We start from the raw sequence: 72,089 nt of genomic DNA on the forward strand, positions 1-72,089 counted from the left end.
GAATTTTAAATACAATTTAGATCGAGGTATTGAGTTAAGGGGAAATGCTTTATGTACAAGGAAAACTAAGTACTGAGAAAACACAAGGGCATTTTATATATATTTTTGTTGGTGCTGCATAAAAAGTGATTTTGAAGCAGAAATACTGAACTATTAAATATATTTGCTATTAGGTTGATGTATAAAACATGGCATTTTTGAGTTTTTATTTTTAAGAAAAAATATTTGTAATTTTTTTTGCAGATACTACAGACTGACTTGCTCAATATTTATAGTAATTCCTTTTGAAGTGCCCTTCTTGGTTGTGCATGTAGAAAATCTGATATCTGTATTTTCACTATCTTTTGATGAACCTTGTATTCCAGATATGACTTAGGTTCATCCAATTAGATGTAATAGTGTGAGACTAGAAATCAAAACATGGGAGGTAGACATATGCCAAGCCTATGCATTCAAGAAGAGGAAATGTTTCACTAAGCATTAGTATGCAGAAAGCAAAAGACAAAAAATGTCTAATAGAAACTTTAATTCACACCCCTGGTTATATTACAAGGAGTAAATTAAAAACAGATATCACAGATACTTTCAAATTTATCCTTAACATTTGGAAAGACATCGTCTTCATAGGCAAATTTTTGTTTCCAGACCCAATATGCAGATTAGCCTCTGTGTCACTGACCATGAGTCCACTAGAAATGGAAAAAGTACTGCTTTCAAGATGCCACTCAGTTGCCTTGTTAATAGTGTCTTCTTCAAAGTCTACTATACTAAACTTAAACTACTTCAATTAAATTTGTAATTAATTTAAAATATAATATTTTAGTGGAATAATCTATGTTCAACCTCTAATCAGATATGAAGAATGTTAATTTATATTAAAGAAAAATGCCATTGAAAGGCATAATTTATCTTTGTTGTGACATTTTGTGTTACAGCATGGAATCATCAGGGAGTAATGGTGTATCCCAAAAGTTTTGTTTATGTTCTATGCCTTTTCTTTAGTGTTAGGTCTTTCAAATGAAGGTGTTGCCTTGGATTTATGTATTTTTTTTTTTTGGCCTTCACTTCTATATATTTCTCTGAACACACACACACATACACATATTCTTACATAACCACAAAGGCATGATCACACCTAAAATAATAAATAATAACCCCTTGGGATCATCTAACATCCAGTCCATAATCAAATTTCCCCTTTTGCCTCAAAAGTGTCTTTTTATTTTATAGTTGCTTTGGTGGTATCTGGATCTGGAAAAGGCCTGTGTGCGGGGTGTTGTTTCCCTGCCTCTTAAGGCCTTTCCGATCTAGGACTGACCCTTTCCCTCCTCTGTTTTAATATAATGTCATGGACTTACTGTAGAAGCCGAGTCCTGTCTCCGAGCACTGGTCCACTTTCTGCGCTCCTCCACTGATGACCTCTTTCCCCATACTTTCTGGAAATGGTTGCTAGCATTGGAGGCTCGATCAGAATTAGGTTCCACTTTTCTTCTTATAAGTGCACTTCATCCTGGGCTTCCTACTGCACAGCAGGAGGCGCACGCTGTCAGCTTATACCTCTTTCAGTGACGTTAGAAATAATCTGTATGTCCCGGTGGCGGGGCCCAGTCTGCCCCACCGCAGTGAGGTTCCTTATGGTTAGCTAGTCTCCACAGACTCCCCCGATGAACCACGTCTCCCAGTGTTCATGCCCTCATGTAGTCCCCGCCTTGAATTTTGCTGGCTCTGTGACCTGCTTTCTACCCAAGAAGGTGGCGAGAGTGACACTGTGATTTCCGAGGTCATAAGAAGACCTCAGCTTCCCCCGCCCGCTGCCATGCAAGAAGTCTGACTACGCTGAGCCTGCTGTTCTGGGAAGAAGCCCAAGCTGGCTGGTCACACGGTAAGGGAGTGATTCCCTGCCAGGCCCCACTGTTCTTGTTATCTCAGCTGAGGCATGGTTCCTAACAATGGTGGATGGAGGTAATGATGAGGTGACTCCAGCCCCAGCTCCATCTGACCCCAACTGTCCGAGACCCCCAGTGGGACCTGCCCGGCCGAGCCCTGCCGAGTCTGTGGGACAGCAGTGGAGTTTTGTTGTTAGCCCCTACACTTTGAGGGGGCTTGTTATGGACCAAACACCCATCAACTTTCCCTCTAATGTTTCATCCGCCAGTGATCATGGCCTGAATGAATCACTTTATTAGAAGTTTCAAAACAGTGATTTTCTAATTCTGTCATTGTCCCACATTTATTTTCAGGAATTCTTTCTGTCAGCAGCTAGTATTTTTAGGACAAAATTCATGGTATATGTCGGCTCCAAACACTGTGTGAACATTTTGATATATATCATTTGCCTAAATTAATGGACAGTTAAGGTGAACATTTCACTTTCAATAATATCTCACACACTAACTGGTATCTGATAAACAACTCTGAGAGATCTACTGTGATTATTTCCATTTACCTTGGATCCCTGACGATTATAAACAAGAAGAGAATAGAGGCAGAAATCTATTTCTGTGTCCATTCTTGAATGATATTCAAATTAAAATCTATTAGCAAAATATAAAATCATCTACCATTATATTAAAAGAATACAAGCAAATTTGGAAAGGGGAAGATGTGACTTAATTTCTGTTCAGGAAATGTCAATACATGACTAACTTCCAATATTGCCAGAAGAGAAGAGAATAAAATCAGCCCTGCTTTTATCTGCACAAAATCTAGTGATGTCCTGTTTGACATGATTTCAAAGATATTTTTCTGTATGTTTTCCTGTACTTTAGCAAATAGATATCTGGTTTATACTTTATGAATATTTTCTGGATAAAATATGCAGACTTTACATAAATAACCTAAATATGTAGACAAGCAAGGCAAAAATATCATATAGGTTAAAACCATGGGCTCTGGACTCTACAACTTAGAACAGTGTGAGCTTAGGCAATGGCTGAATTTCTCTTTGCCTTGGTACCCTCATGTGTCTAATATAATTTATAATAATGCCTATCTTATGAGTATTAGAAATATTAATGCTCATAAAACAGTTGGAAACTTCTGGTAGATAGAAACTGTCAGTAAATGTTAGCTAATATGGTTACTAATAAGTGCCTGTCCTGCTTTGAGTGAACAGCTTAAATCAGTCATTAGTTCTGAATTACACTTGGTCAAACAGCCTTCTTTTACTGAGATGATGAAGCCTTCTCCCACATCCAAATTGTTAGGCAGCTGCAGCCCACCTACTTGTCATTCATCTCACAATGTGTCAGAGGCAGATCCCCATTTATCTTAGATTAGGTATAGGTAAACTTTTTTTCGTGTCACCAAGCTGTACATTGGATCCCCAAAACTTGTTTATCTTATAACTGGAAGTTTGTACCTTTTGCCCCCCTTCAGCCATTCCCACTGAATCCCCATGCCCACATCTGATAACAACCAATCCATTCTCTGTAACTCTGAGCTGGGTTGCCAGAGCACATATGTAAGTGAGACTGTATAGCAGTTATCTGTCTGCCTTATAAACTCCTAAATGTATTTTGCTTTTAAAATCACTATGCAGAGGTATTATGTAAGTATAGAGAAGAACTAATTTCATATAAGTCAGTCAGAAAGAGGCACATTCATAAAAATGAAATACCATTAAAGGTTCTATTTTGGACGTTAATTTTAGTTAATTTGAAACCTACTATACAGTACCAGAAATTTAATAATTCTTTTCTATTATTAAATACACATAGCAGCATGCTGTGAATGCTATTAATGCTAAAGCTACTGAAAAAAATCTTGTATTTTTTACTGTTAAAAGAGGAAAACCAGTAAAAAAGAACAGCTTGAGACTCAAAATGGTTACACTTTAGTTTTCACATGAACAGAAAAGCTTATTATCCATTTAATAAAATGACTATGGGCTCCAAAGTCCTGTCTATTAAGTTGTAGTTCTAAAGTAAATATTCCCTAGTTGAACTTGATTCATCCTATTTGCATCCTCATCCTTAGTCATAAGTCAGAGCCTTTAGAGGCTGCCTCTACTTTTTCAGGCTAGCAAGTACTATTTAGGGCACTGAAGCAGTAACTTACTTAATACTATCCTAGTGACCTGTAACAGCTGATGCAGTTTCCAAAGGTGGTTAAATTACAAATAGACAATATTTTACTATTTAATAAGTACTGCTTCGGTAGTTTAGATAATACCTTGATGGCCAAAAGAGCTAACGCTCCTTCCAACATTTTTTGATTGTCAGAACAATAGTCTTTTTCCACCAAGGCTTAATAGGAATATGACTGCACACTTCTACCATAGCCACAGCAACAAGAATAGAAAATGCTTTGAAAAAGAGTTTCAACACATTTTAATATGGTCTAAGGGCATGGCATGATAATATGAAAATTCTACTTTAGCTTTAAAATTAGATAAATATGTATTTCTTAGTTAATTGAAAATATAATCAAATCTACATCCTATTGCAAGAATGAAGTTATAGAATTCATGTTAATTTCAAAGACTTTATAATTTCTAAATTCATCCTCTTTCTCACTTCTGCACTACCTACTATATGCTTTTTAGTTTTCATCAGTAATGTTTATCAATAGAAACAAATTTAAAGTAAGAGTCTTTGGAAGATTTTACTATAGCTTTGTATATACTCAGACTGGGATCTAATAATTTTATCTCAGTTAACCATGATTTACATTAATACTTGGAATAATTTTATAAATTTTTAATAAAGTAAGTTCATAAATAGTTTCTATAACTCAAATGTAGTTAAGCTTGAGGCCAGGCAAAATGCTCAAGTTCTTCCATTTGTCTTTGCTCATTCCTGAAAGATCTCAGATGTGTGCAAACGGCTACTAGCTCTCTGAATCACTCTCCTTATACCCAGACCTTTAATTTCTCTGTAAACATAGTCATGGTTTATTTGTGCTCTAAAGTCCTACTTTTACCATACTTTATATTCTTCCACTCCTTGAAATGCTTTCACATAGTCTTTCCAATCTTATATATTCAAATTAAATTCTAAAAAATATATGAGGATTAAATATGTAAGTATTATATAAGGCTGACGGGCCTCAGTCTTTGGGAACATAGGCACTTTGCATGAATGTATACCTACTTTGGAAGCTGTCCATGAAGTGCCTGGGATCCCAAAAAAAGACAGTTTTGTTAATGGTGATTCTTTCAGTATCATCCTCCACAAATTTTTCTAAGGGGTCTTTACTTTCCACCACTAGCTCATTCTTATGGAGTGGTGGTTCAATGGCAATAACAAAAGTAATGTACTAGAGAAAGATTCTGAAATAGATTTTTTTACACCAGTGATTTTATAATAGAGGTGGACAAAAGATAGAGTATATTTTGGGCATTCGATTAGAAGCTATGGACTCTCTCCCTGCCAACATATATATATTTGTGATTTCATTCACAAAATCAAACTACTTGAAAAATAAAAAAAAAATTTCTTTTACATTTACCTTATTTTTTTTTGCATGTTTATATAAAAGCAGATGAACTATCACATGAAAACCTCCTGCTTGAAGGAATAATGGGAGGAAACAATAACTGACATAATTATAAACTAAATAAGTAAAACTGGGTTCACTTTCCCACCTGTTAGTAAGAATACAATAAATAAACATCAAGTTCCTTTGTTAAAATTTTTATTCCAAACTATATAAAAAATATGTTAATAACATAAACAGTCTATGATGTTTTACTGCTTTCAGCTTTAAGGTAGCATGAAACAGATGCCAGATTCTCAGCATTAAATGGATCTTAATATACACATTTTTAATGTGAACATTGTTGATGCTCTCCCAAAATGCTATCAACAGTTTTAAAGTCAGCAATATTTTTTTTCTGTTACAGTATCAGATAGCAAAAACGGTCTTTTGAGGTTGAAAGATGGGGTTTCTGTGTGTGTGTGTGTGTGTGTGTGTGTGTGTGTGTGTGATTGTGCGATTCAATTCTGCATCTAAAATGCTGCCTCAAATATGTAGATAGTATATACTTCAGAAATCATCATTCTAAGGGTGCTTTTTGCAATATTAGAAGAAGTTGTAGTATACCTTCTGTATGTGAACTTTCAAAATAAATGGGCTGGCTTATCAACCTTAACACAGAAGCCGAACAGTTCCTGTTATTCACTCAGGTAATCAACCTACATGATAGGCAGTCCTCCCCTGGGTAGAGCAGGGGTTGCATCTTGGCCTTTTTCTTCCTTAAATTTTAAAATATATCAGCTACAGTGAAGCAATATGAGCTTCTAACATATCCATAAATGAAACCTCCAGCTCAGCTTCTCAACGGCAAATAAGCAGCCATAACATTTTGTAAAATTTCCCTCTGAAATCAGAGAAGAAACTCGATATACTCACCAATGACCCTTACCAAATAGCAACTTTATGGAATGCTCTTTGCCTTTACAGTCTCTCTGGAGGTTACTAACTCTAATGGGAAGGCAATGTACCATTGGCTATTATTCTTAACGGCACTGAAGTTGAGGAAAGATGCATCTATTAATTCAGTGTTCTCATTGCAGGGTATGAGATCCCAGTGGAACTATCTTTACTTCCCTCTGAAAATTAATTGTAGGTTTTGGTATTTACTTATAGCAGAGGCTTAGATCCTTGCTGCTAGACCTCTTGTGAATCTTAGACATCAGTGTGAATGCTACTATTCATTACATTGTTTCTCCCAAAGTTAATCTCACAATGCTCTTTTGATATAAATTTTATGAATAGAAACCTTATTAACTTTTCCTGAAATAGCAAAGCAGATTTCATATTGTTTCTCAAATCATTATGTCTGTTCAAATGGATGCTATTATGTTAAGAGGGGGGAAAAGAAGTATTTTACTTAAAAATGTTTCTGGTATTTGCAGATGATAAACATGTTAACGTTTTATCCCTCCCACAAGGTAAATTGAAGAGGCACTGTATGCAATTTCAAATACAGAGACATGACTCTACCGGACTCAACACAAAATGGTTTAGTTTTCTTATGCAATAACAAGTCTGAGGTAGGCAGCTGGTGAAAATGTCAGGATTGGAAGCTTATTAATCCGTATGGTGGTCTTTCTCATAGTGTCAAAATAACTATTAAGTTCTGGCCATCACATCCTCTCTCAACAGGCAGGAAAAGGAAGGATAAAGAGCAAAGGCTAAACTGACTCTCTTCAATGAGCTTTCTCTTCTCACACAAAAACTTCTTCTTGTATTTCATTAGATATCTTGATCTGGAATGGACTTATCATTATTTAATTGAGCACACTGGTATACCACAAAACGTAGTTTTTTTAGTAAGAAAAAAAGACAACAAATAGTAGATAAACAACTATAAATCCATTCCAAAGGAACTTTTTTTTTAATTGACTAGACTGGAAAATTTAATTAAAATAAATTTCTATCTTGACTACTTATAATAAGAAGAATCATAGCTAAAATTTATTAGTATTACCTTCACGCAGTATGTAATATTTAGGTCAAAGAAATTATCTCATTTACTCTTTGTAACAATCCTGGGAATTAAATATGTCTCAGACACAGAGCTTGGCACCTCTGACTCACAGTCCTATAGGATAAACTTTATCTTATTTACCTAAATAATCTTTAACTCCAAACTACAGATTCCTGTAAACTGTATCATTAAAAGCCCTATGCTTTAAGGACAAAATCGCATTTTATTGTTTTCCTTCTAGTTATGAAAACAAGCTAAAGCAGATCATGTACCCAGTCATGACAATATCTTTGAACCAACACAATTGTTACTGTAATGCAGTTCTCCAGGATCACCTTTTTTTGGATGAGGTACTGTTTTTCTATTGCTATATATAATAAAAAAGTTACTCTCACCATATCTCTTGGGATATTCCTAAAATTGTCACCCTGTAACTTTTACATAAAGAGAACCTTCCTTAATTATTTTACAGATATACGTTGTCTATAGACTGCTTAGCACTCATCAAAATTAAGTTGCTTTTCATGTTTCTATAATAAGTCACTTTCATCTTTTAATATTATTTAATGTAAGATCATTTATTAATATATCTGTTTATGATGTATCCCTCACTTTTTAAAAATGTGGGGTTCAATTTATAATATCATTTGTATACTAAAAGTATTATCATTTGAAATATAAAATTGGAATTAAAATTTAAATTAAAACAAACTGAAAACTTAAGTTTATATTACCATGTTAAATCAAATGAATCTCAAATAAAGGAAATGCAATAATTCAGTTAGAATAAACGATTTTAAAGTTTCCTTGAAATTAATATTTAAAGATGTGTTTCTTATCTATTATTATAAAAAAGATAGAAAAACATTATGAGCAAGTCTTCCACAATGATTGTATTATTCTCTAAAATGTTCCATATGCTATGAATTGTGTATTTTTATTTGATAGTGCATCACATTTGTGACGAGCATAAAACTTGATTAACTACTAAAATCCTTGCAAAATACCAATGAGAGTTAATATGCTGATTTATAATGATAGCTTCTACTTATGATTTTAATCTCTTAAAGTTGTGTTACCTTTTTATAGATAGTCCTCCTTCCAGAACTCATGATAAGGAAATGTTAACTGAACTATATGTTGATATGGAGGTCACAACTTCTACAACTGTCAATCCTCATTGAAAGAACAGGACTATGTCACAAACTACACAATAGAAGTAATTTTCTTAAATGATATCATTCTCTAATATAGATGTCCTAAAGTGTGTAATTTAAATCCTAGGGAAGGTAAAGAATAATATATTGCATTATGATGGGGAGGGGAGAATTCTTGCCTATTTGAATATTGTTACTTAATTTCAGTTACATATAAGCAGGTTGGCCCTGCTTATCACAGTATCACCAAGTATAACTTTGAATAAAAAGGGCTTGTAGCTAAATATGCATTATTTATTATTATTATTATGCATATATATTCAAAGTTATGTTTATGTGTGCTGTGCTTCCTCAGAATTTATAAACACTTCCTAAAAGAGTGATTTATAAACTGACATACACACTTCAGGGAAGGGATTTTTTTCTTGTTATGCATTGAATATATAGTAAAATAATATTTTCAAAAGCACTTTGAAAATAAATTACAAGCAGAAAACATTATTAAATAGGAAAAGAGGCATTCCTGTGCATTAAGCTAGGCCTATTATCTTTCATATTAGAATCTTATAAACAAGTTACATATTGTATTGGTATATAATGAATTATGCAGGTTGCACTCTCTCTGACAGGCATTCTTAAAGTTAAATGTCTTATAACAAATTGCCTAAACATCCTGTTATTATCCTCCATATACTGCTTTCTGAAAAAGTATTGTTTTCCTGTTTGTATTTTTTCCAGTTTTACTGAGAAATAATTGACACATATCACTGTATAAGTTTAAGGCATATATAAGGCTGGCTTGATTTACAAATATAAAATGATTACCACAGTGGGTGCAGCTAACATTCACATTTTCATATAAATAAATAAAAGGAAAAGGGAAAAAAAATTCTATGATGAGAATGCTTAGGATTTAACTTTCTTAGCAACTTTCCTATATGTGATACAGCAGTTTAGCTATGACGATCGTGTTGTAAATTTCACCCCTAGTACTTATTTTTCTTATAACTGAAATGCTGTACATTTTAAACACCTTCCTCCAATTTCTCCTGCCCTCACTCCCCATCTCTGGTAATCACAGATCTGATTTCTTTTCCTATGAGTTTTTTGTTTGTTTTTAGAGTCCACATATGAGAATTTGTTTATCTCTGTGTTTTAAACTCTTAAAAGTCACTCTTTGTATTTATCAAGGCAACCGATTGCTTATTGGTTGAGAAACTGGTATACAAACTACTCGAAAGCGTATACTGGTTATTTTTTGTATGACCTTTAAAATACATTCACCTTCTGTGTATTTTGGATCTCTATTGAATGTGGATATTGGTATCTTCCCTTTTATAGACAAAGCTGAGTTAACTATAGAACTTTGTAATAGAATAATACATTAATTTATCCATTCCACAATTTATTAAACACTTAAATTAAACCCTATATATACTATGCAGGGTAACGTGCATATAAAAATTTTGTCCAAAGCCAAATTAAACCTCATATACATACAAAAATCTATAAGACAACAAATAAATTACAAATAAGTGAAACAAATCTTCTGAGAACACAAAATGATATTTAATAGCTAAACACTTAAACACATGCAATTTTTAAAGAAAATTCCTCTCAGCATTTCCTTTAGTTCAGTATGTTTATAATTTTTATATTATGTTTATATAACTTGTTATCTGGAATCTAAGGTACGTCAGATTATAAAGAAGCATTTTCAGGGGCTGGACAACTAAGTTTCAAATAATAAATTCTATCTCACTGCTTGAGTCACAGTGAAGGTACAGAAAATGAAAGCTGACACCTTGACAGTAAGGGAGGAGGAAAGACTAAAAGGGAATATAGGCATTTTGGAGGTCAATTTAGTGTATAAACAAATGTCATATTTAAACATAATAATAGTTCCAAAGAGTAAACACATATTCAGGGCAGGACTGAAATGTGTGGGATACTTGTGTGTGGATCCTGGTTTAAGTTATATTCTATCAATATATGTATAATATTTGTTTAATGTAAGCATAAAGAACTACATGTTTTACTAAACACAAATTATATACTTTTGCCATATATATATATTATTAATGTATTATCTTTTTTTTGGTATCACTAGTCTACAATTACATGAAAAACATTATGTTTACTAGGCTCACCCCTTCACTAAGTCCCCCCAACATACCCGTTCACAGTCCCTGTCCATCAGCATAGTAAGATGCTGTAAAATCACTACTTGTCTTCTCTGTGTCGCAGAGCCCGCCCCATACCCCCTCCACATTATACATCCCTGACTTACATTCAAGTCTTTCATCCATTTCAAATTTACTTTTGTGTATGGGGTTAGACAGTGATCCAGTTTCATTCTCTTACATGTAGCTGTCCAGTTTTGCCAGCACCATCTGTTGAAGAGACTGTCATTTCCCCATTGTATGTCCATGGCTCCTTTATCGTATATTAATTGACCATATATGTTTGGGTTAATGTTTGGAGTTTCTATTCTGTTCCACTGGTCTGTGGCTCTGCTCTTGTGCCAGTACCAAATTATCTTGATTGCTATGGCTTTGTAGTAGAGCTTGAAGTTGGGGAGTGAGATACCCCCTACTTTATTCTTCCTTCTCAGGATTGCTTTGGCTATTGGGTTCTTTGGTGATTCCATATGAATTTTTGAACTATTTGTTCCAGTTCGTTGAAGAATACTGTTGGTAATTTGATAGGGATTGCATCAAATCTGTATATTGCTTTGGGCAGGATGGCCATTTTGACGATATTAATTCTTACTAGCCAGGAGCATGGAATGAGTTTCCATTTGTTAGTGTCCTCTTTAATTTCTCTTTAGAGTGTCTTGTAGTTTTCAGGGTATAGGTCTTTCACTTCCTTCATTAGGTTTATTCCTAGGTATTTTATTCTTTTTGATGCTATTGTGAAAGGATTCGTTTCCCTGATTTTTCTTTCTATTAGTTCATTGTTAGTGTATAGGAAAACCACAGATTTCTTTGTGTTAATTTTGTATCCTGCAACTTTGCTATATTCCGATATCAGTTCTAGTAGTTTTGGAGTGGAGTCTTTAGGGTTTTTTATGTACAATATCATGTCATCTGCAAATAGTGACAGTTTGACTTCTTCTTTACCAATCTGGATTTTTTGTATTTCTTTGTTTTGTCTGATTGCCATGGCTAGGACCTCCAGTACTATGTGGAATACCAGTGGGGAGAGTGGGCATCTCTGTCTTGTTTCCGTTCTCAGAGGAAAAGCTTTCAGCCTCTGGCTGTTCAGTATGATGTTAGCTGTGGGTTTATCATATATGGCCTTTATTATACTGAGGTACTTGCCCCCTATGCCCATTTTGTTGAGAGTTTTTATCATGAATGAATGTTGAATTTTGTCGAATGCTTTTTCAGCATCTATGGAGATGATCATGTGGTTTCTGTCCTTCTTTTTATTTATGAGGTGGATGATGTTGATGGATTTACGAATGTTGTACCATTCTTGCAACCCTGGGATGAATTCCACTTGGTCATGGTGTATGATCCTTTTGATGTATTTTTGAATTCCATTTGCTAATATTTTCTTGAGTATTTTTGCATCTATGTTCATGAGGGATATTGGTCTGTAGTTCTCTTTTTTGGTGGGGTCTTTGCCTGTTTTTGGTATTAGGGTGATGTTGGCTTCATAGAATGAGTTTGGGAGTATTCCCTCCTCTTCTATTTTTTGGAAAACTTTAAGGAGAATGGGTATTATGTCTTCTCTGTATGTCTGATAAAATTCCGAGGTAAATCCATCTGGCCTGGAGTTTTTGTTCTTGGGTAGTTTTTTGATTACCACTTCAATCTCATTGCTGGTAATTGTTCTGTTTAGATTTTCTGTTTCTTTCTGGGTCAGCCTTGGAAGGTTGTATTTTTCTAGTAAATTGTTCATTTCTCCTAGGTTTTCCAGCTTGATGGCATATAGGTTTTCATAGTAATCTCCAATAATTCTTTGAATTTCTGTGGTGTCCGTCGTGATTTTTCCTTTCTCGTTTCTGATTCTGTTGATGTGTGTTGACTCTCATTTTCTCTTACTAAGTCTGGCTAGAGGCTTACATATTTTATTTATTTTCTCAAAGAACCAGCTCTTGGTTTCATTGATTTTTTTCTATTGTTTTATTCTTCTCAATTTTATTTATTTCTTCTCTGATCTTTATTATGTCCCTCCTTCTGCTGACCTTAGGCCTCATTTGTTCTTCTTTTTCCAATTTCAATAATTGTGATGTTAGACTATTTATTTGGGACTGTTCTACCTTCTTTAAATATGCCAGGATTGCTATATTCTTTCCTCTTAAGACTGCTTTTGCTGCGTTCCACAGAAGTTGGTGCTTTGTGTTGTTGTTATCATTTGTTTCCATATATTGCTGGATCTCTATTTTAATTTGGTCATTGATCCATTGATTATTTAGGTGCATGTTGTTAAGCCTCCATGTGTTTGTGATCCTGTTTGCTTTCTTTGTACAATTTTTTTCTAGTTTTATACCTTTGTGGTCTGAGAAGTTGGTTGGTAGAATTTCAATCTTTTGGAATTTACTGAGGCTCTTTTTGGGGCCTAGTATGTGGTCTATTCTAGAGAATTTTCCATGTGCACTTGAGAAGAATGTGTATCCTGCTGCTTTTGGATGTAGAGTTCTATAGATGTCTATTAGGTCCATCTGTTCTAGTGTGTTGTTCAGTGCCTCTGTGTCCTTACTTATTATCTGTCTGCTGAATCTGTCCTTTGGAATGAATGGTGTGTTAAAGTCTCCCAAAATGAAGGCATTGCATTCTATTTCCTCCTTTAGTTCTGTTAGTATTTGTTTTGCATATGTTGGTGCTTCTGTATTGGGTGCATATATATTTATAATGGTTATATCCTCTTGTTGGACTGAGCCCTTTATCATTATGTAATGTCCTTCTTTACCTCTTGTTACTTTTTTTTTGTTTTGAAGTCTATTTTGTCTGATACTAGTACTGCAACACCTGGATTTTTTTTCCTGTTTTTTGCCTGAAATATCTTTTTCCATCCCTTGACTTTTAGTCTGTGCATGTCTTTGGATTTGAGGTGAGTGTCTTGTAAGTAGCATATAGATCGGTCTTGTTTTTTTATCCCTTCAGTGACTCTGTGTCTTTTTGATTGTTGCATTCAAACCATTTATATTTATGGTGATTATTGAAAGATATGTATTTATTGCCATTGCAGGCTTTAGATTCATAGTTACCAAAGGTTCAAGGTTAGCTTCTTTATTACCTTACTATCTAACTTAACTTGCTTATTGAGCTATTATAAACACAGTCTGATGACCCTTTATTTTTCTCCCTTCTTATTCCTCCTCCTCCATTCTTCATATGTTGGGTATTTTGTTCTGTGCTTTTTAGGAGTGCTCCCATCTGAGCAGTCCCTCTCAAATACCCTGTAGAGGTGGTTTGTGGGAGGCAAATTCCCCCAACTTTTACTTGTCTGGGAATTGGTTAATCCCTCCTTTATATTTAAATGATAATCGTGCTGGATACAGTATCCTTAGATCAAGGCCCTTCTGTTTCATTGCATTAAATATATCATGCCATTCTCTTCTGGCATGTAAGGTTTCTGTTGAGAAGTCTGATGAGAGCCGGATGTGTTTTCCTTTGTAGGTGACCTTTTTTCTCTCACTGGCTGCCTTTAATACTGTCCTTGCCCTTGATCTTTGCCATTTTAATTATTATGTGTCTTGGTGTCATCCTCCTTGGGTCCTTTCTCTTGGGAGTTCTGTACACTTCCATGGTCTGATCTATTATTTCCTCCCCCAGTTTGGGGAAGTTTTCAGCAATTATTTCTTCAAACATACTTTCTATCCCTTTCTCTCTCTCTTCTTCTTCTGGTACCCCTATAATGTGGATATTGTTCTTCTTGGATTGGTCACACAGTTCTCTTAATATTGTTTCATTCCTGGAGATCCTTTTGTCTCTCTCTGCGTCAGCTTCTATGCGTTCCAGTTCTCTGGTTTCTATTCTATCAATGGCCTCTTGCATCTAATCCATTCTGCTTATAAATCCTTCCAGAGATTGTTTCATTTCTGTAATCTCCCTCTGAACATCATCCCTTAGCTCTTGTATATTTCTCTGCAGCTCCATCAGCCTGTTTATGATTTTTATTTTGAATTCTTTTTCAGGGAGACTTGTTAGGTCTGTCTCTGTAGATCCTCTCCCAGGGGTTTTCTGAACTATCTTGGACTGGACTAAATTTTTCTGCCTTTTCATGGTGATAGCAGTGGCTGTAGGCAGGTTGTGGGTGTGTCAGTGGGAGAAGAAAGTCCTGTCCTGCTTGCTGGATGCCTCGCCCTTCTCCACTGCCTGTGTTGGTTACCCGCACTACTGGAGCAGCCACTGGGTTAATCCCCTAAGCTGCTGTGGGCGGGGTCTCAGAGCAGCACAGAGCCCTGTGGGGTGTGGCAGGCACACCGAGTGTGCTCCTCCATGATACCGTTGCCCCCCTGCCAGGCAGCTGTGTGCCAGCAGCAGCCTTTGGGTCTGACACGGGTGGCTGTGCTTCGGGCTGGGATTCTGGTCGGCTGCTGGGAGCACGCCTGCTCTCTCTATCACCGCTGCAGGTGTGCACGGGACTCTCCCATGCCCCTCTGGTGCTGCCACTGCTGACACACATGGGCCACTCCCGGGCTGCTCAGTTGCCGCTGCCGCGGGCTCGCAGAATCTCTCCCAGGCCCCTCTAGGGCTGCTGCCACTGGTGCGCACAGGCCGCTCCTGGGCTGCTCAGTTGCCGCCATGGCAGGCTTTCAGAAGCCGCTCCCGGTCCCCTCAGGCTCTGCTGCCCCAGGCACATGCTGCTACTCTCCCACTACTGGGCCGGTGTGTCAGGGTCTGTGCCAGTTGGGGGAACAACTGGCAGGCTGCTTAGTGCCATGAGGGGCTTCAGAGCTGCACTGCCACCCAGGGGGTTAGGGCAACTAAAGTTACCCAGGATTCCCAGCTGCTGGCTAAGTATGCCAGGATGACTTCGTCCAGCTGTGGGGTCCCTGTGTCTTTTAGACTTGCAAAAAGCACTCACTTTTCTTTTGTCTCAGGGGCCTTGGTTATAGGGACCTGTCCACAGGTTTTGCTTTTCTGTTTCTCTAATATCCAGCACCCCGTGCACCTAGTGTCTGTGCTCTGGGTGCGGATTTCTAAAGCTGTTTGTTTAGCAGTCCTGGGCTTTCACTCCCTCCCTGTTCCAACTCCTTTCTTCCTGCCGGGTTCTGGGGTAGGGGGGCGCGTTTTGTGTCCTGCCTGGCCACAAACTTGTATCTTACCCCCTTCGTGTGATGCTGAGTTCTCGCAGGTGTAGATGTATCCTGGCTGTTGTACTGTATCAACTGGTGTCTCTTTTAGGAATAGTTGTATTTATTGTATTTTCATAAATATATATGTTAATGGGAGGAGATTTCCACTGAATACTCATGCTGCCATCTTCCCGTGATCCTCCCCTTTTGCCTTATATTTTAAGTAAATATTTATTATAAGTTCAGTACATTTTTTTAACCAAATAACTATTTGGGAAACATTTCCTAACCCTTTTTAAATTAAGTAACAGAACAAGCTATTCCTACTAACTAGAAATATTATATATATAATTTTGTTTTTATCTGTTTTCTGACTTCATTTGCTAACAGCTGTTAGAAATTGTTCTCATATTCCTCAGTCCAACCTATGTGTTCACAATCATTCTGTTAAAAATATCAACAGATATTTTCCCATTTGTGAAAAAGAATTTTTATATAGCTGCCTGAATCTATAGGAATTTTATTAATGTACATTCAGCCACTTATACAGGATTTTATTTGTGAAAACCTCAGTTAACAGGCACCATAACTCCAGTATGTTTGCAATACTTTAGCATCCCTTTTAAATCCATGCCTAGCTATTTGTCTTTGTGTCCAACCCTTTAAGCTAGTTTAACATAGAATAACTCAGAAAAAGCAATGTGTCTTAAGGGCAAAGCACATGAGGTTTACAATCAAATATCTTCACATGGGTCCAGACAGAGTCATACTTAGTAGCTTTGTGACTGACATGGGCAAATTATAAGTAACTTGTAACTACTTATAATACATGAGGGGAGAGTAAGAGAGGCAGAAAGGATCAGAGAACAACAGAAACAACCAGGAAACAATGAACAAAATGGCAATAGCTATGTACCTATCAATAATTACTTTAAGTACAAATGGACTAAATGCTCCAATTAAACAACACAGGGTGACTGAATGGATAAGAAAACAGGACCTATCTGTTTGCTGCCTACAAAAAGACTCACTTTAGATCTAAAAACACACACAGACTGAAACTGAAGGGATGGAAAAAGATATTCCATGCAAAAATGAATGAAAAACAGCCAGATTAGCAATATTTATATCAGACAAAATAAACTTTAAAACAAAGACTATATGAAAAGACAAAGGACATTATATAATGATTAAAGGCACAATTCAGTATGATGATATAACAATTCTAACTATCTATATACCCATCAAAGGGGCACTTAAACATATAAAGCAAATGCTAACAGACATAAAGGGAGAGGTTGACAGTAATACATAATAGCAGGGTCCTTCACACCTCATTTACAACAATGGATACCTCATATAAACAGAAAATCAGTAAGAAACAATGGATTTGAATGACACACTAGACCAAATGGAATTAGCAGATATATACAGAACATTACATCCCAAACAGTAGAATACACCTTCTTTTCAAGCACACATGGAACATTCTACAGAATAGATCATGAGTTAAGCCACAAAGCAAGTCTCAATAAATTAAAGAAAAATTGAAATTATATAAAATATCTTTTTTGACCACAATCATATGAAACCAGAATCAATTATAAGAAAAAAATTTGAAAAGGCACAAACACATGGAGGCTAAACAGCATGCTAGTAAATAACCAATGGGCCATCAAAGACATCAAAGAAGAAATAAAAAACTTGGAGTATAATAAAAATAGAAGTATAATGGCTCAAAATCTTTGGGATGCAGCAAAAGAAGTCCTAAAAGAGAGGTTTATAGCAATACAGCCCTACATCAAGAAGTAAAATCATCTCAAATAACTCATCTAACTGGAAACCTAAAGGAACTAGAAGAAGAAGCAAAGTTAGTAGAAGTTAGTAGAAGAAAGGAAATAACAAAGATCACAGCAGAAATAAAAGGAGAGTAGAAAAACAATACAAAAAGATCAATGGTATGGTGAAAAAAAGATTAAAGATGGTGGCCTGAGAGGAGAGACAGAGGCTTCCTCCTAAAACTGGATACAATTAGAAAATATAGTTGGTGTAACTGATCCTGAGAGAGCAACAGGAAAGAGCACAGCATGAGACTGCACACACCTGGAGAAAAGAGCAGACCTCACAGAACAGGGTAATGTACCAGAGCTGTGGCTCCGCAGGACCCAAGGCCTTCCTCCACCCCAGCTCACCAGTGGGAAGAAGAGAAACTGAGCAGGGAAAGAGTGGAAGGATTGGGACTGCTGAATACAAAGCTCTGGAGATCGGCTCTGGGAGCACAAACCTACATTTCATGGTGCTTTCATCATACTTTTCTGATTATGGGGTTGGAAAGCTGGGACAGGTGGAGTTCCTAGAGAGACTAGGATTCCAGCAACTTTTGAAAAGCAGGGATCCATATCCGGCGGCTCTGGGATAAAAGTTTGTACCTGTGTGCTTGGCACACTGGTTCAGGCAGTGGAGGCTGGTAAGCGGGGTAAAGCTCTTTCCTCCCCCCAGACACTAATACCTCTCCCCTGTAATACCGACATTGCTTCAGGGGCTGAGAAGCATCAGAATAGAACTTCTGGACACTAGAGAGCGCCATACAAATATGAAAGGACAAAGTAACCTGGTCCAGAGTAAAATTATTAATAAAACTCCCAAGAAAGATTTAAATGATATGGACCTTGTGACTCTTCCTGAAAGGGAGTTCAAAATAAAAATCATCAACATACTAATGGAGGTACAGAAAGACATCCATGAACTCAGAGATACAATTCTGAAGAACATGATGGACGGTATTAAGAGCAGGTTGGATACGGTGGAGGAGAAGATAAATGAAATAGAAACTATAGAAGAGGAATACAAAGAAGCTGAGGCACAGAGAGAAAAAAGGATCTCTAAGAATGAAAGAATACTGAGAGAACTGTGTGACCAATCCAAATGAAACAATATTCACATTATAGGGTTATCAGAAGAAGAAGAGAGAGAGAAAGGGATGGAAAGTGTCTTGGAGGATGTAGTTGGAGAAAGACTCTCAGGCCATGGAGATCCACAGATCTCCCAATACAAGGGGCCCAAGGAAGACAACATCAAGACACATAGTAATTAAAAATGGGAAAGATCAAGGAAAGGACAGACTGTTAAAAGGAGCCAGAGACAGAAATAAGATCACATACAAAGGAAAGCCCATCAGACTAACATCAGACTTCTCAGCAGAAACCTTACAGGCCAGATGGGAGTGACATGATGCATTTAATGCCATAAAGTGGAAGGGTCTGGAACCAAGATTATTTAATCTGGCAAGATTATCATTTAAATTTGAAGGAGGGATTAAACAATTTCCAGATAAACAAAAGATGAGAGAATTTACCTCCCACAAACCATCTCTACAGTCTATTTTGGAGGGAATGCTATTTATGGAAGTGTTCCTAAGGTTGAATAGCTGTCACCAGAGGAAATAAAACCACAGTAAGGAAAGTACAACAGCTAATTATAAGCAAATGCAAAATTAAATTAACTATCCCAGAAGTGAATCAAGGGATAGACAAAAAATACAGAACATGATACCTAATATATAAAGAATGGAGGAGGAAGAAAAAGGAGGAGAAACAGAAAAGAACCTTTAGATTGTGTTTGTAATGGCTCACTAAGTGAGTTAAGTTAGACTCTTAGATAGTAAGGAAAGTAACCTGGAACCTTAGGTAACTATGAATCTAAAGCCTGCAATGGCAATTAGTACATACCAATCGATAATAACCCTAAATGTAAATGGACTGAATGCACCAATCAAAAGACATAGAGTCACTGAATCGATAAAAAAACAAGACCCATCTATATGCTACTTACAAGACACTCACCTCAAAACCAAAGACATGCACAGTCTAAAAGTCAAGGGATGGAAAAAGATATTTCATGCAAACAACAAGGAGAAAAAAGCAGGTGTTGCAGTACTAGTATTAGACAAAATAGACTTCAAAACAAAGAAAGTAACAGGAGATAAAGAAGGACACTAAATAATGATAAAGGGCTCAGTCCAACAAGAGGATATAACCATTATAAATATATATGCACCCAACACAGGAGCACCAGCATATGTGAAACAAATACTAACAGAACTAAAGGAGGAAATAGAATGCAATGCCTTCATTTTGGGAGACTTTAACACACCATTCATTCCAAAGGACAGATTCAGCAGACAGATAATAAGTAAGGACACAGAGGCACTGAACAACACACTAGAACAGATGGACCTAATAGACATCTATAGAACTCTACATCCAAAAGCAGCAGGATACACATTCTTCTCAAGTGCACATGGAACATTCTCCAGAATAGACCACATACTAGGCCCCAAAAAGAGCCTCAGTAAATTCCAAAAGATTGAAATCCTACCAATCAACTTTTCAGACCACAAAGGGTATAAAACTAGAAATAAATTGTACAAGGAAAGCAAAAAGGCCCACAAAAACATGGAGGCATAAGAACATGCACCTAAATAATCAATGGATCAATGACCAAATTAAAATAGAGATCAAGTAATCTATGGAAACAAATGACAACTACAATAGAAAGCCCCAACTTCTGTGGGACTCAGTGAAAGCAGTCTTAGAGGAAAGTATATAGCAATCCTGGCATATTTAAAGAAGGAAGAACAATCCCAAATGAATAGTCTAATGTCATAATTACAGAAATTGGAAAAAGAAGAACAAATGAGGCCAAAAGTCAGCAGAAGGAGGGACATAATAAAGATCAGAGAAGAAATAAATAAAATTGAGAAGAATAAAACAATAGAAAAATCAATGAAACCAAGAGCTGGTTCTTTGAGAAAATAAACAAAATATGTAAGCCTCTAGTCAGACTTATTAAGAGAAAAAGAGAGTCAACACACATCAACAGAATCAGAAATGAGAAAGGAAAAATCATGATGGACCCCACAGAAATAAAAAGAATTATTAGAGATTACTATGAAAACCTATATGCTAACAAGCTGGAAAACCTAAAGGAAATGGACAACTTCCTAGAAAAATACAACCTTCCAAGACTGAACAAGGAAGAAATACAAAATCTAAACAAACCAATTAACAGCAAAGAAATTGAATTGGTAATCAAAAACCTACCCAAGAATAAAACCCCTGAACTAGATGGATTTACCTTAGAATTTTATCAGACATACAGAGAAGATACAATACACATTCTCCTTAAAGTTTTCCAAAAAATACAAGAGGAGGGAATACTCCCAAACTCATTCTATGAAGCCAACATCACCCTAATACCAAAACCAGGCCAAATACCAAAAAAAGAGAACTACAGACCACTATCCCTGATGAACATAGGTGCAAAAATACTTAACAAAATATTAGTAAACAGAATTCAAAAATACATCAAAAGGATCATACACCATGACCAAGTGACCAAGTGGGATTCATCCCAAGGATGCAAGGATGGTACAATATATGAAAATCCATCCACATCAACCACCACATAAATAAAAAGGACAAAAACAACATGATCATCTCCATAGATGATGAAAAAGCATTCGACAAAATTCAACATTCATTCATGATAAAAACTCTCAACAAAATGGGCATAGAGTGCATGTACCTCAACATAATAAAGGCCATATATGATAAAGTCACAGTCAACATCATACTGAATAGTGAGAAGCTGAAAGCTTTTCCTCTGAGAGCGGGAACAAGACAGGGATGCCCACTCTCCCCACTGTTATTAAACATATTACGGGAGGTTCTAGCCATGGCAATTAGACAAAACAAAGAAAAAGGAATCCAGATTGGTAAAGAAGAAGTTAAACTGTCACTATTTGCAGATGACATGATATTGTACATAAAAAACCCTAAAGACTCCACTCCCAAACTACTAGAACTGATACCAGATTACAGCAAAATTGCAGGATACACAGAAATCTGTGGCTTTTCTATACACTAACAATGAACTAATAGAAAGAGAAATCAGGGAAACAATTCCATTCACAATTGCATCAAAAAAGAATAAAATACTTAGGAATAAACCTAACCAAGGAACTGAAAGACCTATACCATGAAAACTACAAGTCACTCTTAAGAGAAATTAAAGAGGACACTAACAAATGGAAATTCATCCCATGCTCCTGGCTAGGAAGAATTAATATTGTCAAAATGGCCATCCTGCCCAAAGCAATATACAGATTCGATGCAATCCCTATCAAATTACCAACAACATTCTTCAACGAACTGGAACAAATAGTTCAAAAATTCATATGGAATCACCAAAGAACCCGAATAGCCAAAGCAATCCTGAGAAGGAAGAATAAAGTAGGGGGGATCTCACTCCCCAACTTCAAGCTCTACTACAAAGCCATAGCAATCAAGACAATTTGATACTGGCACAAGAACAGAGCCACAGACCAGTGGAACAGAATAGAAACTCCAAACATTAACCTAAACATATATGGTCAATTAATATACAATAAAGGAGCCATGGACATACAATGGGGAAATGACAGTCTCTTCAACAGATGGTGCTGGAAAAACTGGACAGCTACATGTAAGAGAATGAAACTGGGTCACTGTCTAACCCCATACACAAAAGTAAATTTGAAATTGATCAAAGACTTGAATGTAAGCCAGGAAACTATAAAACTCTTAGAAAAAAACATAGGCAAAAATCTCTTGGACATAAACATGAGCGACTTGTTCATGAACATTTCTCCTCAGGAAAGGGAAACAAAAGCAAAAATGAACAGGTGGGACTATATCAAGCTGAAAAGCTTCTGTACAGCAAAGGACACCATCAGTAGAACAAAAGGCATCCTACAGTATGGGAGAATATATTCGTAAATGACAAATTCAATAAAGGGTTGACATCCAAAACATGTAAAGAGCTCATGCACCTCAACAAAAAAAAAAGCAAATAATCCAATTAAAAAATGGGCAAAGGAGCTGAACAGACAGTTCTCCAAAGAAGAAATTCAAATGGCCAACAGACACATGAAAAGAGGATCCACATCATTAGTCATCAGAGAAATGCAAATTAAAACAACAATGAGATATCACCTCACACCAGTAAGGATCACCACCATCCAAAAGACAAACAACAACAAATGTTGGCGAGGTTGTGAAGAAAGGGGAACCCTCATACACTGCTGGTGGGAATGTAAATTAGTTCAACCATTGTGGAAAGCAATATGGAGGTTCCTCAAAATGCTCAAAATAGACTTACCATTTGACCCAGGAATTCCACTTCTAGGAATTTACCCTAAGAATGCAGCAGCCCAGTTTGAAAAAGACAGATGCAGCCCTGTTTATCTCAGCACTATTTATAACAGTGACAAAATGGAAGTAACCTAAATGTCCATCAGTAGATGAATGGATAAAGAAGATGTGGTACATATACACAATGGAATATTATTCATCCATAAGAAGAAAACAAATCCTACTATTTGGAACAACTCAGATGGAGCTAGAGGGTATTATGCTCAGTGAAATAAGCCAGGTGGAGAAAGACAAGTACCAAATGATTTTACTCGTATGTGGATTATTAGAACAAAGAAAAACTGAAGGAAAAAAACAGAAGCAGAATCACAGAACCCAAGAATGGACTAACAGTTACCAAAGGGAAAGGGACTGGGGAGGATGGGTGGGAAAGGAGGGATAAAGGTGGGGTAAAATTAGGGGGCCTAACGATTAGCATGTATAATGTGGGGGGGCATAGGGAAGGATGTGCAACACAGAGAAGACAAGTAGTGATTTTACAGCATCTTACTATGCTGTTGGACAATGACTGTAATAGGGTTTGTTGGGAGGGCTTGGTGAAGGGGGGAGTCTAGTAACCAATGTTCTTCATGTAATTGTAGATTAATGATAACAAAATGAATAAAAAATGTTCAATGATATTAAGAGCTGGTTCTTTGAAAAGATAAACAAAATTGATAAACCTTTAGCTAGACTGATGAATAAAACAAGATGACTCAAATTTAAAAATTCAGGAATTAAAGAGAAGTTACAACCAACACTACAGAAATACAAATTATTATAAGTGTTTATTATGAAAAATTATGTCAACAAATTAACTTAGAAGAAGTGGATAAAATGCAGGAACATGAAATCTTCCAAGACTATATGAAGAAATAGGAAACTTGAACAGACCAATTATTAGTAATGAAATTGGATTGGTGTGGGTAAAATTGCAGTATTTCCAGAATTTCTTGCCTGGCTTTAGTGCATCTGCATAGTAATAGGCATTTCCAAGGGATGGAGAGCAGTAGTCCATCTCCGTATCAGTAGTTAATTACATGGGTGAGCAAGAGTTTATCTGGACCAGAGAGGTTGTGTGGAGTTCTCTCTTCTGCTGCAGCCTAGTCAAAAGAGAGACAGGATGACTGCTTGTAAGAAATAAATGAGTTTCTTAAACTTTATTTCTCCCTTTGGCTGATTTTGTTTGCAAAGATATTTTGCCTCTGGATTTTCCCACTGGAGTTACATCTGGTGGTAGTTGGCAGGACCTCTGAACCCAAAATCTGAATACATGGGTGTGACCCTTGGGTGGGCTGCATCTTGAGATGGTGGGGAGACCCAAGTGGCTTCAGCAGCAGAGAATGCAGTTTACTCAGGACCCCCTTATATGTGAAGATTTCAATTGGGGAGCCCCTAGTGGGGAAAAGGTCTAGGGTAAAGCACCTCCTAGAGGGGTGGGGCATTCCCCAGAATTGGCTCTGCCTGGCCCTCACCCCCACAGGATGATGATTTGATGGCTGAGGAGAGGGCCAAGGCCCCCCTTGGGGGTCGTGGTCAGGACCAGAGGCCACAGAATTCATTGGTTCCCTGTGAATGTACATGTCCTGGTGTTGATGGACACAGGAGCTGAATGTTCTTTGATGTACAGCAACCCTGAGCATTTTCCTGGGACCAATTTTGTGGGGATAGCGAGTTTACCCACAAAAGAGTATACTGTGTACATTTCTCCTATTCTGGAATATATTTTGGGGGTGGATATCCTGTAGATCCTGTGCTTACAGACTATTGCAGGTGAGTTTGGACTGAGGGTACGTGTGGTAAAGGTAGTATTGGGAGGACATGCTAAGCACCCACCTGTAGCTCTACCTGTACTTAGGTGAGGGACAAATACTAAGCAGTATAAATTGCCTGGGGGACATGAAGAAATTGGAGAAACTCTACAGGAGTTAGAGAAGGTGGGCATCATAAAGCCCATTCATCATCCTTTTTATTCCCCAGTGTGGTAGTGCAAAAGCCAGATGGCTCTTGGCATATAACTGGGGGTTATAGGGAATTGAATAAAGTCATAAACCTTTCCATGCTGCTGTCCCTTTATAGCAACAGTTATGGACACACTAAGCCATGTACTGGGTATGTACTATTGTGTTGTGGACCTTGCAAACGCTTTCTTCTCTATTGACATAGTATAGAAAGTCAGGAACAGTTTGCTTTCAAATGGGAAGGCTGGCAGTGGACATTCACTATCCTTCTACAGGGTTACCTCCACAGTCCCACCATTTGTCACGGACTTGTAGCCCAGGACTTGGCCACATGGAAGAAACCACAAATGGTGCAGTTGTTTTACTACATTGGTGATAGATTCAAATCTGATTCTTTTGAAGATTTAGAATGGGCAGTTCCTAGACTGCTGCAACCTCTACAGGAGAAAGGATGGGAGGTGAACAGCACCAAGGTTCAGTGACCTGGTTTATCTGTAAAATTCTTGGAGGTTGTCTGTTCAGGAAAAATTAAAGTTTTTCCTGAAGCAGTCATAGACAAGGTCCAGGCTTTCCCTAACCCTACCACTGTAGCTGTTTTATCAGAGTTTGGGGGACTTTCAGGCTACTAGAGAGTGTTTATCCCACACTTGGCACAAATTCTGAAGCCCTTACACCAGTTGTTATGAAAGGGCATCAGGCAGAACTGGAACAAGACATGTGCAGCTGCTTTTACTGCTGCCAAACAAGCAGTCAAGGCTGTACAGGCCTTGAGTGTAATGGACTCATCAAGGCCCTGTGAGCTAGATGTTCATGTAACCAAAGATGGTTATGGATGGGGTCTTTGGCAGCCACTTGAATGGACATGCCAACCCACTGTGTTCTAATCACAACAATGGAAAGGAGCATAGGTCTGGTACACCTTGTTAGAGAAGCAACTGTCTGCTGTGTACTGACAGCAGTGTGTGCTCCTTGTTGGCTATGGAGCCCATCACTGGAACAACTCCACTGAAGGTAATAACCACCTATTCCATTGTGGGATGAGTGCAAGACTGGATCCAAAGGTCAGGAGTAGCATGGTACAGCTATCTACATTGGCCAAATGAAGCACTTATTTACAGCAGTATAGTGCCCTCTCTACTAGCCCCTAAAGTAAAGAATTCCAATGCTTATTGGGGCCAGTGACATATACCAGTGGAAAGCAGGAAGAACTTGTTTTTGAGTCATTGGTAGCTGAGAGTGCTCATCAGGAGGGAAAAGCCCCTATTCCTGAAGATTCTTGGTTTACAGATGGCTCCAGTTGTGGGCAGCCCCTAAAGTGGAAGGCTGTGGCTTTCCATCCTAAGACTGAGACAATATGGGTAGAGGATGGAGAGGGGAAGAGAAGTCAATGGCCTGATTTGTGGGTGGTATGGCTCGTGATCACCCAGGAGTCCTCCCCTATACTTGTCTGCACTGACAGCCACGCTATCTATTGGGGCTTGACCCGGGGGCTACCAACATGGTTTCATGTCAACTGCATGGTTGGTCAACAGGCCCTTTCAGGACAAAAGTTGTAGCAAAACCTATGGGCCTCTGATCAGACTAAGACTGCTACTGCATATCATGGGACTGGCCATTTGTCTTTGGCATCCCCAGGGAATGATGAAGCAGATACATTGGCCAGGTACATTGGTTAGACAGAAAGGCTGCCTCTGATGTAGCCCAATAGTTACATCAGCATTTGTTGCACAAGGGGAAAATGTCAGCTGTAGCCTGTCGGTGCGGCTTGCTGTTCACCTTTGACGAAGTCAGCAGAGCCCAGAGGGAGTGCCCTGTGTGCTTTAAGAGGGACTTGCACTGAGTCCTGTATCAACATGGCACAATAGTAAAGGGGCCAATACCCCTTGTCGGGTGGCAGGTAGACTATATTGGTCCTCTGCCCATATCAGAAGGATGTTGGTATGCCATGACTTGTGTGGATACAGCTACTGGCCTATTGGTCACTTTTCCTGCACTTTATGCAGATTAGAAAACCACCAAGAGGGGCCTATAGTATCTCTTTGCATCCTATGGTTAGCCACAGGTGATTGAGAGTGATCAAGGCACCCACTTTACTAGACATGTGTTACCAGAATGGGTGCAGCAATTAGGAATAAAGTGGAAGTTTCATATACCATATAACCCTACTGGAGCAGGAATGATAGAGAGGTACAATGGTTGTTGAAATGGCCCAAAGTCAGACACCAATAATCGATAGGGCTAGTCAGTTAGCTTGTGGACAGTGCTGGGAAGTTTGAATGAGAAGCTCCAAAAAGGAGCCTTAAGCTCTGTAGATATGTTAACACACCTTGCTGCTTCTCCTATACAACTGTATGTGCAAACCAAAGAGGAGTTATTGAAGCCAGCATATGGCCAGCAGAGCAACATCCTGCTGCCAGCCCCAACTGCATTAAACCCTAGAGCCATTGTCGAATGGACATGGCCCTGGACATTTCAACACATGGACCAGTGATGACTGGCCCTTCTGACACCTTGAGGAAAAGGCCTGGAAGTTGCCCTTGCATGTATTACTGGAGTAACAGAAGAGTGGTCCCCAAAGATCACAATAGTGTACCCAAACATCCGGAAGGTAAGAGCATCTTATGGGGAAGTTTTGCTTTATCTGTATTGCCAGTGCATGTACCTCCCATAGGGCTATATATTGTTGACCCATCTGTAACTCCTACAGGGAGAGGGGTGAAAATTTTGTATACTAGACCAGGACGAGATCCCATACTGCCACTGTCCTATCACAGGACCACTCTCTTGCATGCATCTTACCTGTTGGACAAGATTTGCCTATGCTGGTGTTATTAAAACATGTATCTTATTATTGTTACAGTTATTTTCTTCTAAAGTCCTTGTGGCCTGGACATGTTCCCTGGCTGCAGTTGCCACATGATGATTGCTCTTAACTCCCTACCTGTTCAGCTACTGCCTGCCTGTAGAATGGGAGAGCTATGGATTTAATCTGCCTAGGACTTTGAACCTAGCTGAAGCCTTTGACTCGAGGATTGTCATGATTTTATTGCTGCTGCTATTTTATTTTATTAGCCTAGTTACATTGCTATAGTTGTCTCACACAGAGTCCATTGTGGAAGATGGGGAATGTGTAGATTGTGAGGTGAGATATCTGGAGGGTGGTGTGTGGCTAAAATAATAACATTTCTAGTATCTCTCACCTGGCTTTAGTGCATCTACATATCAGTAGGTGTTTCCAAGGGGTAGAGAGAAGTTTTCCATCTCCATATCAATAGGTATTTCAAGGGGTGGAGAGAAATGGTCCATCTACGTACCAATAGGTAAATTGCAAGGGTGTGCAAGGGTTTATCTGGACCAGAGAGGTTGGATAGAGCTCTCTGCTGCTGTAACCTGGTCAAGAGAGACACGGGACAACTGCTTGTAAGAAATAAATGGATTTCTTAAATTTTATTTTTCCCTTTGACTGATTTCAGTTTCAGAGGTATTTTGTCCTGGGATTTTCCCCTGGAGTTACCAGGTGAAAGACTTTTACTCTGCAAACACTAATGAAAGATAGTGAAGACAACACAAATAAATGGAAAGCTATCCCATGAATGGATAGGAACAATTAATGTTGTTAAAATGGCCATATATGTCCAAAGCAATCTATAGAGTCTATGCAATCCCTATCAAAGTATCAAAGGCATTTCTCACTGAGCTAGAGCAAATAATCCCAAAATTTGTATGGAAGCACAAAACACCCCAAATAGCCAAAGAAATCTTGAGAATAAAAAACAAATTTGGAGGTATCTTGCTCTGTGAATTCAAATGGTACTACAAAGTTAGTTTAATCTAAACAGTATTGTATTGGCAAAAGAACAGTACTTAGACCAATGTGACAGAATAGAGAGTCAAGAAAAAAGCCATACTTATATGGTCAATTAATATGGTCAAAACATGCTTATATGGTCAAAGGAGGCAAGAAGGTACGATGGGAAAAAGACAGTCTGTTCAATAAATGGTGGTGTGAAAACTGGACAGCTATATGCAAAAGAATGAAACTGGATCACTGTCTGTAACTATACACAAAAATAAACTCAAAATGGACTGAAAACCTAAATATTAAATCTGAAACCATAAAACTCCCAGAAGTAAACTCTTGAACATCAACATTAGAAAAAATTTTTTGCTAGGTATGACCCCCGAGGCAAGGAAAATAAAAGCAAAATAAACAAATGGAATATATCAAAACTAAAAAGCTTTGCACAGCAAAAGAAACCATCAACAAAACAGAACAAAACAAAACAAATAGCAATCTGCCATAAAGGAGAATATATTTGCAAGTGATATATCTGATAAGGGGCTAATATCCAAACTATGTAAAGAATTCATACAAATCAATACAAAGAAAAAATAGTCTGATTTAAAAATGAGCAGAGAACCTGAACAGACATTTTTCCAAAGACGTACAGAGGGCCAACAGACACATAAAAAGGTGTTCAGTATCACTAATCATCAGAGAAGCAAATCAAAACCATTTTAACACCAGTCAGAATGGCTGAAATCAACAAGACATGAAATAACAAGTATTGGCAAGGATGTGGAGGAAAGGGAGCCTTCATACACTGCTGGTGGGACTGTAAATTAGTGCAGCCACTATGGAAAGCAGTGTGGAGGTTTCTCAGAAAACTAAAATTAGGAACACCGTACAACCAAGCAATAACACTCCTGGAAGTCTGCAGGAAGGAAATGAACTCATTAATCTGAAAATATATACACACCCATTTTTTCTTTCAATGTTTATATGGTTATTGCAGCAGTATTTACAAAAAAGTAGCCAAAATATGGAAGCCAAAGTTTCATCAACAGATAAATGGATAAAGAAGAGGTGGTACTTATAATCTATGGAATATTACTCAGCTATAAAGAAGAAAGAAATCTTGCCAGAACATGGATGGACCTAGAGGGTATTACGCTAATTGACATACGGCAGTCAAAGAAAGATGCATACCATATAGTTTTACTTATATATGGAATCTGAAAAACAAAACAAAACATAAATAGACTCATAAATATGGAGATGGATGGTTGGTTCCATGGTGGGGGGTAAAATTGGTGTAAGGAATAAAAAGTTTCAAATTTCAAATTACAAAATAATTTAGCCAAAAGGATGGAAGTATAGCATAGGGAATATAGCTCATAATAATGTAATAACTTGGTATGGTGACAGATGGTAACTACACTTATCATGGGGAGCATTTAATAATATATGTACTTGATGAATCACTAAATTGTTATTCTAAAACCAACATATTATTGTATATAAACTATGTTTCAATTTAAAAATTATTATTAAAAAGGAAAAAAAGGGGGGCCATGAGGTGAGAAATTGGGGATCAACAGAGGTGAGACTTAGAACCTCTCCCCACCTGTTTTGAGAGAAATCTTCTGCATCCGTGGATGTTTTATTGCCCTTGTCTAGCTTGGATTAACACATAGTCTACAGGCACACACCTGATCATCTACATATGCTCTCTTACAACACTAAACTAAGTTTTCTACCTTTATCTTACATCTACCTACTACTTCAGCATTTATTAAAAATAATAATAATAATAATAATAAAGGGAGAAATGTGGGATCCACATATAAATCAAGTATAAAAATCAAATGAATATTCATATTTGACCTGATTGTTTATAGTTCATAATGCATGATCAAAACCGAAAGTTTCTGTGATGACTGCCCTTGCACTGTTCACCATGTAAGAATTTATTCACTATGTAAGAATTTGTTCACCATGTAAGAACGTGTTCGTTATGCTTCAGAAGATTGGAGACTGTTGAGAATTAGGCTTGGGGTTGATTAATGATTGTGCATTGAGTCCCCTATACAGAATTTTATTGTTGTTAACAACCATTTGATCAATAAATATGAGAGATTCCCTCTCAAAAAAAAAAAAAAAAGTAAAAAAGTCATGGATCAAATGTGTCAAATACATAAAACTTCTTCATAAATCTATTTATCCTCTACAGGCATCAAAATAGTTTTGAAATAGGAAAGGAAAGTAGCCTATACATCAAGACTTTACATTTGATGTAGTCATCTTAGCATTAATGGGAAAACACAAATTGTAGTTTTCAAAGCCCAGTGAACCTACTTCCAGAAATTATATGACCACCATCTCTGTAAAATTACTGTAAGCACAGATACTTTAATATGTATCAAGCAACATTTTCAAAAGGGAAAAACAATACACTGGAAGAAAAATTCTCTAATAAAAAAATATTTAAACTAAATATTAAGTGAGAAAACTTAAGAGTATTAGAAAAATGTTCTTGTTTTTCCTTTATAGTATGTCTGAAAAATAATGCTAGTGTTTTTTGCTGTAGTAGCAAGCAAAAGGATTGGAGAGTGTATTTATTTACCAGATCATTGGTACAAATAATTTTATACTAGTAATAGATGAAACCCACATTAAATATCAGAAATCAATTAGAAAATATTAAATATACAAAATAAAAGAGTACACATTTTAATCTTCTTGCAATGGTGAATAAAGCAGAGGTCACTTTTATAATATTTTAATTTTGGATTATTTACTGAACCACATCTAAATGCTGAAGTATTAAACTATTTCTAATGAAATTGTGAAGTGTTAGATAAAATAAAATAAATTATTGTCAGGGGAGATATTTTTGCATTCTTCCACACATAAACAACTTTTAGAGTTTGTGTATAATTCTGAAAGGAATAGTAACATAGATAATATATTCAGGAACAGGATAATGAATGGAATAAAAAAGAAAAGTTTTCATTAACTCAAATATAAAATATCCCGATAAAATAATGTGATTATATTAAGTCACTTTTATTTCAAACTCCCAACAAATGAGAATACATAGGAATTACCAGAATCATGTAGAAATTTAGTCATGTTCTTTATATTTATAGATGCAAGCAATAGAGGATACTGACAATTCAGGGTTTTTTTGTTGTTGTTGTTTTCATTCTTTCTCCTTTTATCTTCTTTCTTTCAAAACTTTTGCCTGAAACTCTCCTTTACCTCCATGTTTCAAAATCCCGAAGGAAGGAAAAAATGTCTCATAGACAAAACGTTTTCAAGATTGCATATCATTTTAAAAACAACACTTATAAGTGTGTTTTAAAATATAGCAACCAATGCACAGAAATGTTAAAATTTCCAGACCAACAGGTAAAGGTGAAAGGATACAGCCTAATAAATACTGAATTGGTAAAAGCTGCTAATAATATTGACAATAAAAAACTTAATGTATTCTACCTACATTGTCAGAATGTTAATTACATAAAGAAGCTTGCTAATGTAGTATGACCTTTATGATAAAATTTAGGCTCTTCTCTCAGAAAACCACTTTAATAATGGCTTCCTTGTTTCTCATTTTTTTGTATGTACCTAAGCACTTTTTTTTGTTCTTTTCCTGCTTGGGACTAAATTATACTGGCAGCTTTAAAATTCCTTTGTATTTTTAAGGCAGACACATTACTTGCTTATATATGGGAATGACTACCTTTATAATGTTAGGATACTGTCTTATTGCCTTCCTACTTATTGTCTGCTCTAGGAAGTGCCTTAATAAAGTATTTCTGAAGGATAACTGTTAATGTGTATTTTCTTTTTCATACTATTTAATTTCTATTTGCATCAAAAGGATATTCATTATAATTTTCTATGGCATTATTCTTTAGATATTATGTAATTTTCACAATAATACAAAAAAAATGGAATGACTAATGTGCCCTAACTAGTGCTCAGAAAGTGGACATTTTTGTGTAGACAATGCAGCCTAGTGTGTCTATCTGTGGAAAGCAGAGGGCAGTGTTGAAATGAACATTCACCAGATCTAAGTTGGTTTTGAAAGTCAGTTTGAATAGTAAAGACAACTGGAAAATTTCCGACATTATGTAATTATAAAACTTAAGGAAAAATTTTTTTAAAAGTCTCTAAATGTTCATTGTCAGGATAGGTGCATAATTACATTGAAAAAGATCCTTATTGAGAATATTCCATGTGCGGGGCACTGTTTTAGATGCTGAAACCACAGCAGTGGCAGAAACCATAAACATTTTCTTAATGTAGTCTTCATTTTAATAGGGGAAACTGATAATAAATGAGAACTAAACTAAGTACATAGCATATTTATCAATAATAATTGCTAAGAAGCGAAAATAAACCGTGAGATGGAAGTGGGGTTGAGGGTTTGGATGGGGTGTCCACTGAGAGTCTCACGGAGAAAGTGACTTGAACTTCAGGGAACCTGCAGTGGCTGGAGTAGAATTAGTGCATGGGAGACTGGCAAATGGTCAGAGAGATAATGGGGAGCAGATCATGCAGGGAAAGGTCATACTAAGGAGTTTTGCTTTTACTCTAAGTGATTTGAGAAGCCATTGTGAACATGAGTGATATGTACTCGGTTTTAGCAGACCCTCAGGCTATTGTGTAGACAAAACGAAGGAGAACGGCAAAGAGAAGATGCTGATGCCAGTTAGGAATATACTGCAATATTCCAAGCCAGAGGTAACTGTGGCTTGAACTAAGGTTGTGGCATTTGGGTTGATGAAGACATGTTGGGTTCTAATTTTTTTTCCTGAAAATAATACCTATAGGATTTCCTGACAGAGCATATCTGGAATATGAATTAAGAGGTCAAGAATAGATCAATATTATAGTCTAAGGTTTAAGCAAATGGAAAATGGAGTTGTCATTATCTGGAAGGAAAAATACTGCAGGAGCAGGTTTTGGGGGAAAATTCGTGGAATCAATGTTGACCATGTTAAATTTAAAATACCAAACACATATACACATAGAGATTTAGGAGGCAGGATCCATGAATTTATAAGTTAAAAGAGAGGATTTTGCTGGAGATAAAAGATTAGAAGTCATTAGCACACAAAAAATACTTAAAAATCATACTATCTTGTGTTATTTTACAAAATGGCATATTAGCTTTATAATTTACTTAAATGTTTTATTTAATTAAAGTAAAGGTATAGTAAAGAATATAAAAGTGGTGCTTTTGACACCTAAAATTGCCATTTAAAAATTTTATTATATTTGCTTCATAGAGGTTTTTTAATAAAATTGATGAAGTGATATGAATAAAGTAGAAGTAACTTTTGTCCCCATTTCAAATCTTATGGTCTATTCAGAGTCCCACACCTTTATTTCTTCAAATGATATATAGACCACTTTTTCAATTCAGTATGACATATAGACAGTGTCATATAACTACTTAGTTAATATTATTCAGTACACTTAATATATTAAGTGTAAGTTATTCTCTAGTAAGTTAATATATTCAGTATCACTAATATAACTGCTGAAGTATTATTTTAGTTATAAAATAGGTAATAATTACTTAGCATAATGTCTGTATATTGGCATTTTAATTCATATTTCTCCATCCAAGTTATTAGTTTCAAAAAATAGTTTCAGCTTGACATGATCTTACCCATTTCTTCTTGAAATCAACTGCAACAGCAAAAGCAATCATCAACAGATGATATTAAAATGAAGAGACATAGCAGAAAATAGAATGTAAATATGCATTGGCTGTGTAGATTTTAGGACATGTTTGTAAGTCCTTAATGATTTCTCCTTCTAGAAGCTATTCATCTGAACCACAACCGTTGTTGCATCTGTCCATTTTCTGGCTGATGTAGAAGCCTTCAGAGATTGCTCCTGTTTCCTGTCACCACCCATCCCAGTTTTCAAAAAAACATTTCCTCTCTCTTGCCTTCATGGTTAGAGTTGCATGTGTACCTGTTTTGAACTGTTGTGCTTTCCTTTTCCAGGAGCTCAACGTCTATTCAGGAGCATCTGCCTTATCGGCATTTGATTAAGTTTCACTTTTTAAAACAGGATAACGCAAGCTATTTTTGTTGTTTTTATTACAGCAGTTTTGGTTTAATTTTTTTCTTTTACAGCTCTGCTTGCTCATAAAAAGACATTATATTTTTCCATTGGTGCCTTATTTTTACCCAGAAATATTCTATATTCTTTTTTCTACCAACACTCAAATTACTATTACATTTTTTCCATTTAACTTCCTCAGAAATAATCATGATTAGTTTTCCTGACTAAAATAAATAATTGTATACTTACAAAATATTTTGAAAATACTCAGTTTTTCAAAGCACATCATACTAATTAGAATTATCCACTCATTTAAAACTGTTTTAATGATTTTAAAGACTTTAATTAATAATTGGTAAATTCCACACCCAGTAAAAATATACATTAAGAGGTCCTTTTTTTAACTTAATAAATGGCAAAGTGCTGTTAGTATTGGAGAAGGAAAAAATGCCTATTGTTCACCAATCAAAATCTAACTTTTCTTTATGGTATTCTTGATACTTCTCCAAATCATGCAACATTTATTTATATTCTTGAAATATGTCATTTTGTATCTTAGGTTATAGCAGTAAGTAAATATTCTTGCTCTCACAATGTTTTTATTCTGGTGTCAAATAATATTAATTTAGCATTTTATATTGAAACAACTAAAGTTGCATATTTTGTTATCATTTGTTTGCTATGTCAAACATTTTTATGTGTAGCCATGAAAGGTTATAAGTCACTAAAGTAGCATTCTCTAGTAATTTATTAAATTCAAGTAACTTAAAATTTAACAAAGAATGTCTGAAATAAACAGATAAATTATAAAAACATTGATCACCTAACAAAAAGAAAAGTTTTGTTATTACACTATTGTTAAAGATTTTCTTGACAATAAAATTGAAGAAAAATTCTTTCACTATAAAGAGCTTAACATTGATTTCCTTTGTCAACCTTTCAAATGCAGGTTTTTCCCAAACTTCCACAAAGCAATCACTGATATTAAGTGTCTTCCTTTTGATGCCAAAAGTCAGCTATCAAACATATGGCTTTGCCATATAAATATGTAATTAACTTTTTTCTCTAAAGCATCAAGGAAAAACACAGCGGTAGTTACTTACTACATATTTTTAAGCATTTACAAATTCCAGAACATTTTAAGGAAATGAAACTGACAATTTATAGTAAATCTTTTCATGTTCCAGTTATTTGGATTATGAATAAAAACACTTCATTGTAAGAGCTTTGAATGTACTCAAATGGAAATATATTGCAATAAAAAAGATAAGACCATATGCTATGAATTGGCATCAGCTGTTCCACTTCATCCTATGGGAATGAAAAGGAACATAAATTGGAATACCTTGATGAACATTAAGACCTAAGAAATAGGTATTGGCACGATAATTCTCCAGGTATCAAACTCTCTGTGGTAATATCATTAAACCTAATGGCAGAGTGACAAGATACTATGCCCACACATTATAATTTTCTCAAAATTGAAAAACTTCAATCAGTCAAATAGTAGTGTGTATATACTAATGCAGCTTCAATTTCTTTTGAGTTTTTTACTGAATGGGCCAGGTATCCCAAAATATTATAGATACAATTTTAGGAAGGCATATGTTTAAAACTTAGTATCAGCCAATAAAATTTTTTTAAAAAGCTAAAATAGGTAGACTAAATTGGAGTTTTTATCATGTATTGTAATAGTTAAAATTGTATACCTAATGAAACAAGGTGATTCAGGAAGTACAGAAAATTGCATATTATGCTTTTCTTATGAAGCAATTTTGTTCTATAGTCTCAATGCAGTTTGAATGTGTCTAATAGTTCCTATAAAGCTGCATTAGTAATTACAGACACAGGAGGACTTCAAGCCAGATGCCAGGAACCAAATTCAGATTTTACCATAGACTAGATGTACAACTTTGGGCAAGTAACTTAAAATAACTATGCTAGAACTTAATCATTGACTCTAGATATGACTGGAAATGTATCATGTTAAGTATTCATAACTACATCCAGTACACTGTGAAGACTCAATAAATATTAGTTGTAATACTTCCAGCTGTAGTGAACATGGTTTGAGTAAGAATTAAAGAGATGATATCTTAGCCAGGTTTTATGAAAGAAGATTATAAAGATATTCAGTTGCAGATTTTGGCTTGTTTGTAAGACAACTAGTAATCATAGAATATTTTATGTAAGAAAAATGTTACAATTTGACTTTATATTAGGAAATAAATTCAGTGAATTTATAAGGAAAATGTGGGTTAACAATTAAAAGAGAATTATAACTAGAAATCAGTCATTTATTGCTTGAATATCAATTTAATTAAAGTCAATGGCAATGAGGACTTGCTTTAAGAGAGTGGAAAGGCAGGGTAGGGGTTTGTTATGCACTAGAATAAACATGATTTGATGACTGGATATGAATAGAAGAGCCAAAAATAAGAACCTTGAGATTTAGCAATTAAAGAAACAGTAGCACACTAGGAGAGGAAGTGCATGAAAAAAAGGGGGGGGGAACTAAAGGATAGGTAGTTTTATGCATATATCTTCTAATATGAAGACTCTAGATAATATATATTTCTAGTTTTCTAGTATGATTATCATCTAGATACTTTTAAACTATTATATGTATGTATCTCCCTGGAAGTAATTTTTTTAATGAATTTAAAAATGGCACTAAAGCTCACCTTCCGAACAGCAATATGATTAAATTTATAGTAAAAAGCAACAATGTCATTTTAAATTATTTAGTATTATATCAGCTCTAGCATATTTTAGCTGCATTATTTTAACTTAACTTTTTGTTAGATCTAACTCCCTCAGCCATCATTACAACCAAGTGAATATGACTATTCCAAAATGATCCTTAACATATAATTTAAGTTTATTAATTATATGTTTATTAATCTAAATTTTCATTAAAGTTAATTTTATCACGATGACAGGTATTCTTTATGTCATAGTATTCACATATAGAAACAATTTGATTAATGCTCTTTTTGGGAGCATCCAGGCAGAGCTAAGGATAAGATAAATATGTTTGATTATTAGATTTAGACATATTCCACCGTGTTCTCCTTACCCATTCTATCATGAAATAGTTGGATTGGTTATAGATTGGTTATCAAGTCATTTTAGAAAAAAGAAATAAATTATACCATTAGAGAAGCCATCAATGAAAAGCTAGGACTTACAATCATTCTTGTAGGAGGATGGATGTATTGAGACAAGAGGAAAAAATGAGGAAATGTGTACAGTTGACTCTTGAACACAGGTTTGAAATGCACAGATTTACTTATATATGGATTTTTTTCAATAATATATTTGAAAACTTTTTAGAGAATTGTAACAATTTGAAAAACACTTTTTTCTATAGCTTTATTTTAAGAGTGTAGTGTATAATACATGTAACATACAAAACATGGTGATTGACTACATTATCGGTAAGATTTATGGTCTACAAGAGGCTATTAGTAATGAAATTTTAGGGAACCAAAAGTTATACATGGATTTTAGACTGCATAGTGTATAGACATCCCTAAACCTCACATTGTTCAAGGTTAAATTTTATTCAAAAGAACATGGGTATTTCTACCCTTGTAGAACTGTTACATAACAATATTGCTGAAATAGAGTATTGGAGTGAGAAGATATTGGGACATAAAATCAGAAAGTGCATTGATTTAAGAACCTTAAAAGATTCTGTATCTATGATACCATGTCCAACATTGTTCCTAGTCACAGGAGAATTGCCCAAGGATTAGTCTAATTGCCCCATGGTCTGCAATCACTGTAAGTCTTTATATACACCCATATACCCACAAATTATCCAAAGCCCCTAACCTTGTGTTAATAGTACTTACAATAATATAGGATTCTGGACCAACTGTGGTTTAAAAAACATAGTTGGTGAGGCAAAGTATAGGCAAAATTCAGAAATACATCATCCTCTGATCTCCTTTACCCTTCTGACACTAATGTCCTTGCCCTACCCTTCCTCTTCCAAGTGTTTCTAGGGGCTGTTTTGCTTTCTTTTGCCTACTTTTCCAAGGAATATCTTATTTCAAATCTCCAAAGGGGAAAACAATCCTACTGGAAAGTCTATTATTCTGGCACTAAGATTAATAGGTTCTTTGAATCTTTACTTTCTTGAAAAAAGAAAAACATCTCACACTATAAGAGTGAGACAGAATAAGGAAAGAGAAATAGAACTACACAATAAATATAACAAGATATAACCCTGTTGCAGGATGATAAAGAGATTATTCTTTACCATTCTGATAAGGATTGGCTCTTTGTTGTAGGTTGTATAATATCCTTACACTCAAAAGATGCCATGAACGACCCCAAAAATCTATATGTATACTACATTACATGTAAAAAAGGACTTGGCAGATAGAGGGTTAAAATTAGAGAAAAGCTAGTATGACAACAGAAGCAGGAAAAAATATTGAAAGATGCTATTCTTGTTGCTTTGAAGATGGAAGACGGCAACACAAACCAAGGAATGCAGGCAGCCTGGAGAAGCTGGAAAGTGTAGTAGAGCGTGTTATCCCTTAAGCCGAGTAAAGAAATGTAATTCTGCTGACCCACTTCAGACTTCAGCCCTCTAGAGCTATAAGAGAACTGGTCAGGGAGAAAAGTCATAATTAAGTAGTGATTAGGAGGCTTTTACAAAGCTCCCTGTGTGGGATTATGAAATTCTACACAAACAGATTTCAGTATAAATGTAAGTAGCAAGGAAAGGTTAGGTATAAGGAGAAATTTGAGAGCAGAATACTAATTATTAGAATTAGAAACAAAATATTTATTTAAAAATATTTGAATTTATAATTCAAAATATTAACTCACTAGCTAAAGGAAAATGATTTAAACATATCCTCAGTTTTGGTTTTGAGCATGCATAATTGCTTAGTGTTTTCATGGGAACTTTTTGTTCAGGAAGAGGAACAAACTGAAGTACCCACATAGAAGAATTAATCAGTTAGCTCTTTAACATTTTAGAAACATAACAGTACAACTAGATTCTAAAAGTTGAGTTTTTAGGGGTACACATTGGTTTATAGTAGTTACCTACTCTGAGTTTCTAGTATTAAGACTTAATAATAAGTAACAGGAGCTGTGTAGAAAAATCTACCTAAAATCTTCAATAAATCAAAAAAAAAATCTTAATTGATTAGGAAAAGTATGGTAGAAGCACAAGACTATGTCCATTCAAAGAAATTAATGTCTTAGGGGTAGGATTAGTGGATCCAGAAGGACAGTGGTAGCAATGTGTAGAGACAGACTAGACAAAGGGGATTGGACTTGGAGAGACAATTCATACATGGACAGAAGACATACTAAACAAGATATTATTAGTCTTAGGAGGGTCAGCTTTCCTAACATAGGGAAATTTTGTTTTTTCAATCCTGTGAAAGATCACTCTGGTAAACTGTAAAAGAAACAAGACATTTAATGTTAGTATGGGGTCCAAGTCACTTCAACCCCTATATAAGCCCCTAAATGGACTACTCTCCCTCATGAGACTATAATTTTATTAATATTAACAAATTAATTGCAACTTTATATGTAAAGAAAATATAGTGTGACCAAATAAAGCTGATACAAAGTAGTGAAAATCAAGTAATATAACGCACCAAACTATTAAAGTGAAGTCCCCAAAAGACATCTTCAATGAATAGGGTGTGGGTTCCTTCCTTTAAACAGCAGAGCAGAACTTGGATTTAACCTAGGTCCCTTATAAACATGTGTGACTGCCATGACTTCATGTCTATGTCACTATGTTTTATATGACAGAAAAATCAAACTGTATCTCTTTATAATCAATGTGACTTGAAGTTATTTCTCATGTATGTAGACAAAATTAATACTAATATAGATAAGGCATCATTATTTTCTATCTGACTTCTGCACCACAGAAATTTTAAAATAACTTTATTCTTATTACTTCATAATTTGGTAAACTTAAAAATTAATATGCATCAGAATAAAAGGTACTTTTAAAAATAAAAATGATTGCAAGTCTGTGGCTAAATACTAAGATTCCGATGGAAAAACTATAAGAATAGTTAATTTTAAGAAAAAGGAAATTGCAATACATACAAAAGTGTGAAAACATTGTTTTCATGTTCTAATATTTAAACAAGATATATTTATGAAAGTCAATAAAGTCAGTTATATTTCAATATAACTGAAAGAAAGAAAATGAAATGGAATGAGAAAAGAATTAAATGAGATAGTACGCACCATGTTTTGGAAATGATCAGCATCACTGGTGATTAGAATGTGATCAGTAAAATATTTCTCAGGGAAACTTTGGTAACATACACTGAAATCATTCAGATATGGAAAATACTTGGGCCACAGCAATTCAAATTCCAAATTTATATTTGTATTTCCATAATAAAGAATTTCTCTTTCTATTTGTTGTTTTAAGTTCTCTAGGCATATGTACTATACAAGTATAATTCAAGGGCCATATTATTCAGTCATATTATTCCGTCAACATAATCCAATGATTGGTCAAAATACTTTTCTTTTGGATGAACTCAGCTGATTTTCCATTATCAATGGCAATACTTTCTCTTCTCACTCTGTCAGATATGTTTTGTGTTGCCTAGTATCCTTGTTAAGATGTGTTTAGATTCCTTATCACAAACCTAACAAATACAACCTCTTTACGTTTCCTGTCAACTTCGCTTTTTGTAAAAGTAACCCTTACCAATCAAATGCAGATCAGAGGTAGAGAATCAAATTAATTAGAAATTATTACAGAGACAATGAAATCCCAATAGTAAGCATATTGTCTCTTATTAAAAACTCCTCACCTTTATTGCTCTGCCATACTTGTAAAATAGTCAGCCTAATTATTGTTTGATAGAGAAAAGGTCAAGTTGGTTCCCCTTTTGTATACCGTACTACTACTGGAAGCCACTCCACCGTACATACTTCAGCAGGTACATAGCCAGAGAACCAGGAGACATGCAGCATTGATTCACTAGAAGCTGAACTCCAGCTTTTCCTTTGTGACACAGTGGCTCAAAATCACTTTTCTGAAGAGTTCCAGAAGTCAGGGGCAAATAGGCAACAATACCCTCTTGCTTTCTCTTTTGACACTTCTTAGAACAGTGACATTCTTAAAGACTCTTTATTTCTCATATTGAAATTAAATATTCATAGTATCTTTGTGTGTGCTCTTTGTTGGGAAACTTTAAGTTCAGTAAGTACACTGTATTCATAAAAGTAGTCTCTTTGCCTTGACGGTATTTCTTCCATAAACTTGAAATATAAAACTGATCAAATAGAAATATGAAGAAAACTGAGTTTCTGCATGTTAGAGATGTTACACATTTATTATCTCTGTTACAATAATAGTATTTAAAACCACCAAAAGTGTTCCTCTACATAAAATGGATAGAATTATTCTTTAATAATACCATATAATGAGGAACCCATATATGTCTACATATGTAAATATTTCCTTTAATTGTAAAATCATTTGGAATACATGCTTTCAATTTAGAGTCCCTCAGACTGCAGTCGGGAAAACAGACACAGAATATCACTGCATCATCTACATTGGTCTATTAGCTAATTGAGCAATTGAAAGTGTTTTCCTTTTAAAAACAACAAGCAAAAATATATCTTTTTCAAAGGCAAAGAAAATAGCTTAGTGTTCTATTTACACTCACCAATCTCACTAAAAAACTGGAAAGTAGTCAATATTTATTTAAATAATAATAAATAAAAGTTTTATGTGCTTTAACTAAGACAAAACACAAAATCAGTAAAAAATTTGGTTTCAATGTTGCTATTGTAGCTGATGCCTAAGAAAATAAAACATTACGTGCACATGGAACATTCTCCAGAATAGACCACATACTAGCCCACAAAAAGAGCCTCAGTAAATTCCAAAATATTGAAATTATACCAACCAATTTTTCAGACCACAAAGGTATAAAACTAGAAATAAATTCTACAAAGAAAACAAAAAGGCTCACAAATACATAGACGCTTAACAACATGCTTCTAAATAATCAATGGATCAATGAACAAATCAAAATAGAGATCAAGGAATATATAGAAACAAATGACAACAACAACACAAAGCTCCAACTTCTGTGGGAAGCAGCGAAAGCAGTCTTAAGAGGAAAGTATATAGCGATCCAGGCACACTTGAAGAAGGAAGAACAATTCCAAATGAATAGTCTAACATCACAATTATCGAAACTGGAAAAAGAAGAACAAATGAGGCCTAAAGTCAGCAGAAGGAGGGACATAATAAAGATCAGAGAAGAAATAAACAAAATTGAGAAGAATAAAACAATAGCAAAAATCAATGAAACCAAGAGCTGGTTCTTCCAGAAAATAAACAAAATAGATAAGCCTCTAACCAAACTTATTAAGAGAAAAAGAGAATCAACACAAATCAACAGAATCAGAAATGAGAATGGAAAAATCACGACAGACTCCACAGAAATACAAATAATTATTAAAGACTACTATGAAAACCTACATGCTAACAAGCTGGAAAACCTAGAAGAAATGGACAACTTCCTAGAAAAATACAACCTTCCAAGACTGACCAAGGAAGAAACACAAAAGTTAAACAAACCAATTACGAGCAAAGAAATTGAAACGGTAATCAAAAAACTACCCAAGAACAAAACCCCCGGGCCGGACGGATTTACCTCGGAATTTTATCAGACACACAGAGAAGACATAATACCCATTCTCCTTTAAGTTTCCCAAAAAATAGAAGAAGAGGGAATACTTCCAAACTCAATCTATGAAGCCAGCATCACTCTAACACCAAAACCAAGCAGAGACCTCAGCAAAAAAGAAAATTACAGACCAATATCCCTGATGAACATAGATGCAAAAATACTCAACAAAATATTAGCAAACCGAATTCAAAAATACATCAAGAAGATCATACACCATGGTCAAGTGGGATTCTTCTCAGGAATGCAAGGATGGTACAATATTCGAAAATCTATCAACATCACCCACCACATAAACAAAAAGGACAAAAACCACATGATCATCTCCATAGATGCTGAAAAAGCATTTGACAAAATGCAACATCCATTCATGATAAAAACTCTCAGAAAAATGGTAATAGAGGGCAAGTCCCTCAACATAATAAAGGCTATATATGATAAACCCACAGCCAACATTATACTGAACAGCAAGAAGCTGAAAGCTTTTCCTCTGAGATCGGGAACTAGACAGGGATGCCCACTCTCTCCACTGTTATTCAACATAGTACTGGAGGTCCTAGCAACAGCAATCAGACAAAACAAAGAAATACAAGGAATCCAGATTGGTAAAGAATAAGTTAAACTGTCACTATTTGCAGATGATATGATATTGTACATAAAAAACCCTAAAGACTCCACTCCCAAACTACTAGAACCAATATCTGAATTCAGCAAAGTTGCAGGATACAAAATTAACACACAGAAATCTGTAGCTTTCCTATACACTAACAATGAACCAATAGAAAGACAAATCAGGAAAACAATTCCACTCACAATTGCATCAAAAAGAATAAAATACTTAGGAATAAACCTAACCAAATAAGTGAAAGACCTATACCCTGAAAACTACAAGTCACTCTTAAGAGAAATTAAAGGGGACACTAACAAATGGAAACTCGTCCCATGCTTATGGCTAGGAAGAATTAATATAATCAAAATGGCCATCCTGCCCAAAGCAATATACAGATTTGATGCAATCCCTATCAAATTACCAGCAACATTCTTCAATGAACTGGAACAAATAATTCAAAAATTCATATGGAAACTCCAAAGACCCCGAATAGCCAAAGAAATCCTGAGAAAGAAGAATAAAGTAGAGGGGATCTCACTCCCCAACTTCAAGCTCTATTACAAAGCTATAGTAATCAAGACAATTTGGTACTGGCACAAGAACAGAGCCACAGACCAGTGGAACAGACTAGAGAATCCAGACATTAACCCAGACATATATGATCAATTAATATTCGATAAAGGAGCCATGGACATACAGTGGGGAAATGACAGTCTCTTCAACACATGGTGCTGGCAAAACTGGACAGCTACATGTAGGAGAATGAAACTGGACCATTGTCTAACCCCATATACAAAAGTAAACTCAAAATAGATCAAAGACCTGAATGTAAGTCATGAAACCATTAAACTCTTGGAAGAAAACCTAGGCAAAATCCTCTTAGACATAAACATGAGTGACCTCTTCTTGAACATATCTCCCCAGGCAAGGAAAACAACAGCAAAAATGAACAAGTGGAACTATATTATGCTGAAAAGCTTCTGTACAGCAAAAGACACCATCCATAGAACAAAAAGAAACCCTACAGTATGGGAGAATATATTTGAAAATGACAGATCCGATAAAGGCTTGACGTCCAAAATATATAAAGAGCTCACATGCCTCAACAAACAAAGAACAAACAATCCACTTAAAAAATGGGCAGAGGAACTGAACAGACAGTTCTCCAAAAAAGAAATACAGATGGCCAACAGACACATGAAAAGATGTTCCACATCACTAATTATCAGAGAAATGCAAATTAAAACTACAATGAGATATCACCTCACACCAGTAAGGATGGCTGCCATCCAAAAGACAAACAACAACAAATGTTGGCAAGGCTGTGAAGAAAGGGGAACCCTCCTATACTGCTGGTGGGAATGTAAGTTAGTTCAGCCACTGTGGAAAGCAGCATGGAGGTTCCTCAAAATGCTCAAAATAAACTTACCATTTGACCCAGGAATTCCACTCCTAGGAATTACCCTAAGAATGCAGCACTCAAGTTTGAAAAAGACAGATGCACCCCTATGTTTATCGCAGCACTATTTACAATAGCCAAAAATTGGAAGCAACCTAAGTGTCCATCAGTAGATGATTGGATAAAGAAAATGTGTTACATATACACAATGGAATATTACTCAGCCATAAGAATAAAACAAATCCTACCATTTGCAACAACATGGATAGAACTAGAAGGTATTATGCTCAGTGAAATAAACCAAGTGGAGAAAGAGAAATACCAAATGATTTCACTCATCTGTGGAGTATAAGAACAAAGGAAAAACTGAAAGAAGAAAACAGCAGCAGAATCACAGAACCCAAGAATGTACTAACAGGTAACAAAGGGAAAGGGACTGGGGAAGATGGGTTGGTAGGGAGGGATAAGGAGGGGGAGATGAAGGGGGGTATTAAGATTAGCAAGCATAAGGGGGGGAGAAAGGGGAGGGCTGTACAACACAGAGAAGACAAGTAGTGATTCTATAGCATTTTGCTATGCTGATGGACAGTGACTGTAAAGGGGTTAATAGGGGGGACCTGGTATAGGGGAGAGCCTAGTAAACACAATATTCTTCATGTAATTGTAGATTAATGATAACAAAAAAAAATAACAAAGGGGGATTACTCCCTGATAGGATAAAACTAACTGTAAATCAACGATTAATGCATGCTTTAATTATCCTTAATTTTGATCATTTAAAGGGTGTCAGATGATCAACTGTGGGAGTACATTTTTCTGATAATATTCCTTTCTCTTAAAAAAAAAAAAAAAGCAGTTCCTGTGTGGTGACCTCCAATAAGTTCTTCAAAATGGTGTAAAGGGCATATCAAAGTGTGGGCAAAGGGTCTGTTTGTGTTTATACAGAGGATCAAAGCCCAATTTGGCTACCCAGAAAACGAAATAAGATATGATATGAAGAAGAAATTCCAACATCAACATACTCTGGAAGAGTCATTCCAGAAGATGATCATCAAAAACGTCAACAAAGATCCTGGCGCTGTCGCAGTCGTAGCTACATTCATCCCACTGGTTCTTGGAATTGCAATTGGAATGAATAAGGAGATGTCTAAGCTGGCCTGTGCATACAGTAAAATAACAAATTTGACTGGATCTATACTGTCAGAACTCAACCAAGAATTAGGAGAAGTGCAAGTTGCAGCTCTCCAAAATCTTGAGACTACAGACTATCTACTGCTAAAAGAACATACGGGATGTGAACAGTTCCCAGGAATGTGTTGTTTTAAACTGTCTGATTTTTCTCAAACTATTCAAATTCACTTAGACAATATCCATCATATCATAGATAAGTGTTCACAAATGCTTACAGTGCCTAACTGGTTTTCTTGGTTTCACTGGAAATGGCTGGTAATTGTAGGTCTGCTTTGGATATGTAACTGTATTCCTATTATGTTAATGTGTGTGCGCAATTTAATAAGTAGTTTAAAACCTATACATGCTTAAGTTACTCTACAAGAAGATATGTCAAAGAAATAACCAATCTTCCCATGTTTTCTTCTGTCTGCTACTTCTATAGCTTTTCTTCTTCCATCTAATTACAACCCTTAAATAGAATTCATGCCTCATATCGAATTTACCGAGTATCATAATTCTTTCAAGTGGTAAAGATACCTCAAGACAAATGCTGGGCATAAAAGCCACAGGGCATAAATCTGCAAAGAAGTAAAAAGCTAACCTTTTCAAACAATATGGCTTCTCTCTCACTTACCAACTTCACATTTCCCTGTATGGCCCCGGAAGATGACTGGTTAGCCAGAGACGGGTAAGATTCCTCAAGGGAGGAACAACCTAAGACAGGCACAGTCGCAGGGGGGCCTCCAGGTGAGAAATTGGGAATCAACAGAGGTGAGGCTTAGAACCTCACCCCCCCCGTTTTGAGAGAAATCTTCTGCATCCGTGGATGTTTTGTTGCCCTTGTCTAGCTTGGATTAATACTTAGCCTATAGACACATACCTGATCATCTACATTTGCTTTCTTACAGCACTAAACTATGTTTTCTACCTTTATCTTGCATCTATCTACCACTTCAGCATTTTATTAAAAAATAATAATAATAATAATAATAATAATGAGAGAGAAATGTGGGATTCACATATAAATCAAGTATAAAAATCAAATGAATATTCATATTTGACCTGATTGTTTATAGTTCATAATGCGTGATCAAAACCGAAAGTTTCTCTGATGGCTGCCCTTGTACTGTTCACCATGTAAGAACTTATTCACTATGTAAGAATTTGTTCACCATGTAAGAACTTGTTCGTTGTGCTTCAGAAGATTGGAGACTGATGAGAATTAGGCTTGGGATGGATTAATGATTGTGCATTGAGTCCCCTGTACAGAATTTTATTGTTGTTAACTGTTAACAACCATTTGATCAATAAATATGAGAGATGCCCTCTCAAAAAAAAAAAAAAATGTCAGCTGATCTGTAGACTCAATGCAATTCCTATCAAAACTGTGCAGACTTTTTTGTAAAAAACTGACATTCTAAAAATCATATAGAATTGAGAAGAACAATGTTGACAAAAAGAATAAAGTTGGAGGACTAATACTGCCTAAAATCTTAGTATGTAACTAATGAAGATGGTTTTTCCTTAAAGATAGAAAACTGATCAAGAGAAACAGAGTCCAGAAATAAATTCATGCATTTGTGGAGAAAATAAAAAATAAATAAATAAAATAAAATAAAACATTACTAAAAGTGTACAAGCTTGTCCATCTTATGCTTTCACAAAAGCTATAGATACAGATTTGTCACTCATCTTGACACAACATTGACGACAGGCCAGTACCACAGAAGGATGAAAACTTAATGCAATCAGAATTTCTAATCTCCCCACAATCCCATATTCTTTCCTTGAAGCTCTGCCACAAAGTGTTTCCTCTGAGAACAATGCTCAAACTTTCCATTACTTAACTCAAAACCACTTAAACACATAGCATTTTAGATACCCACATTTGCATTAAATTAGAAAGATTGGATTTGAATTCACGGTGGGGGGTGGTCTCTGAGTCTCATGCAGAAATTATAAACATTTTTTTTTCTGTCTTGAAAATTAAATACTCTGTGGATGGAGATCTCTGGTTAGTATCAAGTTTGATTTAACTTTCTCATTTCTTTTGGGATGCTGTGCTTTTGTAGGATGTCATGATAACTGAGTAAAAAGGCAAGAATACACAGGGCCCACTTACTTAGGGCTTATTTTTGATAAGCAAAAAAATATGCCTCTGTGTGTGTGTATTTGTATGTGAATACGTGTGTGTGTGTGTGTGTGTGTATGTGTGTGTATCTACATACTTGTCATTTTGGAGAAATTGATTTGCCCACTATTATTAGGTGATGGTATGTAAGATTATTGTCCTCCTAGAGATCACTAGAGTACATTCAGGGAAAATGTTGGACTATACTTAAATTCTTCTAAAAAAACTGAAGTAAACTCATGTTTACTATGTTTCTGCTTTCCCTGAAAGGTGTCACTGAAAGTGACTTTTAGAAAGTTACCATTAAAAAAAACTTATTTTATAATTATCCAATATTGCAAATGAAAAATTGAAAAGCCCTCTCCATTCCTCCAAGAATCAGTCTGGTCAGTTTTTTGCCTTAGGTTCCAGAGCAAGGTTTTAAATCCAAGGCCAGTGTATTTTTTGTATAAAAGGCCTGGTAAGAAATACTTCTAGACTTCGTGGGTCAGAGGTCTCTGTACCACCTACTCAACTTCACCAGTGTGAAAGCAGCATGATTGTGTCCCAATAAATCTTTATTTACAAAATAGCAGGTAAACTCTATTAGCCTATGTGCTTCTAGCTTATCAACCGCTGTCCGATTGTGTCACCATTTAATCTTTTATTAAATCACTTCCTGCAGTTAATATCAAGAATAGTTTCTGTCTCCAGCATTGAACCCTCACCTTTGCTGACCTTTGTTATGCCATCACAACACATTTTCAAAACTATAATCTTTGATAAATTAAAAAGAGACTCCATATCAACAGACACAATAGTCAACTTGGTTGGGCAAAAAGTGGATATTGTGTTGGTTGGCTGTTGAATGCAGATTTGAGCAAAGACCTACAAAGAAAGATAAAAATGGAAAAACTTTAAATGACCAAAGAACAGCCTTCGCAGAAGACAAGATTTCAAGCATTTCTCAAACATCTCCCATTAAGACATTTTGGTCACACAGAGCAGAACAGATCAGATTTAAGGTGTTTCTACTGGAACCAAGCTAATTGTATCAAAGGCCTTGAAGGTAGCCACAAATAAATTGAGAAGGTGCTGAACTGGGTATTGGGATTAGTAAATTAAAAAAAATGAGATTTCTGATTTAAGAACTCTATCCACAAGCTTTTTTTGTGGTTACTTTCATGTGCCAGTGAGTGGTGGCTAACAGATCAAAAGCTAAAATGCTTCTAAAGGAACTTGAATCAACAGTCTGGCCCATGATGTCCATGACTGTTTATCCTTAAAGCAAACTTGCAAGTACCCCAAGATTACAGTAAAAGCAGTGGACACCAAACCTGTGCAGAAAATCCTCTAAGACATTCCACAGGAAGAATACATTTTTCTGATTACTTTGGAGTAAAGGTATTTCATGAAATCTTGCTGGCAGTGGCTGAAGTTCAAGAAAATTCATTTCAACAAACCATAAGTACTAATTCTACATTAAGCACTCTGTTAGATACTAGGGTATATAAAGGTGGGTGTGTGCATGTGAGTTCTCTGTACAATGAAATGTACCCATTTGGGTTATAGAATTGGATGAGTTTTGATAAAAGTATGTACTCTTCAAACTTCCACAAACATGATACAGACCATTTTCACCATCCCCAAGAGCTCCCCATGGACATTTTGCAGTCAATCCCATCTCTCAATCCTCAACCCAGGCAGTTATTAATTTGCTCTCTATTAAATGGTCTATTAAATTACTTTGTCTCTTTTGTAATATGTAAATTATTTATACATAAAATACTCTTTTATGTCCAGGTATTTTTACTCAGCTTAATGTTCAAGATTTGTCCCACTTGATCACTGATACTATGTTTATTGCAGGATAGCAGTGCATTGTGTGACTTTAGTACAATTTGTTTTCCATTCACATCTTGATAGAAATGTGAGTTGTTTGCAGTTTCAGGCTACTGTGAATTAAGTTGTCATAAATTGCTGTGTTCAGATCTTTCTGGACTTAAGAACACTAGACAGTACTTCAGCCCTACACTTAAGGACCAATTTAAAAAGTGAAGTCACCAAGAAAAAGCACAGTGGGGCACTACACAGACTGTGAAAAAGATACTTATTTATGGTATGAGAGCTGAAACAAGAAGGTAAAATATCCTCTTGTTGGACCTCAGCTAGGAGATGCTGGACTTCTTGAGGGAATTAACACAACTTTAAGAAGAGATGTCAGAGACCTTGCTTCCTTCCTCTTACCCCCAGGCACAGTGGGAAGACCATGTGAGGATGTACAGCAGGAGGGCTGTCTGCAACCCAAAAAGAAAGCTCTCACCACACATTGACCCTACTATTGCCTTGATATTGGACTTCCAGACCACAGAATTGTGAGAAGTAAATTCCTGTTGTTTAAACACCAGCATATGGTATTTTGTTATGGCAACCAGAGTTGACCAATATATGCATACTGAGTAAATTGAATTTTTGCTGCTCCATGCATATCCACAAATGATAGTAGAAGTGCTGCAGTGTGGTTTTGAAGTTACAAATAAATTTTAATGAGAAGGTAAATTTTCAAATATAGAATCCACAAATAATGAGAATGTGTGTTTGTATATGTATGTGTGTATATTAGATATCTACAAGTGGGTTTGAATTACTGGGTCATATTGTAAACATATGCCTTATTTTAAATAAACTTTCACACTCTTTTTCATTTTATACTTCAACCAGCAAGTATGAATTCTACTTGCTCTGAATGCTCCACACAAATGTTATTGTTAGTCTTCTTCATTTTTGCTATTAAAGAGTGTGTTATCTCATCATGAAATTTTTCTTTTAGAAATGTATTAAAATAAAATATATGCAAAACAACTGCACATGTAATGAAGTACATTCATTTTCAGTGTACAGCTGAATGACTTTTGATAAATATATGACCCAATGAAACTACTACTGTTGAGATATAAGACATTTCTATCCCTCCCAGCAATTTTCTTACTCATCTTTGCTCACTGACCTCCCATCCCCAGCCATGATCTCATGGTCTCCTAAGCTTCTTTTATATATGTTATGTTATCTTCTGTAAGTTTTTTAATTTTAGCTTTTATGTTTAGATCTATATGCCATTGCAAGTTTTTGTGTTGTCATGAGGTTAAGGTCACAATTCATTTTATTCCATATGGATAGCTATTATTTATGCACCATCTACTGAAACATACAGACTACTCTTTTTCCTTAGAACTCTATCAACACTCAGTTGTGTGGTTTAGTTCTTGACAGACACCAATTCTTTTCCTTTCCTCTATTTGTCTATCATTACACCAATACCAAAGGGTCTTGAATATTTAAATGTTATAGTAAGATTGAAATCAAGTAATGTGTGACTCACATTTGTGTTGGAAGAGGCAGATTCTTTCTAAGCCTGAAATTCTATTATTTTATTAAATAATTCATAAAATTCAACACTTATGAAATGATTACTTTGTATTAGCTTCTTTGTTCTGCACTGAAAATGAAAACAAGGGAAGTTTTTTTTCTCAAGATCTCATAGCCTAAATGTAATATGAAGTAGAATCTGCTAAAATAAATATATATACCAACTATGACAAAAACACAAAATATAGGAATTAAATTTATCTCTAAGGGGCAGAAATCATAACTGGCTAACTGGTTTGTCATAAACCTAGATTATAATATGAGAAGGAAGAGGTGCACGTAGTTGATAATTTAGAATCATACTTATATTTTCTTATAGGGATTTATGGAAAGACCACTGGGTCATGGTAATTAAGTGTTAGGGAAAGACATGCAGCCCTTTAAAAGCCAGTGATGCATCCCTAATCACATAATGCAGAAATTATCTCATTAAACAAGTGAATTGGATCATAAATATATTATGTACATATTAAAATCACTGTCTTTGAAAGATTTATGTGAACATGTGGAGAGTACTTCACAATTCTATCAATTATATATTAGTATTTAGTTTGAATACATATTTGCAGTTAACTTATCCATGATCATTCTCTCAGATGTAGACTTACTCAAAGCTGATCCAGTTATAAGAACCATGTAATGGTGGAAAACAGCTACATGATTGTTCACAACATAATCTACTCCAAGGTCGACTTTTTCATCATTTATGGTTATTATTTCAGAGATTCAGTTAAGTAATTGCTTGAACTCATTCATGAATAAAGAATAACTTTAGAATATTTTAGTCCTTTGAAGATACCCAAGTGCCCCATATTTATGAATAAATGAAATAGTATTTTAGTAAAACATGCAATTCAGGACTCTTGATTTTTCTTAAAGAAACTTGAATTTTCTAATACCTGTTACTTAAAGAATATGAACATCACTTCAATGAACCATATTGAATATATTTGGCTTTGCTACCTTCTGGTAACATCAAGTAGGATTTATCTTCCAGGAGCCTATTCTGAATACTTAGGAAGGATATAAAAAGATGGTAATGGAAATTCAACAATTATGTCACCTGTTGTGTTAAACGGTAACTTAATTAATCCACATCATTAGTGTGCTGTGTAACTATGTTTTTGCTCTGTTTCTACCTTCTCAATCCTCAACATTCTAATCCACCATTGGATGGTCTTATTGATTGTAAAAATAGCAAATATTTATTGAAAACTGATAATACGACAGCTGTTCTGCTCAATGTTTGCATGAACTAACTTGTGACTCTCCAAAATGGATTGTTTCATCTCCAAAGATATGAAAAGATTTCTAAAATAATTTTAAAGGACTCAATTCCAGGTACACAACTTTCAAATGAAATAGTCCCTAAAATTTATATATTTTTATATGTCTATGCTCACACTACTCCCCTACCTTCTTTCCTTCTCCACAATTGCCTTTTTCCACATTATGAAAAAAGCTGAAATTGCCACTGACCATTAACACTACAGTGTTTCACAAAAAAATATTTAGAAATACTGATGTTTATATTAAGAAATGAGAATATGAATGGTAAACAAGTATTTAAAATACTTTTTCAAATCACATGACATCCATTTATTATTTTCAAAAACTTTTGATAGGAGACCTAAGAACTTTTCAGCTAATGGGTTATTAAAAATAATGAGTACTGGAAAGCTCATTTCTTCCATCACACACACAAGAGGTTAGATACTCAACAAAATCATGCCTTCTCTTTAACCTATTAGAGAGTTAAAGTCACAGGAAGCGATTCATAGTGAAATTGAAATAAAAATAAATATCCCGTCAATGAGAGATGGGATGCAAGCTCTTATTTATCTGGGGCAAAGCACTGGAAGAAGAAATGCCAGGCACCATAAAAGCTACTAAGAATAATGCAGTTAAAATTGTTAACAAATTGCTAAGTTCTAGAAATCCTGGGACTCACAGACAAAAGGGAAATCATACTCATTCCCAGGCTCTTCTCCACAAACTTCACCACTTGCTCACAAGAAACAATGGAGGCAGGAGGGAGAGAAGTCCACACTTGGTGCAGACACAGGAGAGGAAAGCAACAGCCAATAGGGGGGAAAAGCAAGTTGCAACCTATATTCTTCCCCTATTTTCTCTGACAGAGCCTAAAATGACTAGACAACAAACTCTGTCACTCTAATGGCAAAGGGGGAAGATCTATTGCAACTGAGAGAAGGAGGAATAAAATAAATAAAACACTTCTGCTCCTTGGACCAGAATTGGAGACACTCAACCATTGTACAGGTGTAGGGTTAATTAAAAAGCCCCATTGTAAACTCTGAGAAACAGACTCTGACTACAATTTAGGCTACTGAAACAACAGAAGATATTCTATCCTCCTTTCCTACCCCAAAATGTCTACCAAGCACCAGGAAACATACAACAACAGTCTGCAACTAGTGGCAAGACAGGAGAATAAAGAGAATCTTCTGAAGAGAAGGCTCATAAAGCAAAGAATAAAATGGAAATACTAAGTAAAACTCTCCAACAACCATCCCGTGCTGTTTCCAGCACAAGGAAAAGCCAGAGGATTCAAAGCTGGTGGTTCAAAGCTGGTGGTGTACTGAAGATAAAGATAGAAACAAACAAATCTACATCAGAAAATCTCTCTTATTCTCCATCTAAAATGTCACTGAATGGTTGACTCTAGATACCTGCGACATCAATGACCCAATACAAGAAACTGGAACCTAGAGAAGCGAAGCTGTGTGGCTCTTAAAGAAAAATGGATCAAATTCAATAAACAGCTTGACTATATGCTTTAGACAGTACATAGCTACCTACTAGACTCAAACAAATCGTGATTGCAGAGGCAAACATATGAAGAATAGAAGCCTTATAAATAAAAATATTTAAAATTTTCTTAAATAGTTTCTTTTTATTGAGGTTTAATTGACATACAATATTACATTAGATTCAGTTGTACAACATAGTGATTCAACATTTGTATACATTGTAAAATGACCAAGAAAATAAGTCTGTTTAATATCTGTCACCATACAAAGTTAATACAATATAGTAGGGAATACAATATTATATCCCCCATGCTGTAAATTACATTCCCATGACTTTTTTATTTTATAACTGGAATTTTTTACTTCTTGATCCCCTTCAACCATTTTAGCCTCCTTCCCTCCTTTCCCTGCCTCCTTCCCTCTGGCAATCAACAATCTGATCTCTACATCTATAAATCTGGGTTTTATTTTGTTTTTTAGATTCCACATATAAGTGAAATCATGTGGTATTTGTCTTCTTCTATCTAATTTATTTCACTTAGCATAATACCCTCAAGGTCAATCTGTGTTGTTTCCATTAGCAAGATTTCAAGTTTTTTTATGGCTGAGTAGTATTCCATTGTATATATAACACATCTTCTTTATCCATTCATTCATTGATGAATGCTTAGATTGTTTTAATATCTTGACTATGTTGCAATGATCATACGGATGAATGCATCTGTTCAAATTAGTGTTTTTATTTCTTTGGCTAAATACCAGAAAGTGGAATTGCTGGATCATATGGTAGTTCTATTTTTAACTTTTTGAGGAACTTCCACATTCCTTAGTGGCTGTACCAATTTATATTCCTACCAACAGTGCATGAGGGGTTCCCTTTCCTCCACATACTTTCCAATATTGTTATTTCTTCTTTTTTGATAATAGCCATTCTAATACGTGTGAGATGATAACTAATTGTGATTTTGATTTGCATTTCCCTGATAATTAGTGATGTTGAGCATTTTTTTCATGTATTTATTTTTTATCTATAGATCTTCTTTGTAAAAATGTCTATTCAGGTCCTCTGCCCATTTAAATTGTTTTATTGTTTTTTATTGTTGTTGTTATTGAGTTACATAAGTTCTTTATATATTGTGAGTATTAACCCCCTATTAGATATATGATATACAGATATCTTCTGCTGTTCATTAACTTGCCTTTTCACTTTGTAGCTGATTTCCTTTGCTGTGCAGGAGTATTTTGGCTTTGATGTAATCCCTTTATTTTTGCTTTTGTTTCCCTTGCCTTTAGAATCAGATCCAAAAACGCATTGCTAGGACAGATATCAAGGAGTTTACTGCCTATGTTTTTCTCTAGAAATTTTGTGGTTTATGGCCTTAAGTTCAAGTTTTTAGTCCATTTTGAGTTTATTTTCATATATGGTCTAAGACAGTGACACGGTTTCATCTTTTGCATATAGCTGTCCAGTTTTCTCAACACCATTTATCAAAGAGACTGTCATCTCCTTTCTACAATCTAGTATCCTTTGTTTGAAATTAATTAACCATAAATATTTATGGGTTTAAATCTGGACTCTTTATTCTATTCCATTGATTTATGTGTCTGTTTTTGGTGCCAATACTGTTTTTATTACTGTGCTAATACTATGCCATACTGTTTTGATCACTACAATTTTGTAATCAGGAGGAATGATACCTCCACCTTTTCTTTCTCAAGATTACCTTGGCTATTTGGTATATTTTGTGGTTCCAAAAAGAATTATTTGTTATAATTCTATTAAAAACTCCATTGGAATTATGATTGAGATTGCATTGAATCTGTAGTTTGCCTTGAGTTGTATAGACATTTTAACAATATTAATTATTCCAATTCATGAACAGAATATCTTTTTATTTACATATATTTTCTTCAATTGCTCTCATCAGCGTCTTATAGTTTTCATTGTACAAGTATTTTACCTTCCTATTTAAATTTATCCTTATATATTTTGTTATTTTGGATGTGATTATAAATGGTATAGTTTCCATTTCTCTAATAGTATGTTATTAGTTACAGAAATGCAACATATTCTTGTATTTTAATTTTTTATTCTGTAACTTCAATGAATTATTAGTTCTAACAGGTTTGGAGGGGAGTAATTAGGGTTTTCTTATGTATAGTATCATGTTATCTGCAAAAGGTGATAGTTTTTCCCCTTCTAATTTACATGTCTGTTATTTATTTTTCCTGTCTGATCTTATGACTAACTTCCAATACTATGTTGAATACAAGTGATAAGAGTGGGCATACATGTCTTGTTTCTGATCCTAGAGCAAAAGTTTTATCTTTTTATTATTGAGTATGATATTAACTGTGGCTCTGTCAAATATGGCCTTTATTATGTTGAGGTATTTTCACTCAATACATACTGTATTGAGAGTTTTTATCATAAATGGATGTTGAATTTCTTTCATGTTTTTTCTGCATCTATTGAGATGATCATATCTTTTTTTTTGTCTTTCATTTTGTTAATGTGGTGTCTCACATTGACTTAGTTGTAGATGTTGAACTGTCCTTCTATCCCTAGAATTAATCCCACTTAGTCATGGTATGTAATCCTTGTATTATATTGTTGAACTTGATCTTCTAATATTTTGTTGAGGATTTTTGTGTCTATGTTCATCAAGGAAATTGGCCTGTAATTCTTTTATTTTTTGTGTGTGGTTTCCTTGTCTGGCTTTGGTATCAGGATAATGCTAGCATTGTAAGTGAGTTTGAAAGCATCTCTCTTCTTCAATTTTTTGGAAGAGTTTAAGTTTAGGTATTAAATATTCTTTGAATGTTTGGTAGAACAGAATAGAATAAGGATCTTAGAAATAATCCACACATATGGTCAACTGATTTTCAGCAATTTTACCAAATTCTGGCATGGATGCAGAGTAACTGAAACTCATACATTACAAGTGGGAATGGAAATAATAACGGCCACTTTGGAGAAAATGTGAATGTTAATTATGCAGTTAAACATCCACCTAATACATGATGAAACAATTCCTCATAAATATTTACCAAGTCAAATGAAACTCTATGATAACACAAAAATGTGTATGAAAAATGTTTATAGCAGATTTAGTAATAATTGCCAAAAACTAAAGATGCAACAAATACCCTTCAACTGACCAGTGGATAAGTCATTAAGGTGCATCCATAAAATGGGATTGCTCAGTAACAAACAACAAACTACTGATATATGCAACATAGTTAAATTTCAAATATGTTATGCTAAATGGCAGAAGTCAGACTAAAAATGACTGTATATGGTATGATCCATTTATATATCATTTAGAAAAAGGCAAAACTTTATATAAAGAGGCAGTTTAGTGCTTGTCAGAGGTTCTGATAGGCAGAAGCATGATATATCCACAAGAATGCACAGAGAATTTTGGGGGTGCGGGGTGGGAATGGAGTTGTTCTATATCACATAGTAGTGGTTATATGACAGTGTGTGTTTTTCAAAATTCACAGAATTGGACACTAAGACCCGTGAAATATTACAATCTCCAAATTACACCTCAACTAAAAATATTAAAAAATAGCATTCATTTATAAACTAATATGTGATTTTGACAAAAGTCTTGGAAGAAATGCAAAGAAATATGTGATGTTGCTTATGATGAAACCCCTTTCATTTCCATCTACTTATTTATTTGAACATTTCCTAATATTTACTTTGAAAAATAAAATATAGCAATAGAATTTTACCTAAATCTATCTCTTTTAGCATTAAGTGAATTATCTTTGAAAGATTTACAAGAAATATAGTACCATACTTTTATTATTTAATGGATTTTAATTATCATAATAATCTATAAATTATGTATTCTTTTATATTTTAAAAATAAGTAAATTTCAAAACCATTTTTCAATGTTCTCCTTTATTAAGTGTCCCTTTAATTTATCCATATTATTAGGTCAGACTTATGTTCAAGTTTAACTATAGACCACCTTAATTTATTTTGGAAATAAGTGGAAAATAAATAAACTAGTAGAAAGGATCTTGCAGTATTTAAACTATATTTGAAATGTAAAGCTTTGAAAGTAGAAGGAAACAAAATATTTTGTTTTTCAACATTATTCTGTTTTGTTGTAAATATGATTATAATATGCTGTATAATATGTTGTAAGTACAGATTATAATACACTATTATAACAGTCTGAAATGTATTCTATTTATGTCAGATTTGAATTTCAAAAACAGACAACTTGCTGAATGTTGGAAATGATATGAAACAAAATGTGGAAAGGTCTTTCTAAATGTCAAACTCATTCTTTTCCAACTAAAATTAGATTAATTTAGTTCATTAATCAACTGATGACATTTTGCAAAGCAACAATTTGTATAGGATATCAAAGTCTCTGCTTTAGAGTGCAAAGAAGTAGAAGTAGAATTTTCTGCCTTTTAAAAATGAATCGTTAGTAGTACACATTAATATAGGTAATTTATCCCTTAAATACTTGAATAAAAAGTATTAAGTTGATTTATTTAAAGTTATATATTTCTAAACATAAACTTTGACAGAAAATGGCCATTAGTAAATACAAAGTTAGTTTTTAGAATTTTAGATTTTTGTTTTGATCCATTTCTGGAATGATTATAGAATTGACATTTTTCATATACTCGAAACCATTCTAATGTAATTTGTTTTTATTTCCTAGCTGCCTTTAAAAAGAATGGAAAGTAAAAGCTGTGAACATGAATTAAATGTAGCATGGCCTATTTAGAATTTGTATAGTTTTACCAAAAATTACATACCTCAGGTGTCTTAATTAGAAAGCTGAAAGATTTTGACACCAACCTTATGCAAAATATCCCTGACTTCTTATAATTTCACTACTTTAATTCATTTCTATAAAATATAATTGATATTTTAGACATATTTTCCTACTGAGTTTATTTTATAGGAGAAACACATTGTCCCAATATAACTGACAGTTTCCAGTAAGAAATAATTTGTGTGTCCATTAGTCAATACAAAACTTTATTATTTCAAAAGCAGGCGATTTAGCTAAGGAAAGCTTTTATAGAATTAAGATAATTTCCAGGATAAAATGATGACAATAGAATCAGAAGTTAAGAAAGTGACTTAAAGGTCACCCAGAACATCTCAAAGGAGTTAATGACTTTATAGGCTTTTTTCCCTCAAGTGAAATCAATCTCTAATTGATCCACACATTTGTGTGCAGTTGATAGGAAATAATCATTCCTATCTCTAGTTTGTAAGTGAAAATCCTGTCTTCTCTGCTTCATCATTCTAAAAAAAATTATATGTGAATCAACTATATATTTTAGACCATAACTTTCATCAAATTTTTTATTTTCAAATACATATATTCAGTGAATCATTGTCATATTCTCCTATTATGAATTTTCTTAGATATAGTTCTAGCTAAATTTGGTTTTGTTTGTTATTTTTTTATGTCTTATACACAACTTAAATGCCTATCAAAGGCCATCTCCACTTAATATGCCTGGAAAGGGAGGAGTTCCCAAATGATATCATCTACTAGACAGATGTTTTTCAGACTCTGTTTTTTTCTACAAGAGATCATTGGTGATTCCAATGTTTGCTATCACACAGACACAGGGACTGAAGGCCTACCAGGCTCAATGTGATTACCTATAGAAGATTCCCGAGATTGGAGAAGAAAAGATTTAGAGCAAGTTACACCTACTTTTATAACTACATTTCTTCCTTCCATTGGTATATAAATTTATTCAGGTGTTCAGGTTTCACATATAACATTTAACTCAAAGGAGAAAAAGAATTAAAATTATATGTAAAATGTGAGATGTCACTAGGGAAAAATGAGGTGTCTACTGTACCCTCATAACTTAAGGTAAACATCCTCAAAGAGTAAAAACCTTAAAACACTGTTGTATTGGGCCACTCTGTGGTTTATAACCTTATATGCTGGGTCTAAGGTCTGCAACTATCTGTAGAAACATCTTTTTCTTTAACCTCAGTGTGACTTTCAATACCTATAAGAGCTGTCTTGACCTTGAATCCACCACTTAGAAAAGTAGAGAGCAATTATTCTTTAAAAAATTGTTCCAAAAATTCCAGAGGGAGAAAGAAGTTTTTGGTCTTTGGAATAGGTATCTCCAAAAACTGTTGGGAGAGTTAGGAGAATAAAGGGAACATTGGCACTTCACATTTTGCAGAAGAGTTCCAACTATACCCTATGGCCCAGAGTGGGTATATGATAAGGGAAATTTCAAGATTAATTTCTTTTGGGCTCTTTCCACCAGGCAGATCTGTAGCTACATTTCTTTATTCTTTGATTATTCAACTGGGTAATTTCACACATTTGCGCGCACGCGCACACACACACACACACACACACACACACACACACATAAACACACATTTATGCAGACACTCATGGATGTTGCTGAAATACTAGTTTAAACCATATTGAAGATAATAAATGTCTTTATAAATGGTTTGTACCTGGCCATTCTCATAACAGAGTTAATATTTCACATTGTTCTGTATATCCATTAGATGTCCATGGATTTGTTTTATGTCTTCTAACAAAAATTGAGTATTTTTCTCTATCCTTTCAACTCTTGCTTCATAAAATACAGTCACTATAAAAAACATACCCATCTGTTTAATATTAAGATTTAGGTTGATAGTTTAAATGTTTATTTTCTATTAGAAATACTAAGTGATTATGGTAACTAGATAAATTGTTTTTTTTCTTAATATGTTTGACAGATTATTACCTCATTTACCAAGAGAATATTTTTTTATTCTAACACAATTGTTAAGGATACAAGCTTACAGTGAATTAACATAGATTTAAATCCTTTTTTTTTCCCACTTATTATGCTGGTTCAGGGTTTCCAAGATGCAACTGAGGGTGCGGAGGTAGGAGAAGGCTCATACTGCTGCTAGAAATATGTGGATCACTACATCATCTCCTATTCAATATTTATAGTTTATCAGTGAGGATTTGATCACAGAAATAGAATCACGAGAAATGATTTAACAGAGGATTGACTACAGAGATAGGACCTTACAAATATGTGGCCTCTCAAATCCTTACACAGATTACATACAGTCATTGCCTCCCCATCAGGTGCTGGGCCCCAGCTCAGCTGAGCAAATGGCTATAAGAGAAAAGTGAATGCAAAGTGGGGAAGAACAAGGATAAATGGAACATGCAAGGAGGAGCTTGAACCTCTGTCAGTCTCTTACTGCCTCTCAGCCTCCATCCTCAAGTTGCAGGTGACCTGCAGGAGAAACTTTCCTCACAAGATCTAAGCACCTATAGCAGAATTCAAAGAAAATGAAGGAAGAGATCCAGCAGGATAAGCTGAGAACCTGGTTATTGCTTCCCAGTGTTGTATGTGCTGGCCTAGGACTTAGAAAAGTTGAAGGAATAAATCCCATGGTAACTGGAAGACCTCTAAGATGAGCTTCTACTGCATAACAACCAAACATGTCAGCAGATGTGCCAGGCAGTGTGCACAGATGTAACAACTAAGTGTCCAGAACCAACCTTCCAAACATAAAAAGAATAGGGCTGTTCTTTATATTTCAAGTGATGCACAGAATGTTTTTTGTGTTCCATACTACCATGGAACTATGTAGCAAAGATCATTTCTGGAAAACTCAGTTTTAGTTTATTTGACATATTCAAATCCATCACAGCTGGTGCTATTCCAATATACTATCTACACTCATTTGCAAAACATACTAAACTTCCAAATAAGACAATGAAATCACATTCCAGATAACACTGATATAACTATCTGTTGCTTCCAAAAACAAGGTTACTCTCTTCTAAAAGAATATTCAAAATCCCTTTATACATCTTCAGTGATGTTTATTAACACAGCCCCTCAAGGAGTTGCCATACAGCTAGTGCTGTAACTGTACTTTTATTAAGTTGTTTCATGGCTGGTCCTAGGGCTGAGTCAGCAAAAATACAAGATGAGTTTGAAGCATCTAAAGTATGAGAAAGAAAGGAAGTGTTAAGAATACAAAAGGATGAGGGCATGTCAAAGACACCCAGGAGTTAACACAAAAGACCTCCCAATGGACAGAACTATAATAATTTAAAAAGCAAAATGAAAAATGCATTGCTGGATTATAACCTACAATATTAGATAAATATACAATAGTTCATACTGTTATAATTAAATGACTAAATGGATAAATAAATGGGGATTACAAAGAAATCAAAATAATATATGTAGATAGTCTTTCCTTCAGAATGTAAACCTTATCTCTCTGAACCTTTCTTTCATGGACTGGATATAAGCTGCAATATTAGAAAGGAAAAGCTCACTTTACAGGAGGGAAATGTGGCAAACACTACCTTAACCAAACGATCAAGGTGTAACATCCAGTGATGTCATATGGATGGCATGTGTCCCTGATATGATGCAATAATAACAAGGGCACTTCTGTAACATTCTTTACCAAAACCCGTAATCCCAATCTAATCATAACAAGAACATCAGACAAACCCAAATTGAGAGAAATTCTTCAAACTAAGTGACTAGTATTCTTTATGAGTTCCAAGGTCATGAAACAGGAAAACTGAGAAACTATCACAGACCAGAGGTGATTAAGTAGACATGACATAAATTGCAGTGTGGTGTCCTATGTTGGAGACTGGAAAAGAAAGAGAACATAAAGGAAAAAAGCTGAGGAAATCCAAATAAAGTCTGGAGTTTAGTTAATTGTAATATACCAATATTGGTTTCTTAGTTTTGATAAGTCTACCAGAGTAATGTAACACGATAACATCAACTGAATGTTATATTAACTAAAACTGGGTGAAAGATATATGGGAAGATTCTGTACTATCTTTGCAACTTTTCTGTAAATCTAAAATATTCCTAATAAAAAGCTTATTTTACAAAAAATGCCCTTCTGTGGTTCTATTAGGGCAGCTAATTCACAGTGATAAGGAACATAGCAAGACTGGTAAAACCCATATAAGCAGGAGCCCACTGTTATGTGTTTGTTAAACATGAGTTCCTCAAGGAGCCAAGATGGTGGTGTTAGTAGGGTAGTGGAAATCTCCTGCAAAACCCATACATATTTTTTGAAAATACAACAAATACAACTATTCCTAAAAGAGAGACCAGAGGATACAGTACAATAGCCAGTCTACATCTACATCTGCGAGAACTCAGCATCTCAAGAAGGGGTAAGACAAAGCCACAGCCTGGCAGGACCTGAGTGCTCCCCCCACCCCAGCTCACCAGTGGGAGGAGAGGAGTTGGAGTGGGGAGGGAGTGGAAGCACAGGACTGCTAAATACCCAGCCCTAGTAATCTGCACCAGGAGTGCAGACACACATTGCATAGTGTGCTGGATATTAGGGAAACAGAAAAGTAAAATCTGTGAGTGGGTCCCCACAGCTGGCTCCCCTGGGACAAAAGAAAAGTGAGTGCTTTTTGTAAGTCTTAAGGGGACAGGGGCTTCACAGCTGGAAGGAATTGTCCCGGCATACTCAGCCCTGCAGGCTGGGAATCCTGAGGAACTTCAGGCATGCCAGGCCCCTGTGTGGCAATGCAGCTCTGAATCTCCTCACAGCAATAAGCAGCCTGCCATTTATTTCCCCCGGCCAGTGCGGCCCCACACACAGTGGCGGAGCAGCCAGAGAGCAGCTGCGCCCACAGCAATGGAGCAGACGGAGAGCGGCCATGCCCACAGCAACTGCCCAGAGCCTCCTACTGGTGTGCAGCCACCCGGGCTAGACCCAGAGGCTACCACCAGCACGTAGCAGCATGGTGCAGGCAATGGAAGCCAGGGAAAGGTGTGAAGGGGCACCATTCTCACAGGAGAGCACACCCAGCATGCCTGCCACTCCCCACAGGGCTCTGGGCAACCCTTATGGTCACCGCACCAATGGCAGCTCAGGGGATTAACCTGGATGCTGCTCCAGGTGTGTGGGTAACAGGCACAGTCAGTGGAGAAGGGCAAGGAGACGAGCAAGGAGGAAGGGACTTTGTTCTCCCAGCTGTCACATGTGCTACCTGCCTACAACTACTTCTATCACCATGAAAAGGCAGAAGAATCTGGTCCAGTTCAGTATTACCCAGACAACCCCTGAGAGAGGACCTAGAGAGATAGATTTAACCCATCTTCCTGAAAAAGAATTCAAAATAAAGGTCATAACCATGCTCATGGACCTGCAGAGAAGTATGCAAGAGCTAAGGGATGAAGTAGGGAGGGTGAATACAAAAATAAAACAATCTCTGGAAGGACTTAAGAGCAGACTGGATGAGGTGCAGGAGACCATTAATGGAATAGAAATCAGAGAACAGGAATACATAGAAGTTGAGTCAGAAAGAGATAAGAGGATCTCCAGAAATGAAAGAATATTAAGAGAATTGTGTGACCAATCCAAATGGAATGATATTTGCATTATAGGAGTACCAGAAGAAGAAGAAAGAGAAAAAGGGATAGAAAGTGTCTTTGAAGAAATAATTGCTGAAATCTTCCCCAAACTGGGTGAGGAAATAGTCTTTCAGACCATGGAGGCCACAGATCTCCCAACACATGGGACCCAAGGAGGATAACACCAAGACATATAATAATTAAAATGGCAAAAATCAAAGACAAGGACAGAGTATTAAAGGAAGCCAGAGAGAGAAAAAAGGTCACCTACAAAGGAAAACTCATCAGGGTATCAGCAGACTTCTCAACAGAAACCTTACAGGCCAGAAGAGAATGGCATGATATACTTAACACAATGAAACAGAAGGGCCTTGAACCAAGAATACTGTATCCAGCATGACTGTCATTTAAATATGAAGGAGGAATTAAACAATTCCCAGACAAGCAAAAGTTGAGAGAATTTGCTTCCCACAAACCACCTCTACAGGGTATTTTAGAGGGACTGCCCTAGATGGAAGCACTCCTAAGGCTAACTAGATGTCACTAGAGAAAATAAAATCACAGCAAAGAAAGCAGACCAACCAAATACTAACTAAAGGCAAAAAATAAAATCAACTATTCACAACAGCAGTCAAACAAAACACAAAAGAGTACAGAATAAAACACCTAACATGTAAATAATGGAGGAGGAGAAATAAGAAGGGAGAGAAATAAAGATTCATCAGACTGTGTTTATAATAGCTTAATAAAAGAGTTAAGTTAGATGGTTATATAGTAAAGAAGATACACTTGAACCTTTGGTAACCACGAATCTAAAGCCTGCAATGGCAATAAGTACATATCTTTCAATAATCACCCTAAATGTAAATGGACTGAATGCACCAATCAAAAGACACAGACTAATAGAATGGATAAAAAAGCAAGACCCATCTATACGCTGCCTAAAAGAGACTCACCTCAAACCCAAAGAAATGCACAGATTAAAAGTCAAGGGATGGAAAAAGATATTTCATGCAAACAATAGGGAGAGAAAAAAGCAGGTTTTGCAGTACTTGTATCAGACTAAATAGACGTAAAAACAAAGAAAGTAACAAAAGATAAAGAAGGACATTACAGAATGTTAAAGGGCTCAGTCCAACAAGAGAATATAACCATTATAAATATATATGCACCCAATACAGGAGCACCAACATATGTGAAACAAATACTAACAGAATTAAAGGAGGAAATAGAATGCAATGCATTCATTCTAGGACACTTCAACACACCACTCACTCCAAAGGACAGATCCAGCAGACAGAAAATAAGTAAGGACACAGAGGCACTGAACAACACACTAGAACAGAAGGACGTAACAGACATCTACAGAACTCTACACCCAAATGCAGCAGGATATACATTCTTCTCAAGTGCACATGGAACGTTTTCCAGAATAGACCACATACTAGGCCACAAAAAGAGTCTCGGTAAATTCCAAAAGTTTGAAATTCTACCAACCAGCTTCTCAGACCACAAAGGTATAAAACTAGAAACAAATTGTACAAAAAAAAAAGGCTCACAAACAGATGGAGGCTTAACAACATGCTTCTAAATAAGCAATGGATCAATGACCAAATTCAAATAGAGATCAAACAAGATATGGAGACAAATGACAACAACAGCACAAAGCCCCAACTTCTGTGGGATGCAGCTAAGACAGTTCTAATAGGAAAGTACATAGCAATCCAGGTATATTTAAAGGAGGAAGAACAATCTCCAATGAATAGTCTAAATTCACAATTATTGAGACTGGAAAAACAAGAACAAATGAGGCCCAAAAGTCAGCAGAAGGAGGGACATAATAAAGATCAGAGAATAAATAAATAAAATTGAGAAGAATAAAACAGTAGAAAAAAATCAATGAAATCAAGAGCTGGTTCTTTGAGAAAATAAACAAAATAAATAAGCTCCTAGCCAGATTTATTAAGAGAAAAAGAGAATCCACAGACATAAACAGAATCAGAAATGGGAAAGAAAAAATCATGACAGACCCCACAGAATTACAAAGAATTATTAGAGAATATAATGAGAATCTACATGCTAACAAGCTGGAAAACCTAGAAGAAATGGACAACTTCCTAGAAAAATGCAACCTTCCAAGGCTGACCAAGGAAGAAACAGAAAATCTACACAGACCAATTACCAGCAATGGAATTGAATCTGTAATAAAAAAAACTAACCAAGAACAAAACCCCAGGCCAGATGAATACACCTCTGTATGTTATCAGACATATAGAGAAGACATAATACCCATTCTCCTTAAAGTTTTCCAAAAAGAGAAGAGGAGGGAATACTTCCAAACTCATTCTATGAAGCCAGCATCACTCTAATAAAAAAAACAGGCAAAGACCCCACCTAAACAGAAAATTATAATTATAGACCAATATCCCTGATGAACATAGATGCAAAAATACTTAACAAAATATTAGCAGACCGAATTCAAAAGTACATCAAGAGGATCATACACTAAGTTCAAGTGGGATTCATCTCAGGGATACAAGGATGGTAGAACATTCGAAAATCCATCAACATCATCCACCACAGAAATAAAAAGGACAAACACCACATGATAATCTCCATAGACACTGAAAAAGATTCGACAAAATTCAACATCTTTTCATGATAAAAACTCTCAACAAAATGGGTATAGAGGGCAAGTACCCCAACATAATGAAGGCCATAAATGACAAACTCACAGCCAACATCATACTTAATAGCGAGAAGCTAAAAGCTTTTCCTCTAAGATTAGGATCAAGACAGGGATGCCCACTCTCCCCACTGTTATTCAACATAGTACTGGAGGTCCTAGAAACAGCAATCAGACAAAACAAAGAAATACAAGGAATCCAGATTGGTAAAGAAGAAGTTAAACTGTCACTATTTGCAGATGATATGATATTGTACATAAAAAACCCTAAAGACTCCACTCCCAAACTACTAGAACCAATATCTGAATTCAGCAAAATTGCAGGATACAAAATTAATACACAGAAATCGGTTGCACTCCTTTACACTAACAATGAACTGGCAGAAAGAGAAATCAGGAAAACAATTCCATTCACAATTGCATCAAAAAGAATTAAACACCTAGAAATAAACCTAACCAAGAAAGTGAAAGACCTATACCCTAAAAACTATAAGACACTCTTAAGAGAAATTAAAGAGGACACTAACAAATGGAATGTCATCCCATGTTCTTGGCTAGGAAGAATTAATATTGTCAAAATGGCCATCCTGCCTAAAGCAATCTACAGATTCAATGCAATCCCTATTAACATACCAACAGCATTCTTCAATGAATGGGAACAAATAGTGTTAAAATTCATATGGAACCACAAAAGACCCCAAAGAGCCAAAGCAATCCTGAGAAGGAAGAATAAAGTAGGGGGGATCTCGCTTCCCAACTTCAAGCTCTACTACAAAGCCAGAGTAATTAAGACAATTTGGTACTGGCACAACAACAGACCCACAGACCAGTGGATCAGAATAGAGACTCCAGCTATTAATCCAAACATATATGCTCAATTAATATGTGATAAAGGAGCCATGGACATACAATGGGGAAATGGCAGCCTCTTCAATGGCTGGTGTTGGCAAAACTGAACAGCTACATGTAAGAGAATGAAACTGGATCATTGTCTAACCCTATACACAAAAGTAAATTCGAAATGCATCAAAGACCTGAATGTAAGTCATGAAACCATAAAACTCTTAGAAAAACATACAGGCAAAAATCTATTGAATGTAAACATGAACAACTTCTTCATGAACATATCTCCCCACGCAAGGGATACAGAAGCAAAAATGAACAAGTGGGACTATATCAACTGAAAAGCTTCTGTACAGCAAAGGATACCATCAACAGAACAAAAAAGCATCCTACAGTATGGGAGAATATATTCATAAATGACAGATCCAATAAAGGGTTGACATCCAAAATATAGAAAAGAGCTCATGAACTTCAACAAACAAAAAGCAAATAATCCAATTAAAAAATGGTTAGAGGAGCTGAACAGACAGTTCTCCAAAGAACAAATACAGATGGCCAACAGACACATGGAAAAATGCTCCACATCGCTCGTCATCAGAGAAATGCAAATTAAAACCACAATGAGATATCACCTCACACCAGTAAGGATGCTACCATCCAAAAGACAAACAACAACAAATGTTGGTAAGGTTGTGGAGAAAGGGGAACCCTCCTACACTGCTGGTGGGAATGTAAATTAGTTCAACCATTGTGGAAAGCAGTATGGAGCTTCCTAAAAAAACTCAAAATAGAAATGCCATTTGACCCAGGAATTCCACTCCTAGGAATTTACCCTAAGAATGCAGCAGCCCAGTTTGAAAAGGACATATGCATCCCTATGTTTATCGCAGCACTATTTACAATAGCCAAGAAACGAAAGCAACCTAAGTGTCCATCAGTTGATGAATGGATAATGAAGATGTGGTACATATACAAAATGAAATATTATTTAGCCATAAGAATAAAATAAATCCTGCCATTTGCAACGACATGGATGGAGCTAGAGGGTATTATGCTCAGTGAAATAAGCCAGGCGGACAAAGACAAGTACCAAATGATTTCACTCATCTGTGGAGTATAAGAACAAAGAAACGACTGAAGGAACAAAACAGCAGCAGACTTACAGAACCCAAGAATGGACTAACAGTTACCAAAGGGAAAGGGACTAGGGAGAATGGGTGGGCAGGGAGGGATAAGGGGTGTGTGATGAAAGGGGGCACTGTGATTAGCATGTATAATGTGGGTGGGGGCACGGGAAGGGCTGTACAACACAGAGAAGACAAGTAGTGATTTTACAGCATCTTGCTATGCTGATGGACAGTGACTGCAATGGGGTATGTGGGGGGACCTTGGTGATGGGGGGAGTCTAGTAAACATAATTTTCCTCATGTAATTGTAGATTAATGGTACTAAAAAGAAAATGAGTTCCATGGTCAGAAGTCATACTGTGTGAAATACCATGATTGTGAGTAAAACATTCTAGAGATCCACAGTTAGTGGTTTGAGAAGAAGAATTGAGTGTGAAGATAAATCATATCACATAAGGGTCTAATCCTTGAGGATGGAAGTGCTGAGTCAGTTTGCCACCATTTACACCAGATTTTGCCTTTTTGAAGTCATTTTTAGTCTTTGCTGTTGACAGGTTGGACAATCAGTGGTTCTAATGAGAAAAACCTGAAAGATTGGAAGTCCATGCTGCTCATCTATGGGCCTACTCTATCCCTGTTGCCATGACAACTTCATTCATAAATTTAGTAGGCATAGATGAGGCTGGCTGGGAAAAGAAAGTCTTATTGATACTTACAGAACAGGTTATCTTATATGCATGATTGTTAAGATCCTTGTCTGTTGCAATCGGTCTTTGATGAATATTCACATAACACAAATATCTTCATACTCTGTGTGCATTTGGAGAGTTCTACCTACATATTTCTTTCCCTAATTTTCTAATTTTGTTGCTTCCACATACCTGACCATTCAACCAAACCATAAGCCACTGTATATGAGTCAGTGCAAATCCACATCTCTGACCATCTCATCTTCCATGGAAAATAAACACCTTGTACTACTGGGTGTTCTACCCACTGAGAGGATCTTGCTTACCACAGCTGCTTCTGCACAGTCTTCAGTGTGTTAGCTGCCCACTTTCACATATTACCAATAAGTCATTCAGGACCATTGTTCTCCATAAATCTAGAGGGAGTAGGAAATGTAGCAGGAATTTGATCTTGATCTTGAGCCTTCAATTCTTGCTTGAACTCAAACTAATCCATACAACGCCCATTTGATGATGCATGCTATTAGCATATTCAACTTAACGGTTTGAATGTTTGACAAAATACACAGTTCATGATATATGTCTCAGATTGCATATTAATGGGAGTCCACAATCAGGCATCCACTATTACAGTTATATCATCACAAGACACAGAGCAGTTATATCACCACAAAGATTCCACATGGTGACTTTCAGAAAGACACAATGTCCAATATTTGTAAAAGTTATTGTAATAAATACAGAATATACCTTATGAAAAACATAGCACTTTGAGCAATATTAATGAAGACCTGAATAAAGGAAAGGATATACCATAAACATGAATGAAGACGCACAATTTTAAAGATGACAATTAGGTAACATTGATCTAAAAATTAAATGCAAATCCAACCTGAAGTCTTACTGAGTTTTGTTTGTTTTATACATAAAATGTGACAAAATTGATTCTATAATTTACATGAGAATATGAAAAACTAAGAACAAATAGCATAACTCTGAAGAAATGTAACAAGATTACAAGACTTGCACTACTAGATATCAAGATTAGTGTAATCTCATAGTAATTAAGATAATACGATATTGTGAAGAACTTGCAATGATCAACAGAACAGAGGAGACTCTAGGACTAAAACTGGGCACATATGGTTCAATGATGTTTGATGTTGCCTTGCAGATGTGTAGACTGTTCTGCACCAATCGATAATTTATATGA

Source organism: Manis pentadactyla, chromosome 1, assembly GCF_030020395.1.
Source record: "Manis pentadactyla isolate mManPen7 chromosome 1, mManPen7.hap1, whole genome shotgun sequence".
Taxonomy (NCBI): domain Eukaryota; kingdom Metazoa; phylum Chordata; class Mammalia; order Pholidota; family Manidae; genus Manis; species Manis pentadactyla.